Source organism: Panulirus ornatus, chromosome 65 (genome assembly GCF_036320965.1).
Source record: "Panulirus ornatus isolate Po-2019 chromosome 65, ASM3632096v1, whole genome shotgun sequence".
In the NCBI taxonomy this organism is placed as follows: domain Eukaryota; kingdom Metazoa; phylum Arthropoda; class Malacostraca; order Decapoda; family Palinuridae; genus Panulirus; species Panulirus ornatus.
In genome coordinates this window covers 12,547,014-12,619,102 of record NC_092288.1, presented here as the reverse complement: position 1 = coordinate 12,619,102, position 72,089 = coordinate 12,547,014, and the positions used below count along the sequence as shown (strand labels likewise).

Sequence of the window (72,089 nt, the reverse complement as noted above, 5' to 3'; positions counted from 1 at the left end):
ATTCTCGTCATGTAACCCAAGGAAGTAACGTGTAATGGTACCATGGTAATATGGTAGGGGCTTGTGATACCAACCTCAGGTATGTAGCATATGATTACCATACTACCATTACGATACTACCATGATAATTACCATACCACCTGTATCGTTGGTATGATACTATCATAATTACCCCATCATCATCATGAGTTTGGCGCCACCCTTCCTAGCGGCCAGACGTGCCAGCGTTTAATTCTAAGAACGATTAACTGGCGTGGATCTCATATCATTTTCTATTGTGATTTTCTCAGGGTTCCATCACTGCATCTTTTGATGTAGAACTTCCACTTTCGAGTGTGGTTTGAGGTGTTTGAGGTGGTTGAAGTATTTGGCCGGTTGTATATATATATCATACCGTAGTGCTGAAAAGTGCTATGAATTGTGAGAAACACTTTGCAAATCTCAGGGGACACAAAGCTCTCGTAAGTATATCATACAAAGTAGTGTCTTTTCTGTGACTATCTTATTCAAATAACTTTATAGTCAGAGTTATATACTTTCTCTTTACTATTTCAGAACATACCGGAAGGTCTGCAGTGCTGTGTGTGTGTGTGTAGCGGGAAGTCTGGCGTTCAATTTTACGGTAATAATCTTGCGATGTCTCTGATGTGCATGCAGGTTTAGCGAGGACAAGACGTACCCTGGAGGAAGAGCTGGCTGCAGCTACTGAGAAAATAGGGACACAGGGTTAGACGTCCCTCAGGGCGTCGTCGAATCCAGCAATGCTGACAAGAATCAAGGAGGAAGAGGCGACACCATCGGACAGCATCTCTGTGGGTGTTTGAGACACAGGAAAGTAATCCTTCTTCTCTCACCAGGGAGAGCCACCCTCTCCAGGTAGTGTGACGAGGTGCCATACCCCAGACACGTTTACTTTTGATGGCAATAAGTACAAGAAATCAGGTTCAGGTTGTGGGTGATGTGGACGAGACCGAACACGGAGTAAGGCTGCGGGGGGGTTTTGGGGTAGGCTCCTGAGTGAGTCTACACGTCGTGCGTTTTGGTAAAAGAAAAAAAAAGGGAAAAAAAACTGCAACCCGTGTGGAGCAGACCCATCGTCATCCCCTTCCCTCCAATAAAGTGTCAGAGTTAGTGATAAGAACAGCGTCAGAAGGAAGATATGATATAATTGCCATATCCGACTCTTGGTTAGATATCAGCGATAGAGATAACCTCTCCCAATACTAAGTTCCAGGGTACACTCTGTTTAATAGGGATAGGACACAGTAAGCGGTGGGTGTCATGCTATTTATCAAAGCTCATTCAAATCCTGTGGAAGAAAAAAATGTTACAGCCGTTGGTAATGTAGATTCTCTCCTTGTAGAAAGTAATTATAAACTACTTAAGAAATTAACGACAGGATTTATCTATAGGCGCCCTCTTGCACAGACCCCAGACATAGACGAAAGATTTTGTGATCATTTAACAGATATTTACGAACAATATTCTATCACATATTGGTAAGTAAATGAGAAGAACATCTATCCAGTAGATCCAGGAGTGGACTCTCCCGTAATTTGCTAATTAGTGACCTAATCCAATTAATCTTTCTCGAGAAACCTACAACGTGCGACGAAAACATATCATACTTCGTTCTCTCTACAAACAAGGATCTCGCTAATCATGTTTAAGTTGGAGAAAAGTTTGGTACACGTGATCATCGGCAAATTACGTTTGAGGTTCCTTTCAACACTACATCTAATGCTGGTGAAAGTGACATTTGCGAAAAAAGATACCCAATTTTGAACGTGGAAATTTTAATGATCTTCCCATTGCTCTTGACAGGCAAACTTGGAGTGATAGAGTCAATGGAAATAACAAGAACGTAACTTGCAAAAGCGTCACAGAAACTTTCAAAACATCAGAGGTGAAGAGCATACGCACCAAATGCATAAATCAATCAGCATTCACGACGAAAGCAAAACACCTGAGATGTTATCGATCTCGACTCTCACAAAACTTTCGACAAGGTTCCGCATCAAAGATTATCAGCAAGAAATGTCACATGGTATTGATGAGGGTTGTATTTCTGTGTATTTAGAGACTGGTTAACTGGCCGTAAAAGTAAGGGTAGTGATTATTGGTCAAGAAGCTTCAGAATGGTTAGACGTGACAAATGGAGTGCCTCAAGGATCAGTTTTGGGACCTGTTATCTTTTGCATATATATATATATATATATATATATATATATATATATATATATATATATATATATATATATATATATATATATATATATATATATATATATATATATATATATTCTTATTGTGGATTTTGCATTTTGATTCTATAACGATACGTTGAAATATATGAATGCAATGTGTTGGTGTGTGTGTGTGTGTGTGTGTGTGGTGGACCCAATTTGCACTCTCGCACCGCACAATCAAACCGGTGTCGCGTTGTTACTGGAGGTCAGCTGATAGCAATGTGGCATTATGTTGTGAAGACATGTGGGGGTGTCTGTTGGAGTTAGTGGTTTTTGCTTGTTGCCCATCTTTCTGCCTCTCTTCGCTATCCTTGCCAAAATCAATCTACTTTCCTGCGTTGTCTTTTGTGTCCGCTAATCACTCTCGCTCTCGCTAATCCCTGGGCAGGGTGGTATAGCATGATAAAATTGGGATTATGTGGAAGACAAGATGGGGGATAGCGATACTGTTATGGGGGGAGCAGGGTATGAAGCTGAGTCTTCTCTCTCTCTCAGCCCCCGTATCTCACTCTATTCTCAATCTTCCTCTGCTGTTCTCAACATCATGAAACTTGTTCGTGAAGTGTGGATATGAGACTATCCTTCTGAAGGGACGAAGAGATAGAGTGAGTAGAGGAGAGAGAGAGAGAGAGTGGATTGAGACGGGAGTAGGATGACAGAGGGGAGAGAGAGAGAGAGAGAGAGAAGAGAGAGAGAGAGAGAGAGAGAGAGAGTGAGAGAGAGAGAGAGAGAGAGAGAGAGAGAGAGAGAGAGAGAGAGAGAGAGGTTAATCTACCTCCAAGACCTCCAGATATGATGAGGGATAAGTAAGGTCAATCTTATACCGGATGTGAAGGGAATGTCTCACAGACACATGGAAGACTTTGATGTTGGTAATGAATGGGGAAGAAGACCTCTTCCTCTCTCTGGGGTGCTGTAGCTGAAGGGAGAGTCCCCCATTTTCTGGGGGGGGTTGGATATTCTGAATGATGGAGAGTATCTCTCTCTCTCTGGTTTGCTCTGAGTGAAGGGAAGAGTCTCTCTCTCTCTCTCTCTCTCTCTCTCTCTCTCTCTCTCTCTCTCTCTCTCTCTCTCTCTCTCTCTCTCTCTCTCTCTCTCTCTCTCTCTCTCTCTCTCTCTCTCTCTCTCAGAGTGAGAAGACCACACAGACACACAAAGGACAACAAGACATAAGAGACGGGGGGCCCTCTCTCGGTCATGTTCGGTTGGGGGGGTGTAGGTCGGTCTCTGTAGTTCGCCAGTGTTTAAAAGTTCACCTTAAACCTTCGTCCTCAGCTTTACCTGATCTTGCCTCGGACTGAGGTTGCAACACTAGCAGGTAACTAGTGTCTGGTGCTGGGGGGACTAGTCCAGCACCCCCCCCCCCAAGAGCACGTTAGTAAGGGGGGGGGGGGGATGTGGTGGCTAATAGGAAACCCACCCCTAATGGTTAGTTAAGGGGGGAGAGAGGAGGGGGGGGGGTCTGTAACAGCTAGCAGGTAACCCGGGCAATAGCAACTATTACCACTTGTGCTGATAACGATAATGATAACATTATTTCGTTCTCATAATTGTAATGATTAAAAAAAACAATGATAATGATGCTAATGATGACAACTATAAAGATATTAATTATGATGATGATAATAATGATAATAATAATAATAATAATGATGATAATAATGATAATGATAATAACATTGATAGTAATAACAGTGATAAAATATGATAATAATGAATGATATTAATGATAAGAATAATGATGATAATGATAATAATATTATTAATGATAATAATGATGATAATGATAATGATGATAATAAAAGTGATAATGCTTTTTGTAATGATGTTATGGATAAATGGTTTAATGAAACGGCAGGAATTAAAATCAGCAAAATATAAAGATAAAATCCCTTCATAAGCACACCTGAAGGCCATAAAAAAATATACTGATGATAAAAATAATTTTAATTTTCAGAATTAATCGGTTAATTACAGTTCAAGGTTCTGATAAAACGTTTGGAAATGCCTCGCAACATTACGCTCCTTCGTTGCTGCAACATTAAAGAATTGCAAAATATATGTATGAATTTACATATACAGTCAGGGAAAACAAGACTGTTCTTTCCATCTACTGGTAAATTGGTCAGTTCATTACCTCTCCCACCAGACCTGCTCATGATGGTGTACCACACAGCTCAGACCGCCAGCCAGACTCGCTCACATAACGTAAACAACTCACGGAACGGATAGAAAGTCTACGGACAAACCCACCCGCGTTTCACTAACTTTTTCAAATAATCTTATCACTAACCAGCCTATATGTTACTAATACAACAAGAGACGAAGTCCTTGCCAACCCAGGCTTAACTAACAAACCAAGACCTGTACCAGCTCACCAACAAACATTTCACTAACCAACAAACATCTCGCCAACATAAGGTAAAAGTCTGGGGATTTACCAAACCATATGTGACTGACAGAGTTAACCTAGGTGTCTCCCAGACCAAGATTGTGTCTCGGTGACCTGATCTCTCATACTGGGAGAGATCATTCTTCCCAGCTCGTAACACCCAAGAGAGATATTGTTAGAGTATTAAGACTACATAAGAGAGATCTGGTCTTCATTAAGAATACCTCGAGAGAGAAAGAAAGTATCTTATTCAGAGAACGCCAAAGTAAACAATTCCTTGTATAGAGCACGCCAGGAAGAGAGAGAGAGAGAGAGAGAGAGAGAGAGAGAGAGAGAGAGAGAGAGAGAGAGAGAGAGAGAGAGAGAGAGAGAGAGAGAGTGGCAGATAGACAAAGAAACATACAGGCAGGCTGACATACAGACAAACAACACAACAACAACATACAAGAGAGGCAGCCAGCCAGACAATATAACCAAGACACAATTTACAGAGACTAATTTGATAATGTACATGAGGGATAAGCCATGCTTCACCGTACGCAAAATGAGCACAATTATTTATAACAAGTTTGGTAATGTTAACAAAGAATTGAACAAGGTGGGAACTTGTGGGGAGAGGGGTGGGGGAAAGGTTAGGTGGGAAGGAAGGAAGGAAGGAAGGGGAGTTTATGTAGAGGGGTTTCCCCTGGGACAAAGTTTAATTAGAAGTTCAAAGTGATGTATTGAGTTGGGGGGAGTCAGTGAAAACAAGAGTTATTGACTGTGAAGGATATGGTGCTCCTGGCGTTGATTTGGACGATTTCAGAACAACCGTGGGATTCATACGCGTTTGGGCAATGATGTAAGAAACGTGGGATTTATAAACGTTTGGGCAGTGATGCAAGAAACGTGGGATTTATAAACGTTTGGGCAACGATGCAAGAAACGTGGGATTCATAAACGTTTGGGCAATGACGCAAGAAACGTGGGATTCATAAACGTTTGGGCAATGATGCAAGAAACGTGAGATTCATAAACGTTTGAGCAATGATGCAAGAAACGTGAGACTCATAAACGTTTCGGCAATGATGCAAGATACGTGAGATATATAAACGTATGGGCAGTGATGCAAGAAACGTGAGACTCATAAACGTTTGGGCAATGATGCAAGAAACGTGGGATTCATAAACGTTTGGGCAATGATGCAAGAAACGTGAGATTCATAAACGTTTGGGCAATGATGCAAGAAACGTGGGATTCATAAACGTTTGAACAGTGATGCAAGAAACGTGGGATTCATAAACCTTTGGGCAATGATGCAAGAAACATGGGATTCATAAACGTTTGGGCAATGATGTAAGAAACGTGGGATTAATAAACGTTTGGGAGTGATGCAAGAAACGTGAGATTTATAAACGTTTGGGCAGTGATGCAAGAAACGTATTTCATTCTTTAGTGTTCCAGTCATCCAGGTCCTCACCATAATCATTCATCCAATTCTATTTCTTTTATCAAAGGTTTGATTTGATTCCATAAGCCCATGTACGTAATATCTTCTTGCTAAATGTTGTTTCCTCCACAACTCATTCTCCATGCAAAAGTCTGGTCTCCACACCCGCTCCCTTATCCAGTTCCTCCATGATCCTCATTTAACAAGCGGGTTCTTTGTTCCTACTTTTGACTAGGGCTGGTCCCAATCCTATCATATACTTATGCATGGAGGAATTACTCCTCTATAATTCCTACATTCATGTTCATTCCCTGTTTCTTTATACAGTGGAACAATAACTTCCACTCGTGATAAGTTTACACTCAGAAAACCACTGGAAAAATATTCAGACGACAAAATATCTTAGAAATGCAAAGATGAGAAGTGATGCTTTTGTAAGAGAAGTTTTCCCGACATTTTTCTTTCTAAAATGTCTCCCTTTCTTGCAAGATATTTCCCAGACACGTTAAAGAGATTTTGGTTTGAGCAAGAGGGTCATGCCCGGCCTACATACATTTTTTTTGTAACGTTTGTGAGAGAGTAATAAACGTTTCTTTGGGGGGCGGTGCGGTGATGACTGGGTTGGGGGTAAGGAGAAGAGAGAAAGAGGGAAAGATGAGGAAGAAGAAGATAGAGATAAACGAAGGGAGAGCAGGAGATTATTAGAGGAGTGTAGGAGAAACTGATAGGGAGAGAATCGAATGGAAATGAAACATTATGTAATCTATACATTATTCAGGGCTGGAGTCGAGCGTTGGGTGGAATGATCGCCAAGTTATAGGGTCGCCACAGGGCTGCTATTACAACACAAGAAGAACTTAATAAGTCCTGTGACTCAGAGGTTAGTGTCGAGCGCTCTGACGCGAGGTAGAGACGCGAGGTAGAAGACTCGTAACATAACAAAGGGGGACAGATACACTGGAAGGTAGGGCATTAACGGATCTTGTCACATGTGAAGGTTCGAGATGATGAAAACATTGTAATCAGTTACTTATTTGTGATCAACTCATGGGAGCTCATCAAACGTCTTCATATTTTCGACTTTGATCATTTCAAAAATGTTAAAAGAAAAAAAAAAATTGATATTGTAGGTCAAATGCTTTATGGATGATATCCCTTTATCTCTCATATCTTAGATACCCCTGGGCAGATATATAGAAGGACCTGTGGAGTATCTTTCAGATAAATATGAGGGTTATGGAAGAAGATGAAATCTCCCTAGATAATCAGGGGGGATGAAAGGGGGTGACATTTTCCCCTGATGATATGGGGTCCTGGGTCCTGGGAGCAATATCTATCCCCAGACAATTTGTAGGCGGAAATAAGAGGGGAAATATTCCCCTAAATAATCGGAAGAGAGAGAGAGAGAAAGAAAGGAAGAATGGTAAAGTTCCCCCCCCCAAATAATTCTATGGGGTAGAGTTTAGCTTCCTTTCCTCACCCCCAGACAAATCTAAGGGGGTGTATGATCACTACAATGATAGTAATGGCGTTCAAGAAGAACATATTAATGACTGAGAAATCAATACAATATAATCTATAATTGTAGAAAATTTATTAATGATAAGAAATTGTAGATTAATTGATTATGAGAAATATGATGATTATGGATATAATAATTTTGACGCATATGATGATAATAGATGTAATGATCATGATAAATATGATGATTAGAGATACAAATAAATGGGATTTTTTCGATAAATGAACGCATCTGCCATTTCATATGTTAATCATTGAGCAAAATTAGACAGTTGTACTCTGGAAGTTAATTAGTATCCGCAATAATCACATGACACAAAACTATTGGTAAAAATGTTACAGAAAAATACTCATTGAGATTATCCACTAGTGATTGAACAGACTATACCACCAAAAAATCATACTACGATACCATTATTCATTTAAATTCTCTTTTATGAAATTTTCACCATTCGTTTGGTTTCGCTAAATTTCATATTCAGTTTAAATTTGAACGAAATAAGAAAAAAAAAAAAAGAGGAAGAGGAACTGAGCCTCTTTCAATTAAACTTTCCAAAATGACGAGTAAAAGTTCTTTATTGACCTATTTTGAACCTTGGTCAGAAGTTCAACATTGACCTGAAGAAGAGGTAGATTGGGAGCTGTAGTTTGCCATTATAACAACAAACGAAATTAACAAATTTCACATTTCTAACCCCGATAGATGCAGAGCTTCTGAGATAATACCAAAAATGAACCAAAATTAACAGTTTTAACAGTAGTTAAGTCAACTTTTGAAATACTGCCCAGTGCAAAGAATCGAAAAATACTGTTATGGAGTCTGCTCACGTCTGGAGTATTAACCAAATTAGCAAATTCAACAGTTTTTTTTAACCAGGGTGAGAGGCTGCCTCCAAAAGCCATCATTATCGCCAAGAGCTAAATAAACATAACTGCATTACCAGCAGCTGGATTGACAGGATTACATAAATAATTACATTGGTGATTACATAAGGGTTTATATAGATTACATTTGGGATTATATTAGATATTATTTCATATACAGACGAGACTGTTTGCGTCATAGAATACATATTTAGATCTTGTACGTAAACATATATAGACACATACACACCGACACAGACACAGACACAGACAGACAGACAGACAGACACGCAGACACACAGACACACTGACACACACACAGACACACACACACACACACACACACACACATATATATATATATATATATATATATATATATATATATATATATATATATATATATATATATATATATATATATATATATATATATATATATATATATATATATATATATATATATATATATATATATATATATATATATATATATATATATATATACCACGTATCACACATATACTCACATTATCTTACAGATTGATGATAGAAATAGTCTTATAGAATATCAACTTTAAGAGTTAGAAATACAAGTTCTATTGCGAAATCTATTTCGTCCAGCATTTCTTGGTTTCTTGTGCTGCAGCAGGATGTCATGGCGTGGACAAGAGAAGAGAAATACATTTGTTGTGAGAGATTAATGGCTTCTGGTCCAATACTGGACCAGTCCTGAGGTCTTATCAATTGTCCTTTTGAAAACATTGGGACCCTGACCTGACCTGACTTGACCTAACCTCCTGAACATGTCAGGTATGGTCAGATCCCTCTACCTTGACCTGACGTGCGTGACCTCTCTAACACATCTCTCTCCACGGTAGCGACACGTTCACTACTGGAACCTCGACCTGACTTGACCTCCGTAAACACGTCCCTTCTCTACGACAGTGACCTCTTTGTGTACTGGTGTGCTGGCTGCCACCAGCAGCCGCCCGTCCAAAATCCAACGGCCGAGCTAAGAGATTGCCACCTCCAATCTACATACCACCATCATTTTCCTTCACTTACTGTAAACATTATACATTGCCGTAGCTCTCCCGCTCCCCTTCCAATGTGTCACGTGACGGTAGTCAACGCTTTAATGAGGAAGAATTTTGCCATCATGTGAGCTAGGTATGAAAGTAGTGGTAAATAATCTTACCACTTGATGTAGATCGAAGACACAGAAGCGACGAAAGCGTGAGAACTGGGACTTAAAAACGTTGTTATACAGGGAAGGAACGTTCATTTTTTTTCTTCAGAGGAATTAAAACGAACGTTTTTTTTCTCTCTCTCTCTCTCTCTCTCTCTCTCTCTCTCTCTCTCTCTCTCTCTCTCTCTCTCTCTCTCTCTCTCTCTCTCTCTCTCTCTCTCTCTCTCTCTCTCTCTCTCTCTCTCTCCCTCCATCAGAGGCCCCAGTGCTCCTAAACTTTTAGGTTGGCCAAAAGTCCAGCCAAACTTTGCCTTTTAATTTACCATAAGATCTGCAGCCTGGACGACCAGCCTGGACGACCAGCCTGGACGACCAGGATACGACCAGCATAGACGACTAGACCGAACGACCCACTTTGGACGACCAGCCAGGACAAATGACAGGCGGAAGACCAGACTGGACGATCTGATTCGGCGAACAGACTGGGTGACCAGCCTCGACGACCATCCTAGGACGACCATCTTAGACGACCAGATCGAACGACCAGACTGGACGATCTCTCTGAACGACCAGACAGGAAGATCTCACCAAACGACCAAACTAAGAGGGTAGTTAACCCCTTGATCACGACGGTACGACTCCTTTGGCAAGAGGTCGTACGACTTAGGATACGACGGTACGTCCTTTGAATACGACAGTACGATCAAGGGGTACGAACGATATGACGTAAGGCCGATGGTACAACCTTACTGGTACAACGTTACCATTTTTAGGTACGGCAGTACGAACCTCATGGTGAACGGTACGACTCCTGAATACGATTCTTGATCATGACGGTACGACCTTCAAGGGTCGTACTTCAGAGAGAGAGAGAGAGAGAGAGAGAGAGAGAGAGAGAGAGAGAGAGAGAGAGAGAGAGAGAGAGAGAGAGAGAGAGAGAGAGAGAGAGAGAGAGAGAGAGAGAGAGAGAGAGAGAGAGAGAGAGAGAGAGAGAGAGAGAGAGAGAGAGAGAACTGTTGAGGACAAGACATTTTTCTCCCGTGACTTCCCTTCAGCCACACGGGGACGCGAAGACACTGACTGAAATAGCCCCACAACCTCACGAGGTATATTTCCCTGGCTGGCGACTGCTTCTGTAAGGCTTTTGTTCGACGGAAGAGAAAACTTAAGTGCTTAAAAGACGACTACATTTTTCTTCGCTCCTGAGGAAAATCCGACTAACAGAATGTAACGGATCTATGATGATGTCAATCATTTCCAGAGATTATGACTTGTCTTTGTCTGGTTCGTTTTGTGTATTCGCCGTTGCTGGTACTGACTGAGAAGGCCATAGACAGTGGACTGAGGCAAAGTCTAGCTGAGGAGGACTGAGCCCAGCGAGAGACCTCCGAGGGAGAACCAGAGCTGAGCTGTATGGTCGCGTCTGAGCCAATTGTCTGGCACAAGAAGACCTTCCTACGTAACAAGTGGTCCTCCTCAAAGGCCAGTTTATATAAGCTTTTTCGGGATGAGAGGCTCAAACCCCTGGCATGATGGGGGTTACGATGGGTCTGGAAGGCAACCCACGCCTGGTATTCAATCATCCACCTGCCTCTCGCTGGATCTAGATGTTTACAGTTTAGATTATATGAGCGTTCCTGAGTTTCTGGAATGTACGGGAGATTATTGACTGTGTTCCTGGAAGGGCCAGATCGTTATTGGGTGAGTCCCTGGAAGATGTGGAAGGTTATCTTGGCTGGGTTTCTGGAAGGTATGAGAGGTTCTGGCTAGGTTCCTGGAAGGTATTGGAGGCTTTGGCTGGGTTCCTGGAAGGCGTGGGAGGTTTTGGCTGGGTTCCTGGAAGGTATGGAGGTTTTGGCTGGGTTCCTAGAAGGTATGGGAGGTTTTGGCTGGGTTCCTGGAAGGTATGGGAGGCTTAGGCAGAGTTCCAGGATGATACGGCAGGTTACTGGCTGAAATCCTGGAAGATACGGAAGGTTACTGGCTGGATTACTGGAAGACACGAAAGATTGTCGGCTGAGTCCCTGGAAGATTCAGAACTGATATCTTTGTCAGACGGTTTCTAGGAGAATAAGTCTGGATCCGGGAGCCGGCAGCGATGACCCTCCAATGGAATTGAAAATGTCTTCGCAGTTCAACGCCCATGTCACAACCACTCCTGCAAACATGACGTTTTACAGGGTAATACTTCAATACATGGTCCTCTACAGGGGAGCACATTTGTACTTGATTTAGAGGGGAGAATTTCAATACATGGCCCCCTACAGGAGAGTACTTCGGTACATGGTCCTCTACAGGGGGAGCACTTCAGCATCTGGACTTCGTGTGCATGCGTGTGAAAGAGGACATCAGTGGAAGACTTCCATTAGCGGACGTTCGTCGCTGCTCAGGGTACTGGCTATGATGGCTGACAGCGAACGAAGAAAAATTGTCGCCCTGGCACCAGCGTCCAGGACCTACTCACGCATCCAATTTCAGTCAGGTATTAGAACCTTCCAGTACACAGATGTGAGAGGTCAAGACTATACGAGGTGAACTGTCGTGTTGTTGAACCTCGTTGCGTTAAGAACGATTGTTGGAGGTTAGTCTTAGCTCTGGTGAAGGGTCAGGGAGATGGTGTACCTACTTCAAATCATCACTCTGGGTCCTTTCGGAATCATCATTATCAACAACCCCTGGAAAGGAAAGGCATTGCTGAACCATAGTCAGTGATAAGACTTCGCTGGTGCAAGAGAAAAGGCCGAACACTGGGTACTCTAAGACCCTAAGCCAAACTCGAACCTCTGCGGCAAACTCTTAACCAAAGTTGTGTACATCAAAACCTCACCAGATCCTGAACTCGTCCCTCTTACCAAAACAGTTCCCACATGTCCGTCTCTTCTCTACTGTCGTTACAACTTGTGAATTTTCTTAATCTATTCGAGCAAACTCGCTCTAAAAGTCTCCAGCTGCTGCTTTTTTTTCTCTTTATCTCCTCCCTTATTTTCTTTTTTTTTCTTTCAGGTTCTTGGATGCGAGGAGTGTAAGAGGCTGAGGAGAGGGACAGCCTTAATCTGACTAAATTGGATAAGAATTCTACGATCTCCATGTATCGTCGCCCGTGGAGGGGATGGAGGAGCTTCGTGAGATGGGGGCCACATATTGAGGGTCAACGTAACGGAGGACTTACTTGATGATGAGGGGCCCACGTGAGGAGGGGCCCATGTGATGAGGGACCACATCAGAAGGACAAACATTAACATGATCTAATAACAGCTATATATATATATATATATATATATAATTTCTATATACAATTGTCTACCCATACATATACGGTTGCAATATCTCTCTATACTACCATCTGTACCTTTACGGTTCTTATATCTCTCTATATAGATATAGCAAATCTGTGTGGAGGTGAGAGAGGCAACTGGGTGATGCAGGAGACATTCCAGCTGACCAATAAGACATCACACGACCAGCCTGGCTGGCGCGGGCAGGCGGGACACACACACACACACACACAGGGAACCCAACCCATCTGATGCTACATGTCAGCGACTCCTCAACTCTCCTGTGTCACTGAGACCATCCCTACTGGTCACGGCGGGAGATCACTGCTTACTGGCCACGACACCAGTGACTGCAAGTGATGAACACGGCACGAAGGATGCGTCGTGAGAGAGAGAGAGAGAGAGAGAGAGCGTCATCTCTCTCTCTCTCTCTCTCTCTCTCTCTCTCTCTCTCTCTCTCTCTCTCTCTCTCTCTCTCTCTCTCTCTCCACACACACACACACACACACAAACGCCACCCAGCACTGAGTAGGTAGGTAGGTGGGTAGGTGGGTAGGTAGGTGGGTAGGTAGGTAGGTAGGTAGGTAGGTAGGTAGGTAGGTAGGTAGGTGGGTAGGTAGGTGGGTAGGTAGGTGGGTAGGTAGGTGGGTAGGTAGGTAGGTAGGTGGGTAGGTAGGTAGGTGGGTAAGTAGGTAGGTAGGTGGGTAGGTGGGTAGTTTGGTAGGTAGGTAAGTGGGTGGGGGAGGGAGGAGCTTCTCTATACATGCGATTAATTTCCAGTCATAACACATTTGAGAGGTTGTTGACAGGTGTCTCATGCATGATTAGCGAGACATTGTGTGTTTAATTACCCTGCAGGGATACCATTATCTTGCCAGTTATTACTGTCGATATAATTATCATATTAATCCAGCCCAGTTCATGTGCTGGATGCAGTGAAGCCTTGTCTTGCCTCCGACTGCCGTCCTGGGTTCTTAGTTACGCCAATATGATCCTTGGCTACACAGTGAGCTGAGGGCTGGGTGCAGCCAAAGCTAGACAGCACACACCCAACAAATAGGTCAAAACGAACATAAACAAACAAACAAACAAAGAAAAATGGAAGTAATCTAGAGGGGTTTGGTAGCGTCGTAAGCCTAAATGTTTATTTGTTTACCTGTTTAATTGGCTTGTTATGTGGGCTCTGAGGCTCATTAGTGGGCTTGGGTCTCTCTCTCTCTCTCTCTCTCTCTCTCTCTCTCTCTCTCTCTCTCTCTCTCTCTCTCTCTCTCTCTCTCTCTCTCTCTCTCCCCGGTACTAAACGCCGGGATATCGGTAGGGTTATCGACGGATGGGCAGTGAGCCAGGACTACAGTGCCTGTCAACTTTCACTCCTCCTTTGTGCCCAAGGTACCTGATGTTTCCTTTCCTACTTCCTACTTTTCTTTAAGTAACTACTCGTAAGTATGTATCTTAAGTAACTACTCGTAAGTATGTACTTTAAGTAACTACTCGTAGGTATGGACTCTCTCTCCAGCTCCCTCACTAGGCTGACAGCCCACACTGTCCCTCCCAAGACCTTATCCCGTGACCTAACCTTGGCTGGAAGATCACAGACCCAGAAGTGCAGGGAACCTCGAAAGACGTAGCCATTGTTTACCATTCATCTTTATTTCCTTCCCATTCACAAGCAACTGCAAGCATTACCAAGCACCTGCAAGCATTACCAAGCTCCTGCAAGCATTACAAAGCACCTGCAAGCATTACCAAGCTCCTGCAAGCATTACAAAGCACCTGCAAGCATTACCAAGCACCTGAAAGAATCGCCAAGTACACAAAACAACGTCATACCACAACCATACAGCACCCACAACCAAAACACAAGAACAAGACACCCACAACCACAACACAAGAACAAGACACCCACAACCACAACACAAGAACAAGACACCCACAACCACAACACAAGAACAAGACACCCACATCAAACAACACAAGAACAAGACACCCACAACCACAACACAAGAACAAGACACCCACAACCACAACACAAGAACAAGACACCCACAACCACAACACAAGAACAAGACACCCACAACCAAAACACAAGAACAAGACTCCCACAACCACAACAACAAGAACAAGACTCCCACAACCACAACACAAGAACAAGACACCCACAACCACAACACAAGAACAAGACTCCCACAACCACAACACAAGAACAAGACACCCACAACCACAACACAAGAACAAGACACCCACAACCACAACACAAGAACAAGACACCCACAACCACAACACAAGAACAAGACACCCACGTCAAACAACTCTGGAACCATATTCCTTCGTCATCTCTGCTGGACTCGACACAATCATTTTCAGCATCTTCCCTCCAGGCCGATCCAGATCATCTTCCAGCTTTCCAGCCATCATAGAGATGATGATAATGATGATGTTGTGGCGGCAGCAACTACTGTGAATGTAGTGGACCAGGCAGAATGCAAATTAGATACGAGAATCATAGTCTGGAAGAATATCCCTGGAACCCCAACAGGCTTCTCCGTTTCCTTTCCAGGAAGCTTGGAAAATTAATTCCCAGCTTCCATGTATCTCGAGAGAGCTCACTGGCCTTGGGCAAGACACGCCAGTGAACCTGGAGAGTTAATTACCTCAGCCTTACCTGTCAGGTGCGCTGAACAGGCAGAGACGTCAGCAACCAGAGGCGTTGAACAAGCCAAGACGTCAGCTACCAAAGGCGTTGAACAAGCCAAGATGTCAGCTGCCCAGAGGCGTTGAACAAGCCAAGATGTCAGCTACCAGAGGCGATGTCAGCTACCAGAGGCGTTGAACAACCAAGACGTCAGCTACCCAGAGGGGTTCAACACGCCAAGATGTCAGCTACCCAGAGGCGTTCAACACGCCAAGACGTCAGCTACCAGAGGCGTTGAACAAGCTGGGACATCACCCAACAGCTGTGCTGAACAAGCTCTAAGCTTACAGTCCCTAACATCTGTGTGCTGTGATCGAGTGAACTCTCTTCTTCCCGTTGCTTACGTTTGGCTCAGAGAGCTTAAAGCCAACAGACACAGGTTCGAACCCCATATGAACTGTACCTCACCCCTTGGTAGAGACAGAATGCCCAGACTGATACAGTTATCCAGACGTGTGTACATATGTGATCCTTACATATTATAGGTATCACACAAGCCTGATATATACTTCATACATAAGACAGATTATACCTTTGTCTCACAAGTATTTCTGTTGTCGAGTTGATACCTATGCGAAAGATGTTAGAGTATATGCAAATGAGGTTTCACTCACACCACCAAACTTACTGTTGTTACTCTAATAAGTCCTTATAGTTTCACTTAACGAGGGGATTAACTACGTAAAAATACCCCGGCAATCCTAACATAAGTTTAACAACACGGGATCGTTAAATCATTGTTTAACGAGGTCAACGCCAAAATCAGGACAGGACAGATGAGGATCATTATTAAATAAACAGCCATAAACCAACTGATAAACCTTCATGTTTTATAACGCATCAGATTAAGAGATAAACCGACCGTATTTATCCTGTCAAGTGGTCCAATACCATTTAATTAAGAAAATGGCCGGCCATTTCAACAGTCTCTGTGTGTTCAGGGTAAGTGTAAACTATATATATATATATATATATATATATATATATATATATATATATATATATATATATATATATATATATATATATATATATATATATATATATATATATATATATATATATATATATATATATATATATATATATATATATATATATATATATATATATATATATATATATATATATATATATATATATATATATATATATATATATATATATATATATATATATATATATATATATATATATATATATATATATAGTCTGCACACCACCAACACGAGCACAGGATGTTTCCCTATACCGGATACCATCACAGTTGTATGATGAACAGAGTCTTATGATAGTGGAGTATAGTGTGAGGCCCATTTCTGCTTGTCCAGTGTGATGGGGGCTTCGTCTAAGGTGACAGAGTGTGGTCAAGGGTGAGGTGGTGTGGTCAAGGGTGAGATAGACTGGTCAAGGGTGATGTGGTCTGGTTAAGGATGATGTGGTGTGGTCAAGGGTGATGTGGTCTGGTCAAGGGAGAGTTGGTCTGGTGAAGGGTGAGGTGGTTTGGTCAAGAGCTGATTACTGTTCATAGTTCATACGAACATCACTCTGCAGGTCAAGGTGGAGGGTGAACATAGAATGAACACTGGGAGAGTCAGGTAGACAGTACTGTGTGTGTGTGTGTGTGTGTGTGTGTGTGTGTGTGTGTGTGTGTGTGTGTGTGATAGATAGATAGATAGACAGATGGATATATCGATAGATAATTAGACAAATATACAAATAAATAGAAAAATATATTGATCGATTGACTGACTGACTGACAGAAGATAGATAGACAGACAAACAGGCTGACAGACAGGCGTACAAACAGACAGATAGACATACAGATAGACAGATCGATAGATAGATAGATAGTCATGGCCCCAATAGTTAATATCCTGTGATGGGATGAGAAAACACAACCAGTAACTTTGTGAGCAGCTCACAATACACGTGCTTTAAGAGAAGATGATTTAGTGGTTTGTGATTTCGATCGATATGTATCATTACTTGAACTACATATTCAGATAATGAGGAAAGTCCACAGAAGATGTTGTGAAATATGATAAGAAAAATAATGTATTTATTTACCGAATGTAATTTCCTGATTGTGTTTCCGGCGATAAGGTTTTGATCAGGGGAATTCCTATGGCTAATCCCATCGCAGACTGGCGAATCATGAGTCCTCCTTTATGGTGATTGGCCACAGTGATCCTGTAGAGATTAGGGTGATTAATCATAAACACAGTCAAACAATGACTTGATCAATTACATAAGATGTCAGTGTTGGTATGTGTCATCTTGTGGCTTCCTTCCAACACTGTATGGGGCTCAGTTGTCAGTGTTGGCATGCATCAAGGAGACGTGGCTTCCTTTCCAACACTGTATGGACTGACTGACCTTGCTAGCGAAACCAGCATGGTAGATAACAGAGAGACCAGCTTGGTAGATAACAGAGAGACCAGCTTGGTAGATAACAGAGAGACCAGCTTGGTAGATAACAGAGAGACCATCTTGGTAGATAACAGAGACCAGCTTGGTAGATAACAGAGAGACCAACTTGGTAGATAAAAGCAAGACCAGCATGATAGATAAAAGCAAGACCAGCATGGTAGATAACAGAGAGACCAGCTTGGTAGATAACAGAGAGACCAGCTTGGTAGATAACAGAGAGACCAGCTTGGTAGATAACAGAGAGACCAGCTTGGTAGATAAAAGCAAGACCAGCATGATAGATAAAAGCAAGACCAGCTTGGTAGATAAAAGCAAGACCAGCTTGGTAGATAAACAGATTTGCCCATCTCCTCTAGTCTGGCACACAGACAAACACACATAAACCTAAACATTCTACAGTGACACGCGCACTACCTACAACAGCTTAACCTGGCTATGCAACACGTAGATCTACACGAACTGAAGGTAAGACGCGGAGAAAAACGTGGACGTCAAACGAGGGAAGAAAAAGATCAAAGTAGAAAGTCACAGGGAGAAAAGATGTCAAAGGATGGGACAAGAAGGGAGGGTTGGGGATGGATGTCGGATGCCTGGAATCACCGAGATATTAAATTACCGGAAATAATCATCCATTTCCAAAGTTAGTTCTCTGAAGGGCAACGAGGAATCCCCTGCTAATACGATTTGTGGGGGGGCTATAATCCCCTTGAAGAGGATTGGTAGACCTATAATATTCTTGGAACCCAACCAATCTTCTTGGAGACGAGCTAAATCCTCCAAATGTTTATACATAATGATGTTGATACGAGAATATCATTTCCCGGTAATTAATAGACGGGGTGATGACGGCTGGTGTGTGTGGGTATTAGGCGGGAGTTGACGACTAGTGTGTGTGGATAAGAGACTGGAGTTGGTGACAGGTGTGTGTGTGTGTGGGATAATAGACAGAGGTTGACGAGTGGCGTGTGGAAAATAGACAGGGTTTGATGATTCGTGTGTGGAAAATAGACAGGATTTGATGATTCGTATGTGAGAAGTGGACTGCAAATGACTGGCGTGTGCGAGATAGACGGACACGTGGAGGGGGAAAAAAGACGTGAAGTAACATCAGGTTTAATGGTAGGGAAGGGAAATTAGGACATCCTTCTTCTAATTAGGTTATGAGATGGTTACTAAGGGGGAAGGATTAGAACGACTCTGGGGAGACAGACAGGATGGGTTGTGACCAGGGGAGGATCCCTCGTCCAGGTGGAGTAGGGGGAGATCCATGGCATGCGTCATGACGAAGACATTGGGTTGAGGGAAAGCAATAACCAGGTGAATGAAGAGATGGGTAAAGGTACTGATGAATACATCAACAGACACACACACACACACACACACACACACACACACACACACACACACACACACACACACATACACACACACACACAATGTATGTAGTTCACACGATGCTTCAGAAAAGGCATTCCTTTTACCCTGAGAACACTGAGTCTTCTTCGCCTCCTGTATTAGTGCTGGGGATTGTGGACGCTGCGGGAGATTGATGGGCAGCTAAGCTGGGTTTTACACAACTCCCTAGGGTTAGGGAAGCTGGAGTATAGATAACTGGGTGATAAAGGACCGTAACAATCTCTCTTTTCCTGTAGCGAAATAGAAGGTTTTAAGAGAGGGTTAAAACATTCCATAATCGCCATAGAACAGAACTGGACAAAGTGGAAACATAGAGATAATGTCTATAGTAGTGGATAAAGCCTTTATGTCATAGCCACATAATGGAGACTCGACCGTACAGACTCTTAATCCACAATAGCTGACCATGTGATCGATCAGCTGATGATGCACTGTAAACAAAGATCAGCTGACTATTCCATAACAAACGCTTCTCACGTTAAAAAGTTACATTGTGAGTTTTCCTCTCACCGTCATGTCTTGCAACTAAGCCGTGTTTATGAAACATATATTACCCGTGTTTCACTACTCGGTGCTTCATGACTTTTGTGTGATCTGTGTGTTTTCCTGATGTTTTGATAGTCCTAAGACACTCTTGGCGTCCATATTACGAGTAATGAAAAATACCTGGTATATTGGATACGGAATTTGATGAGACCTTAAAGCCCTTCTTGGATCTCACTCGGGGAAGGAGGGAAGGATCACATGTCAATCACAGGAGCTCAAGGGTTAAAGGTCACACATACAAGAGGTGACTTTGAGAGAACTCCAGCACAGGGGATGGCTTGCCTTATACCATGTTTTGGTCAACTCTTGAAGTCATTGTCCTGAGTACTGGTTTCACTGGTCATCATCAAAGTGAGAGCTTCGCCTTCTAGAATCCCTTTCTCTCCTCTCACTCACTCAACACTCACCGGTGACTCACTCTCACCTGTACTCAGCCTCCATCATGAGACTCACCAAGAGCAAGGATGGATTTTCATGTCCCAAAGTCCATGTGGGATACTTCCCTTCCCTTGTATTACTGCTTCCAAACTGGCTACTGAACTATACCTGCCTAGATCCTCCATTTCCTTACAACTACTTACACATCTGTACTTACCTGTAACCGCTTCCACATCCTGTATTTACCTATAACTACAAACTCAATGCTGTATTTACTTATAACTACCAACGCACTGCCCGTACCCATAGCTTCCTAACTTGTACTTAGCAGACCTGCATACACATCCTGCACTTACCCACAACACTAACTACACGTCTTTGACTTCCTCATGAATACCTTCAAATCTAAACCTACCCACAGGCATCTTTAGGGCATGTACTGACCCATCTTTCCTCTCCTGGTATATATAATATACTTTTTACATTTAACATTTAAGGTTTTTTAAACCCTTTTCTCCTCATTTACATAATGGGTATAATATTTCTTTACCTTTAGAGCCTCATCTGGCCTCCCAACACTGAGATAATTTATTTCTCTCTACATAGCTATATTTTACCATCATAGCTTTTACCTGTGTGTACAAACAAAAGAATTTTATTTCATGATCTTTTTTGGACAACTTCTTTTACACACCAGACACGCTAGCCGTGTTTACATGGTGGACTGTAAATCACCTATTCGTCTATTGTGTCTAAACTTGCCCGTGTGTTTGGAGGGGCATATACTGACACATATAGAGACACATATACTGACACATATAGAGACACATATACTGACACATATAGAGACACATATACTGACACATATAGAGACACATATACTGACACATATAGAGACACATATACTGACACATATAGAGACACATATACTGACACATATAGAGACACATATACTGACACATATAGAGACACATATACTGACACATATAGAGACACATATACTGACACATATAGAGACACATATACTGACACATATAGAGACACATATACTGACACATATAGAGACACATATACTGACACATATAGAGACACATATACTGACACATATAGAGACACATATACTGACACATATAGAGACACATATACTGACACATATAGAGACACATATACTGACACATATAGAGACACATATACTGACACATATAGAGACACATATACTGACACATATAGAGACACATATACTGACACATATAGAGACACATATACTGACACATATAGAGACACATATACTGACACATATAGAGACACATATACTGACACATATAGAGACACATATACTGACACATATAGAGACACATATACTGACACATATAGAGACACATATACTGACACATATAGAGACACATATACTGACACATATAGAGACACATATACTGACACATATAGAGACACATATACTGACACATATAGAGACACATATACTGACACATATAGAGACACATATACTGACACATATAGAGACACATATACTGACACATATAGAGACACATATACTGACACATATAGAGACACATATACTGACACATATAGAGACACATATACTGACACATATAGAGACACATATACTGACACATATAGAGACACATATACTGACACATATAGAGACACATATACTGACACATATAGAGACACATATACTGACACATATAGAGACACATATACTGACACATATAGAGACACATATACTGACACATATAGAGACACATATACTGACACATATAGAGACACATATACTGACACATATAGAGACACATATACTGACACATATAGAGACACATATACTGACACATATAGAGACACATATACTGACACATATAGAGACACATATACTGACACATATAGAGACACATATACTGACACATATAGAGACACATATACTGACACATATAGAGACACATATACTGACACATATAGAGACACATATACTGACACATATAGAGACACATATACTGACACATATAGAGACACATATACTGACACATATAGAGACACATATACTGACACATATAGAGACACATATACTGACACATATAGAGACACATATACTGACACATATAGAGACACATATACTGACACATATAGAGACACATATACTGACACATATAGAGACACATATACTGACACATATAGAGACACATATACTGACACATATAGAGACACATATACTGACACATATAGAGACACATATACTGACACATATAGAGACACATATACTGACACATATAGAGACACATATACTGACACATATAGAGACACATATACTGACACATATAGAGACACATATACTGACACATATAGAGACACATATACTGACACATATAGAGACACATATACTGACACATATAGAGACACATATACTGACACATATAGAGACACATATACTGACACATATAGAGACACATATACTGACACATATAGAGACACATATACTGACACATATAGAGACACATATACTGACACATATAGAGACACATATACTGACACATATAGAGACACATATACTGACACATATAGAGACACATATACTGACACATATAGAGACACATATACTGACACATATAGAGACACATATACTGACACATATAGAGACACATATACTGACACATATAGAGACACATATACTGACACATATAGAGACACATATACTGACACATATAGAGACACATATACTGACACATATAGAGACACATATACTGACACATATAGAGACACATATACTGACACATATAGAGACACATATACTGACACATATAGAGACACATATACTGACACATATAGAGACACATATACTGACACATATAGAGACACATATACTGACACATATAGAGACACATATACTGACACATATAGAGACACATATACTGACACATATAGAGACACATATACTGACACATATAGAGACACATATACTGACACATATAGAGACACATATACTGACACATATAGAGACACATATACTGACACATATAGAGACACATATACTGACACATATAGAGACACATATACTGACACATATAGAGACACATATACTGACACATATAGAGACACATATACTGACACATATAGAGACACATATACTGACACATATAGAGACACATATACTGACACATATAGAGACACATATACTGACACATATAGAGACACATATACTGACACATATAGAGACACATATACTGACACATATAGAGACACATATACTGACACATATAGAGACACATATACTGACACATATAGAGACACATATACTGACACATATAGAGACACATATACTGACACATATAGAGACACATATACTGACACATATAGAGACACATATACTGACACATATAGAGACACATATACTGACACATATAGAGACACATATACTGACACATATAGAGACACATATACTGACACATATAGAGACACATATACTGACACATATAGAGACACATATACTGACACATATAGAGACACATATACTGACACATATAGAGACACATATACTGACACATATAGAGACACATATACTGACACATATAGAGACACATATACTGACACATATAGAGACACATATACTGACACATATAGAGACACATATACTGACACATATAGAGACACATATACTGACACATATAGAGACACATATACTGACACATATAGAGACACATATACTGACACATATAGAGACACATATACTGACACATATAGAGACACATATACTGACACATATAGAGACACATATACTGACACATATAGAGACACATATACTGACACATATAGAGACACATATACTGACACATATAGAGACACATATACTGACACATATAGAGACACATATACTGACACATATAGAGACACATATACTGACACATATAGAGACACATATACTGACACATATAGAGACACATATACTGACACATATAGAGACACATATACTGACACATATAGAGACACATATACTGACACATATAGAGACACATATACTGACACATATAGAGACACATATACTGACACATATAGAGACACATATACTGACACATATAGAGACACATATACTGACACATATAGAGACACATATACTGACACATATAGAGACACATATACTGACACATATAGAGACACATATACTGACACATATAGAGACACATATACTGACACATATAGAGACACATATACTGACACATATAGAGACACATATACTGACACATATAGAGACACATATACTGACACATATAGAGACACATATACTGACACATATAGAGACACATATACTGACACATATAGAGACACATATACTGACACATATAGAGACACATATACTGACACATATAGAGACACATATACTGACACATATAGAGACACATATACTGACACATATAGAGACACATATACTGACACATATAGAGACACATATACTGACACATATAGAGACACATATACTGACACATATAGAGACACATATACTGACACATATAGAGACACATATACTGACACATATAGAGACACATATACTGACACATATAGAGACACATATACTGACACATATAGAGACACATATACTGACACATATAGAGACACATATACCGATACATATAAAGACACATATACAGAACACATATAGAGACACATATAGGGACACATAGACAGACACATATACTGACACATATAGAGACACATATACTGACACATATAGAGACACAGAGACGGAAACGCACGCATGAAAGCGCTTATTGGGCCACACACCACACCCAGAGACTACCAGGAACCACAAACAGAATTAAAAAAACAAGAAAATACAATACTATGAAACGACACATCTAATGTGGCAACCGACAAGAAGTATTTGCTCCAACAGTATACGAAAACCCTTGAAATCATACCCAAGCCTCTACGAAAGTCAATAGACAAATAAACAATTACATTCAACAAATAGACAGATACTCAGAACAAATGACGTCTCCATCCCCTGCCATTCCCATTCCCCATTCCTCCCCAACACCACCCTCCCACCCCCCCCTTCCCCCAACCTCCCCTTCCCCTTCCACGGGGGAAAAAAAAAAGAGCTGTGGAAAAGTGGCCTCTGGCAACGCCTGCCATAAAATCGTCAAGGAATATATCTTACTGAGGTAAACTGAGGTTTTTATTCCTCAAAAAGTCACGGCAGGAGGTTGTTAGAAGAAATACTCTCTAACATGTTTACGTTGGGTGGGGGAGGGGAGCGGGTAGGGGGGGGGGCAATTATCCCGTTCTCATTTGCATATCTTAAGACATAGGAATATAACAGTTTTTATTCCCTCGCCAGTTCTTCCATTCCGGGGTCAGGGATGGGGAAATGGGTCAGGAATGGAGGTATGGGTGAACTGTGGGCTGGCTTCTGCTGACCGTTATGTTCGTGTGTGTGTGTGTGTGTGTGTGTGTGTGTGGTGTGTGTGTGTGTGTGTGTGTGTGTGTGTGTGTGTGTGTGTGTGTGTGTGTGTGTCGATACGTACAATATTTATCCATATGTTTTGAGAGAAAATATACACATTCCAACCAAAACTGGAATGTAAACAAGTCACGAGGAAAATAAGAAGCAGCCAATTTTACCCAATTACGGGGCGGACCAATTTCATTTAATTGGCTGGGTAACTGGCGTCCAGGTACGAGGAAAATTGTTTTTATGTTGTTAGTTCTCTCGATTGGTAATTTGTGTGTAGATGGGATAGCAGACCTTAAGCACGACGGCACGGCCCTTGAGCAAGACGGTACGACCCAAGAGCACGACGGTATGTGACTTGAACACGACGGTACATCCATGAGCAAGATATATATATATATATATATATATATATATATATATATATATATATATATATATATATATATATATATATATATATATATATATATATATATATATATATATATATATATATATATATATATATATATATATATATATATATATATATATATATATTCCTTCTAATCCTCGGGGAGATGAAACATGATAAGTTCCCAAGTGCACTTTCGCGTAATAATCACATCATTAGGGGAGATACAAGAAAGAAATATATAACACTCAGTTGATACACAAGGAAGAGACGTAGCTAGGACGCCATTTGTTAAAAAAATTGACCACCCGAATGGAAGTCGGGTGCATTCAAGTCTGGCAACATGTGTGTCATCTCTCTCTCTCTCTCTCTCTCTCTCTCTCTCTCTCTCTCTCTCTCTCTCTCTCCCCTCACAGCAGCAGGACAAGCAACAGATTCCAATCACTTGCCCCTCACAACCCTTCATCACCAACAAAGCATTTAATTCACACGCAGGAAGTAAAGCGCTTCTCCTCCTTTTTTGAAAATGTTGACCACAACTATTTGACAGCCGCCAAGGGACGGCAGATGCCTGACAGGTATATGGTGTCGAGTGACGACAGCTGGTTGACAGGTGGACTCTGTCAAGTGAAGGGTTAGCTGGTTGACAGGGTAGGCAGCCTGGCTGCGAGATTTGACCTATATTTTTTTCCCGTCATGTCATTTCCATATCGAATGTATTTCTCATCTTGAGGGTATCCCCAGTCACCAGCCAGAGTTCTAATTGATATCAGGCATCAAGTGACATTTGGAAAGGAGGTAGAGAGAGCGCTAGAAGGAAAGTGGGAAGAGGGGAGATGAATGAAGAGGTTTGGGAAGAGAGTAGAAAACCTGCCTTTGGAAATGAGTCTGGTGGTAGATGTTGAGAAATCTCTGGGGAAAGGAAGAGTCCTAAAGCTAAGCAGTGTAGGGAAAGAAGCAGACGTCACAACACCCCACCCGGTTTACTTCTTTCCCTACACAGCTTAGCAGTGTAAGGAATGAAGCAGATGTCACAGCGGCCCAACTTTGAGTTACCAAAGCTCAGCAGTGTAGGGAAAGAAACAAACGTCACAATAGCTCACCTCTGAGTTACCAAAGCTTAGCAGTGTAGGGATAAAAGTAAACCACCTCTTTCCAAGCTAAAGAATTTAACCTACATTTCCTCCAGCGGGTAATTACCCTTTTTTTTTAATGAGACGAAATCCTTCATGCATTAAACCTGACCTAATTATATCTTAAGCGACATCATGTTATAACAGGATCATCCCACTTTTCAATACTATCTTCACATGTCTCCCCTTTCCCTCCATGAACACGTACGACTTTGCTTTGTCTTAGATAACGTGGCAAGATAAGGCGATGCCCTTATTGACTGACTGTGGACGCCATCTGTTGCTGAGCAGGGAAAGGGCGATGCTTGAACGGCGATCTGGTGAGTGAGAGAGGAAAGCGCTCAACCAGACCCAACGTTAGAGTTATACAAGACACTTCTCAAGCATTTATAAGCTCTCAGTCTCTCGTCATAAGTGCGATTCTTTTAAATACCTTGAGTACTATGCCCTCATCTCGATAATAGACCTTCAGGCCCTCATAAGAAAAGGTGGTTCTTCCACGCCTTTGAGTGTTATGTCCCTAATCCAATCAAGTACTTCTGGCTTTGGGAAACTAATCTTGATAATAGACTTAAAGTCCCAAGTAATATGGATGATTTTTCAATACTTAGATTATACAGTCCTTATTATCAGCTAATTCGTTCACCGCTAAATTATTCTGGTAATTATGGATTTCTCCTAATTATTGTGGTAATACAGGTCACATGATCATGCTAACAATTAGAAGTTTCATGATTATTCTGATGATAATTGATGTCTCGTAATCATTCCCATAACACTGCTCTCGTAAGTATCCTAATGATTATAGATGTCTCACAATTTCTACCATCTCTCATTACAGCGTCGCTGCCGTGGACAAGAAATGACGACCCGAATCATCAAGTGTTAATCTACCCCAGGGTGGTGGAGAGAGAGAGAGAGAGAGAGAGAGAGAGAGAGAGAGAGAGAGAGAGAGAGAGAGAGAGAGAGATCATAGAGGATTAATATCTGCTCCGGAGGAAGACTGGAGAGGGATGTCGACGTAGGAGAAATACGCGTAATTTTGAGATTATGTCTCATTACTGTGCTCTCTCTCTCTCTCTCTCTCTCTCTCTCTCTCTCTCTCTCTCTCTCTCTCTCTCTCTCTCTCTCTCTCTCTCTCTCTCTCTCTCTCTCTCTCTCTCTCTCTCTCTCTCTCTCTCTCTCTCTCTCTCTCTCTCTCTCTCTCCTGGGCGACGCATCAGCTTGAAGCTGATCGGATACCCGTCTTGCGACACGTAGGACGAACAAGAACAAGGCCGGGGGATGGGGCAAGAGGCAGGTTCATCTGCCTGGCCTGCCTGCCTCTCCTGGGAGTCGTCCCCTCACACCTACTCACAACCCTCACCACAACACGACCAGAGACCAGGGTGTCGAAGCCCCCGGCAGTGACGAGGGGAATGCTCATGATAGACTTTGGGATGTGGTAGACATGAGGAGATGGGGAGGGAATGGGGATGAAGGTCGACACTGGCTTGCTGTGGTGGGTAGAGGTGTTGTAGAAGTGGATAGAAGCGTGTGTTATGGCGGGTAAGTTATGGGGTGTCGATGGAAAACGTGATCTTGTACACCATCTCATAAATTTGCCCCCATTATTGTTGATCAGTGGCTTAGAAACCTCACAACCCTTCCCTTCAGACACAGACGTCTGTTCTACTATGGAGACACAGACGTCTGCTTCATCAGGGAGACAACAGAGGGCTGGTCTACCATGAAGAAAAGTCTCACTGATGAAACTCCTGTTAAATCACACCATATGTTCGTGTTATAATGACGTCAGTAGAGCAGACGGTATTATACTCTTCCTTGAGTTCCACTCGGTAACGGCTCTTGGTAAGAAGACTAAGGCCCTCGTATACTCGCCTGTCCATCTGTCCATCTGTCTATCTGTCCATCTAATCATAGATAGATAGATAGATAGATAGATAGAATTCTAGATATTCCAGGGTTTTAAGACATCCATCTTAAGTTTGTCTTCCTGAAGGTTTTCCATTGAGGGATAACCTTATATGTCGACTCCAGTTCACGAATACTCCAGTGATGTGAACTCGTGTGAGATCATCTCTCTCTCTCTCTCTCTCTCTCTCTCTCTCTCTCTCTCTCTCTCTCTCTCTCTCTCTCTCTCTCTCTCTCTCTCTCTCTCTCCCCCCACAGCCATCGTCAACTCTTGGAGGTAAAATTGCACTTAAAGATCATAGGAATTTCCCTCGACTGGGGTTCGAATGATGAAGACTTGATCCCTCTTTCCTTCGCTTCTGATAGAAACCGAAGGTGTAAACAACACCATTTCCTTGAAGTTGAGTTTAACCAATGAGTTTTGTGCAGTTCATCTTTTCCTGGTTGATGTTATGGAAGATGGCTGCTGTGTTCCTGAGTTTTTTTCCAACTCCATAGATACTGATGAGGAAACCATGACTTGTACTGTTCTTTCTTTAATGTCTTGATTTTTATCTCAGAATAACAAAGGGAGACTTAGAACTTACCACATCATAAGGGACTTGTGACCCGGAGATAAAATGTACGATCGAGACCTGTGTCCTGGGGGATAGACCTGTGACCTGGGGATAGACAGTAAGAACAGCACCTGGGACCTGGAGATAGACAGTAAGAGCAGCACCTGTGACCTGGAGATAGACAGTAAGAGCAGCACCTGTGACCTGGGGATAGACAGTAAGAGCAGCACCTGTGACCTGGAGATAGACAGTAAGAACAGCACATGTGACCTGGAGATAGACAATAAGAGCAGCATATGTGACCTGGAGATAGATAGTAAGAGCAGCACCTGTGACCTGGAGATGGACAGTAAGAGCAGCACCTGTGACCTGTAGATAGATGGCTTTAAGACCAGGATCTGTGACCTGGAGGTATACGGTAAATTCAGGACCTGTGGGGGCCTTTAACCTCTGACCAAGAGACCAAGATGGGGAACCACGTTACCTTAAAATCAGAAATGTCAAAAAGGAAAGAAATGCTTCATCTTCAGCCTACCAATATAGGGGAGGCGTAACTCAATATCAGTTTTATGTGTTGGTCAATAGATGGCGCTAGGCCTGCAGCCCGCCTCCCATTTTCTTCATTAATTAGTTCAGGAGTTTCAGAGTAAAGTGATTAGAGTCTGATTTTGTTATGGGAGAAGTATATTAGTTTATAGGGGGGTCTCGGAGATGACCCTAACTTTCTTAACTGTATTCAAGTTCTCTCTCTCTCTCTCTCTCTCTCTCTCTCTCTCTCTCTCTCTCTCTCTCTCTCTCTCTCTCTCTCTCTCTCTCTGGTAGGCAGCCACCAGTACTACTCTCCTGGGCACTGGGAGGGATAGCCACAGCTGCGCTTCAGTGGCTGTCAAGTGTCACTTCTTCGGCTCCAAGTTTGCCTTTGTCTTTTTGTTTTCTTCCATCGTCTCACCGACACGTAAACTGCTGTTGTTGTTCTTAATGATGCCAATGATGGCGTAAATGAGATGATGACCTTGATTAAGGCATTCAGTTACTCGTTTCTTCTAAGAGAACATGAAAAGAAAAGATGGGCAACACAAACGCAGGAAGTGACAGAAAGATGAGCCAGCCACCCGGCGTATGATGGAAGTTGCAGAGGCTGAGGGCCATGAGGTACCCAGTCCTTGATAATCCTCTGAGCTGGACGAAGAAGGACGACTCCCTCCCAGACAGGGACGAAAGAAAAAAAAAACGCGGGAACTGGACCGAGAGCCAGAGAGTTAGTGGAGGCGATGGAAATGACATTTGCAAGTCAAGAGAAGGAAAGGAATGCAAGAGCATTGAGGTAAACTGGAAAGACACTGTGGAAAGACCACTTGTTGTAACGTTCGATTGTGTTGTGTAGTCATCAGGGGCTAAGATGACTGGAGGGTCTTGGTAGAAGCAAGTCCTCCTTCCAGAGAGGTGTGTACTCTAACACGATTGCCAAGGCATGAGAGGAGAGGTAGAGAGAGAGCTAGAGTTGACCATCTAACGAAAGGCAGAAAAATGGAACGGTTCGAATCAAGCCGGAGGGAGGAACATCTCAGGAGAGACGGAACTAGCCAACAGCGAAGGACTTAACACTGGAGATCGTGTATACCAAGGCAGACGGATGTGGCGACGAATGGTAAGAAGAGAGAATTGAAAGATCGTGACAGAGACAGACTGGGAGACAACATAGACAAAAAGAAAGGTCATACGTTACCAGCCTATCAGACTTGTAAGACAGGGTGAACTCAACCCCTAAAACCACAGAGAGATGGGACTGGGTGACCTGTGAGTTCCCAAACTGCTAAAGAGAAAGCCTTTGACGTTGAACGCCATCAGAGATTAATGAGGAAACTTGATCCATGGGCAAAGAGTAAAGGGGAAGGAAATGACGTGTGAAAGAACTCTTGGGATCGATTTCATCTTTCACATCTTTCACATAGGGAGAGTTTTGAGTGAAGGAAGCTGTCTGCGGTATCAATATAGCAATCAAGTATATAGGTAAAGATACGATTAATTCAGCCACTATCAACATCCATAAGACAGAATTGATATCATGCATCTGAGGTCTGGTCACGGGCACCTGAAGAAGCACAGAGATATGATTGAAGAGGTCTGGAGAGGAGCGACTAAAATGAGACACGGATTAAGAAAGCTGATCTCTATTGACAGCATGAAGGCTACACAGCCCTTCACTTTGGAGGAGAGAAAAGAGAAGAGTGATTTTAACAACATCCTTCAAAAGTTCCTACATCCACTGAGTGATGTTGACAATAAACCAATAAACGGTTCTTTTACACAAGAGAGGCAGCAAGAGAGGTGCCACAAGACCATGATCACAAGCTGAGAAAGAGAGTCTGGTCAAGAGGGAAGTATGCGTGTACTGGTGGAGTGTAGGGCTGGTGGATGGCTAGCAGGGTCTAGGCCAAGGAGGCTACAATTACCAGCAGATTACAATGGCTTGCACAGGACGAGAGATGGGGCTCCGCGAGTAGTAGAACTCTCTCTCTTCTCTCTCTCTCTCTCTCTCTCTCTCTCTCTCTCTCTCTCTCTCTCTCTCTCTCTCTCTCTCTCTCTCTCTCTCTCTCTCTCTCTCCTCATTGTGTACAAACAGGTGATCAGAATGAAGTAATTACACACACACACACACACACACACACACACACACACACACACACACACACACACACACACACACACACACACACACACACACACACACACACACACACACACACACACACACACACACAAATGGAAGAACGATCAGTTTGCTGTTGGGAATTAAGTAAAGCGAAAGTATTCAGTGTTGACACAGCGAGTAAATAAACATTGGATACAAGATCCAAAAGTTGTATACATTCCATTACGGAAACATTGGATCCTCCGTGGAGCAGATGATCATTAAATTATCGAATGATTTAATGTAATCACACAGTCAATAGTAATTTCCTTTTCTTTTCGGGGAATATATATATATATATATATATATATATATATATATATATATATATATATATATATATATATATATATATATATATATATATATATATATATATATATATATATATATATATTATATGTATATATAAATACACACTCCGGAATGTCTTTTAAACTAATGTAAAAAGAATGTAGATTAAAACAATGTTGGTAGAGTGGTTTCACTATCTAGAATGGGGATGGAAATCCCTCCTTAAATAAAGATTCTTTTTAAAAGAAACTACAAAAGTGGTCATTTCATTCTTGACAGTTCATGTTGGATTGTCCTTCACTTCGCATCTCTTGCAGTTCACACTCCTTTCTTCCCCAAGTTCTGGCCCCAGGGCAATCAGATGTTCCCCCCACACACACTCACTGTAAACGTAGTAAAATTATTACAAGCTCTGGCCTTGAAACAGCTAGTTTTCCCACTCTTATCCTAGGCAATATGGTAATGATATGGTGGTGATATGGAAATGATATGGAGATCATACTGTTCAGATACGTTAGAGATAAGATGATAAGATCATGATATAGCAATAAGGTCATAGATAATGATCTGGTCATCAGTAATCCAACAGGGGGTCAAAATGGTACCATGACCTTTTTACTGAAATCACTCCAGCTAAGTACAGGAACCGGTTGACCTTAACGAATCCAAACCTGGGACCCTGGGACTTCTACTGTATCGACCTAGACTTCACGACCATACCAGCCTCCTCTCCACCCATGATGCTAAGCTTGGGTCTCTTCCTCCCCCAACGCACCCAGCCGTCCAGCATCACAATGGGAGCTTAACAGCCGTGATGAACCACATCTAGGACGACTAATGGGTCGTACTTCTAGGCCTTAAGGAGGGAAGGGAGGGGGTCGTACATCCGGACACTCTTTCGAGCCAAGTAAATATTTGATGCCTTCCTCAAGGCTTGTGTGAGTTACTTAAAACTTGACGTAAAGAAGACTTAAACAGGACCTTTTTTTTTTTTTAAGTACTTCATTCACTTTTAGGGAACTTGATTCGTTCTTTCACCTTGGATGAGGCAGTAATTATGAACATCAAATAATGATTCATAAGCAGTGTTACGTAATGAAGGAGAAAAGAGAAGAAAATTCCTTAAATAATCCTTTAATAATCTCGACATCAAAAGAATGAAATGCTATTAGAAAAACCCACACACACACCCTCACACATAATGAAAAAGAAAATGGAAAATTGACGTTAATTTCGTGGTAGTCAGTCAATTTTTCTTTGGACTGATGTCGCGTTTCCAAAGGACGTTTGCGGTGTGTTTGGAGATGTAGACTAGAAATGAGGATCTACCACCTCACCAATCATCAATGTCTTCGTGATCAGTTCTCTTCGCAGGACGTTCTACAAGGGGGACGACACCACACCCAACCCCCAGGTCGTAAACCTGTTTCCCTACGACCTTCTCCCATACCCCCATTATCCCAACAAGACAGTCTACAGCAGTAACGAGACCCTCCTTTACTTCGTATAACTTCTCTCTACCACTCTCTCCTCTACGATCAATCCTTCTACGAGACGACATACAGTGGCAGCGACAGCCCCAGGTCGTATCCCTCTTCTCTACGACACCCCTCCTGTCTCTACAATGTCCCTACAAGACGAGACCTACAATGCCTTCCTCTCCTCCTCTCTATGGAAATGGCTGCCGTACTGAAGACAAACCCTCTGATCTTAAAGTCAATATTTGCGCCTCAGGTTCTCCCTCCCTGCTCAAGATACAGGGAGGAGAGGGGTGAGGAGGGGGAATTCTCCTCCTATCCTTACCCGGCCCATCCTAGTTAAGACGTAGAGAAGGGTAGGGAGCAAGAGAGCTCCCTCCCCACCACCACCTTGCCCTTATTCTTTTCAGCCTTGATCGTTGAATGCTCAAGTCGAGGGAATTTCCCCCTCCAGCACAACTCTCGTAGGATGATTGCATGAAGTTGTCAAGAGTTTAAAGAAGCTATTGTGTTAACGAATTCCCTCAGTAGCTGTTGGGTAGTAACTGGGGGGCATGTAGTTATGATGATAAGAACATAGAACATATGATGATAAGAACATAGTCTAAATATATAGGAACCGCTGGCCATATAACCTGACTATATAGATATAAGCCTGTGATATATGACTGTCAATGGTGTGCTCTGGCTTCAGTCCATTTTACGCGACAGCTGGAGTGTGGATGAGTGCAAGGGAAGCCACACTTCGTCTGTTCTCGACGCTACCTCGCTGATTCAGGTGTGAGAAATACACACGTTCCTCACTCCCGTGTCGCCATGAAGATCCTGTTTAAAAGCGACCTGCACGAGACGAGCAACAGCGAGGAGGATGACAAGTTATGTCGGTATTCTTAAGAGAGAGCGAGTCACGGTGAGACAAATACTGACCAGGTCACTCACTCCTGCTGGCGACGTTTCTTGATGGTAGGAAAAACAAAGCTAATCTCCCGCACCTTCCCTGGTCCCACGACAGGACACCAAGGGTTCCCTGGACGACGGGAGGACACCAGAAAATCCTGCAGGATGTCTCCTCCCTCACGTCAAGTGGTTTTCGAAGACAACCACCCTCCCTCCCTCCCACCCACCAGCGACACACACACACACACACACTCCTTTTTGGTTTCACAGCTGAAGAATGATAGTGGAAGTCTGTCCTCGCCTCCTCCTCCTCCTTCTCCTCTTCGTCTTCCTCCTCCTCCTCCTCCTCCTCCTCTTCTTCTTCTTTCTCCTCCTCACTACCTCTCTTCCTCCTACTCCTCCTTCTTCTTCCTCCTTCTCCTAAACAACTCACGCGCTGCTCAATACCTTCTTTCCACAATTGATAGCCGAGGAAGCAAATGACATTCAACGCTCTGGTGTCTTCTGTAATTACATTTCCAAGGTGGAGTAGACGATACACAAACCTGGGTCTTACAGACGTTCTGGCTATGGAATACATAAATGAGATCGACCATGATCCTGGGTTTTCGTACCCATTCAACTGGCAGTCTTATCTGTTAATGAGAGATTACATTTTCTAAGAGATAATACGCTGCATCTTGTGGGCCTTAATATAAAGAAAACGGTAATACATACATACATATATATATATATATATATATATATATATATATATATATATATATATATATATATATATATATATATATATATATATATATATATATATATATATATATATATATTATATATATATATATTTTTTTATCTATTCGCCACTTCCCACGTCAGCGAGGTAACGCTAAGAACAATGGACTGGGCCCCCGACGGAACATCCCCACCCGGCCCCCCTCTCTGCTCCTTCCCTTGGAAAACCAAAAAAAAAAAAAAAAACGGAGGGGAGGATTTCCAGCCCCCCGCTCCCTTCCCTTTTAGTTGCCTTCTACGACACGCAGGGAATACGTGGGAAGTATTCTTTCTCCCATATCCCCAGGGATGATATATATATATATATATATATATATATATATATATATATATATATATATATATATATATATATATATATATATATATATGTACATATATATATATATATATATATATATATATATATATATATATATATATATATATATATATATATATATATATATATATATATATATATATATATATATATATATATATATATATATATATATATATATATATATATATATATATATATATATTTCATCATACCACACAACAGTAATTGATATTCCCTTGGGTTTCATTTCTGAGTAGAAACCCTAATTGTGATCAAAATGCACTTAATTAAAAGCTGAGGGTCATTTGGGTACGTATTACTTGATATTGAGCGAATTGTATCCTGTGGTGTTACTGAGAAATGATAATGAACGAAATTATCACACACGGGTGAAGTTCAACGTGGAAGTATTACTGTATACAGACGAATGTCCACGACGGAATTATCACCAGGGAACAGAGGAATACGGTGACGAATTATCATAGTGTTAAAGCAAGGTGAAAATGGATTATCAGTGATCATGGGATATCACCAGCGAATTATCAAACGAGAAATACCAAAGTTGATTAGAAAGAGATTAGAAATGATGGTGATGAACACACCACACCAGGCGCTGCGAATCAACGTTCAGGAATGATCATGTTAAATGAGAACAAGATAACAAAGCAAGATAACTTCCCACACAGGCATCATTAAGACCATTCCCTTGTCAGCATAATTTCCGGGGGGGGGGGGGGGGGGGAAAATCAAACAACAACTTGGTTGTTGTTGTGAAGTTGTTATTCGCCTCACTGTGGCATCGAAAGGGAAAGAATTCGTAGGTCATAAGAACAGACCAGGATGCCATCCCTCGTCTGATGGGGTTAGACCCCTTGTGCATTCGTCATCTTTCCATTTTGCATGTGTGTTTTTCATTCACAACTCTACTAATGTATACCTTTAGGGTCAAGGATGTGGGTATGTGTTATACAAATTGTTTACTAGTTTTCACAAGGAAATTCTATCTTGTATCTAAGTCTTGTTAACCCCCTTGAGCATGACCAGTACGACCCTTGACCTGTTCGATCTTAAGGCACACGACAGTACGACCCTTGGATATGACTTGACCTTGAAGGAAAAGGTTATCGCAGCATAGGTCGAATCGTCAGGTGCTCAAGGGTCGTACCTCCGTGTTCAAGGGTTGTACCTCCGTGCTCAAAGGGTCGTACCTCCGTGCTCAAAGGGTCGTACCTCCGTGCTCAAAGGCTCGTACCGTCGTGCTCAAAGGGTCGTACCGTCGTGCTCAAAGGGTCGTACCTCCGTGCTCAAAGGCTCGTACCGTCGTGCTCAAAGGGTCGTACCGTCGTGCTCAAAGGGTCGTACCGTCGTTCTCAAAGGGTCGTTCCTGCAAAAACTAGCAATTCAACATAACCCAATCATTAACATAATCATTCCGTCGCACTTTCCACACTGGTTAAAATGAAATCCCTCAAATTCATAACAAACCTTCTAACTTAATGACAAAAAAGTGTCATTTTCCGACCCTTTAATGTGGGGTTCTGAGCCTTAATTGTCACGGGTAGTGACTTTTTTACCAGCTGAAATAATTGGCAAAATTAGGATGATGAATCCAATTATGGTAATGGTGGAGCAACGCGCTGTTGGAGAGATGGAGAAATGCGGTGTTGGAAAAGGTGGAGAAACGTGGTGTTGGAGAGGTGGAGGAAACGTGGTGTTAGAGAGGTGGAGAAATGTGGTGTTGGAGGGATGGAGAAATGTGGTGTTGGAGGGATGGAGAAATGTGGTGTTGAAGGGATGGAGAAAACTGGTGTAGGAGAGATGGAGAAATGTGGGTTTGGACACACACACACACACACACACACACACACACACACACACACACATTTTATATATATATATATATATATATATATATATATATATATATATATATATATATATATATATATATATATATATATATATATATATATATATATATATTTGACGTTTTAATCAAATCTTTTCAAACCAATCTTCTTTCTCTTACAAAACTTAAATTCACTTTTCAGAAAATTCCCAAAATAATTACCCAGGGAGACTCCAGTAATACGTTGCGTCAAGACTATCCAAAAAGAAAAGGAAAAAAAAAAATGTATGATACATATGTTACAAAATTAGAAAAAAAAAAAGTTACCAGATTCACTTTTTAACTTTTAAGGGTTCAAAAAAATCTGGCTTGTGGGTGGAAACACTGCATCAGGGATGGAAGAGGGTGGTGGCATCAGGGCTGACCTACAGGGCTGGGATTAGGGCTGACCCTCAGGGCTGATCCACAGGGCTGGCCCGCCCTTAGGGCTTATGCTCACGGTTGGATCTCGAGGTTCATCCACAGGGCTGGTGTACAGGGCTGACATTTTATAAGTGACTGGATGACCCTCAGGGCTCAGGGGTTCTCTCTCTCTCTCTCTCTCTCTCTCTCTCTCTCTCTCTCTCTCTCTCTCTCTCTCTCTCTCTCTCTCTCTCCCTTTATCATATCTTTTCTGCTCTATCATCTGTTCTATTCCCCAGCCATCAACCTTAAACATACATGTATACTAACAGTACCCCAGCCATCAACGGTAAATACAGAAAGCCACAATATTCTGATGACCCAAAATACATGATTGATGTTTGTGAGAAAATTTTTTATAAAATACAACGTGTTTACCTCAAGTAATTAGACTATAGATCCATAATTACTTTTGACCAAACAATTATCTTGTACTCAAAATCTTTAATCTTCTTTACGAAAATGCTTTTTACTTGCTATCCAAGGCCACTGTAAATGAACTGGAGAGAAATATGTAAAACGTACATCGTAGATTGACTCTTATTATAGATTTACTGTCAAGAATGTTGTAATACAGGATGGGAGTTGATCATAGATACTAATTATATGTATCAGTGGGCTCGAACTGAAGTGGGAGGGATGTGGGGCTTATGAACTGTGGAGGGTAAAGTGTGGCTAGTGGTGGGTGGGTACGCCTGTGAGGTGGTGTGTGGTGAGGTGGTGGGGGCGCGGGGCGGGCGCAGAGAGAGAGAGAGAGAGAGAGAGAGAGAGAGAGAGAGAGAGAGAGAGAGAGAGAGAGAGAGAGAGAGAGAGAGAGAGAGAGAGAGAGAGAGAGAGAGAGAGAGAGAGAGAGAGAGAGAGAGAGAGTAACTCCATGACAGCCATAACATGGTTCACCCACCATCGTAGTCATATATATATATATATATAATAATTCTCAGGTTTGTTATGTCCCTCAAATTCGTCATTCAGGACACGTGTGCATATCTCTGTCTGTGAATAGCTTTTCGCCTTCTTGTCTACGTCTGTATGATACATCTACGTCATTTTTCTACTGAGTTTCTTTCCATTTCACTTTTCTTTTGGCCCATGTCTTCCATTTACACACACAGACACACACACACACACACACACACACACACACAGACACACACACACACAATCACACACAGACACACAGACACACAGACACACACACACACACACACACACACACACACACACACACACACACACACACACACACACACACAATCACACACACACACACAGACACACTTATATACTATTCGCCTTTTTCCGCATCTTACAGGAGTAAAAAAAACATATTTTTTTCATACTTTTTTATTAGCTTTACAAAAATATATATGTTAGTATAAGTACAGTTATTTAGAATATATAAAATAACTAAAAACAAAGATAGAATGTAAGCCTTTCACATTTTATTGGGATCAAAGGATTGAAGGGCATTAACTCAGTTATCAAATTAGGTAAAGATATCATGTTTAGATTATGTAAAGATTAGGTTTACAATTATATTCAAGACGGGCATACATTTATTACATCAAGATGTACATATTTTATAAAAGTTGTTAATATTTTCCTAATTTCCACTTCTTTAAGTAAAACAAAAAAATTATTATATATATATATATATATATATATATATATATATATATATATATATATATATATATATATATATATATTCATTTCATTTTTTCAAACATAATCGCCATTTCCCGCGTTCGCGAGGTAGCGTTAAGACCAGAGGACTGAGCCTTAGAGGGTATATCCTCACTTAGCCCCCTTCTCTTGTCCTTCTTTTGGAAAATCAAAAAACGCGAGTGAATGATGGCTCACCATTGTACAATGTAAAGTAGTACCATGTATATGGGTTGGGGTGAAGAATGCTTACAGCACTGAGTAAATGAAAGAACACTGTGAATATGAAATAAATGATGATACAAAATGAAATCAAAGATTATCAATGGACAGATAATCGACATCTTGTATTGAGAACCATACAAGACAATTATCAGCTCACGTCAATGTGATAATTCCCTCTTGAATTGCCATACACTTATCATTATATACATTACATAAATCCACTGTACCAGTGGCCTTCAGTTTAACACACACACACACACACACACACACATATATATATATACACACACTTACATACGTGTGTGTATTGGGTGATGCTCTGAAATCGTATTTGGCCTTTTCTTACAAGGGATGAAACACTCCTCGTAGATACATTTCCCCAGAGATACACTCCCCGTAGATACATTTCCCCAGAGATACACTCCCCGTAGATACACTATGTCCACTGTACCCACAAGTGGCACAGAACAATCAATTTGTACTTGAGGGAAAGTGTGAGAGAAAATTATGTTCGTAAATCACTCCAGCATATGTTGCACGACTGCAGCATATGTTGCAAGACTCATGTATATGTTGCAACTGCTCTCTTCTGAGTGTCAAAGGAGATGAAAAGTATAAGTGTTCGAATACATAAGCCTCGATGTTTGGCTTCTGAAGGTAAGCCTATTTGTATCCATGGCACATATATACACGTTTGTATCCAGACATGTGCGTGTGTGTCTCCTATGTATTTCATAGCACCGAGTGCAAAATATACATCTATCCATAGGTATGGCAGTCCATTTGTATATACAGATATGGGGTTATCCATTAATACATACGCACTTGTATGTATCCACACGTATGCATGAACATGCATGTATTGACATATATACAAAAATTTCCATATATACAAATCAACAAATCTAACAAACACGATTTTCCACACCAGTGTCTCTTTACGCGTGTCTGTAACACAGAGTTTATATAAACTTAGGTTTATATATATGTATCCACGTCCATGTACCAAGAAGTATGTATCCATATGTACGTCCCTACATGCATGTATCCGTATGTCTTTACACATATGTATATGGATGTATGTATCCACAAGTAAGTCTATACATGCATGTATCCAGACCACACATAATTTACCACTGGATCTCCACTGATCACATATACATGTAGTTACGAAATCATTTGGAATACGTTTCCCTAGAACGATTTCGTCTCCACGAACACATCCTTTCGTCCTGTTCCGTCCAGCGTGACACATACCTGACTCCACGAATCCTTAGTTTGACACCACGTGTCCCGAGGCACGTGTCCACGGCTGGAGAAGAGAAGGCCACCCCACCTTCCTCCCTCCTCCTTGGCCCGTCACACACAGTAGCCAACACGAGGCTTACAAGAGGCGATGGTGCGCGTGCAGGACGACCCAAACGACCAGGAAGGCGAAGATAACAGGTCGTACCATGACCTGGTCGTGCGGAGCGCTGCTGTTATCATGGACGACCGCAGCTGGCTGGTCTGTGGGAGGAGGAGAAAGAAGAAGAAGAGAGGTTATCATCACGATAACAATTGGGGTTAGTCTTATGATAACAGGTATCTAGGATGTCTACAAGTGGTTTAAGATAACAGATTCCCGAAGTCTAAAGGTTGATATTGGGTGTGGTAAAGAGGATAACAGTCGGCTATCCTATTAAGTACTGGGGACTGTCTGTATTTTCTATCAAGATAGCGAACAGGTGCTATCTTGGGTTAAGACGGTGTGTGTGTGTGTGTGTGTGTGTGTGTGTGTGTGTGTGTGTGTGTGTGTGTGTGTGTGTGTGTGTGTAAGCACAACTAATATGAGAGCTAATTAACTAATATAAGATATATTTGATATCCTATCTAACATAATTAGTTGAGAGAAAAATACCATAACACGAATGATCACTAAAACCATTTGACATCATAAGATAAGCAATCAGGATATGATATCTTGAATATATCATGGACAACGTACATACTATTATCTTGATGATATCATGTATATCGTACTTATTGATATCTTGAAGATATTCTGTGGATTCTACTCGTTGATATCTTAATATTACTGCACCATACCTACTGATATCTCAAAATATTAACTGTAGTGTACTTAACGATATACTTAAGATATCATGTGCACTGTACTTAACGATATACTTAACATATCATGTGCACTGTACTTAACAATATCATGGAGAGATTATGCGTCGCGCACTTACAAAAAAAACATCAAAGTATCAAGTATACCGTAGTTACTCACAACCCAAAGCCATCATGTATATCGTACTGACTGATATCACAAAGATATCAAGCTGCTCCGGAGTTAAATAGGCCAGTAATACTTATACGGGATATCCAGATAACGAAAGAAGCTGATATCCATTCTAAACCCGACCCGAACGCTTTTATTTTTTTTTTTCAATCCTCTATCATAGCGCTCGCGATCCGGATAATGGCTTCCGAACCCCTAACGGTGATTTCTACGTAAATCCGGATCAGAGGGACAGGGGGTGGCTTTATGATGCAGAGGGAGGGGGGCCTTGAGGGACAGGGGGTGGCTTTATGATGCAGAGGAGGGTGGGGGCCTTTTGTAACGAGGGTATGATCACTGGAAGATCGCCTGATTATAGAGAGAAGACGATCCAGCGGCGTCAATTGCGTCAGGAGAGAGAGAGAGAGAGCCAGCCAGTCTATTGCGTAAGTTCCTTTGACAAGAGATTATCAGCGATGGTCCTGTATTGATAGAGCTGTACAAAGTGGCTCTTCTTGAAACCCAGGTACTCTAACGTGAAAGGTTTACTGCTATTTGCCATCTTAAGAGATCAGGCTCCGACTGACGGTCTTGGGTTCAGACTTGCTTGTTAAGTGCTTGTTAGGAAGTGAAAATGTTGAGTTGTGTGGTTGAGGTCTGTCTACTCTACAGACCTGTAGATAGGGTACAGGGGGCCTGGCAGGGAGTTGGATAGGGTACGTAATGATAGTCTGGAGATGGATAGGGTACATCAGGATAGTCTGGAGATGGATAGGGTACAGTAGGATAGTCTGGAGATGGATAGGGTACAATGGGATAGTCTGGAGATGGATAGGGTACAGTAGGATAGTCTGGAGATGGATAGGGTACAATGGGATAGTCTGGAGATGGATAGGGTACGTCAGGATAGTCTGAAGATGGATAGGGTACAATGGGATAGTCTTGAGATGGATAGGGTACAATGGGATAGTCTGGAGATGGATAGGATTGATAGTCATGGGATAGATAAGGGGACATGAGAATTTGCTTGAACACCTACAACATAACGAGATGTGTGTGTGTGTGTGTGTGTGTGTGTGTGTGTGTGTGTGTGTAGAGGCAAGGAGGAGGAAGAAGGAAGAAGGAAGAAGAAGAAAGAAGAGAGAAAGACAGTATAGTTTACCACATGTAAACCTACCTGTACATCAACCTTCATAACTAGGGTAAACTGAGCCATACATACCAGCAATGACATGGACAGTGACACTCCTGGGCCGGGAGTTGGCCGGAGCGCAGGTGTACACCCCGGAGTGGCGGGGTTTGGCAAACTGCACCAGGAGACGCGAGGTCGTCACCAGACCCTTCTCCGTCGACACCACCACACCGCCCCGCGTGCGGTCGTAGCTCACCAGCTGTTGGCGACACGGCCAAAGGGGGAGAGAGATGAGGAGGAGGAGGAGGAGGAGGAAGTGATCTGGTGTCGTTTTCTAAGACACCTACATATGCTATATGTACAGATGGAGGTAATATATATATGTATATTTTTTTTTTTAATCTCTGACAGCCAGGATTCGAACCCAGGAACTTTTTGCGTGGTATTCGGGAACTCTAACCGACTACCAGGCAAAAGGTCCTGGGTTCGAATCCTGGCTGTTGGAGGGTATTATGTGATATATATATATATATATATATATATATATATATATATATATATATATATATATATATATATATATATATATATATATATATATATATATATATATATATATATATATATACACTTGCAGATAAATGCATATAGACAATGAAGATATCATGTGTCCTTTAATCATACTTCAACAAGTGATAAGGTATTTTTTTCAATTTTCGTTATCTGTGTTTCATAATGTCTCTGTTTTCTCCTTTGCTTCGTTATCCTATCTATCTTTTTGTCAGTCATTTATCCATGTATCTGTTCATCCGTCTATCCATTTCTTCACTTTATTCCAGACAGGTCTCTCTCTTATCGCATAACTGTTTCTCCTTCCTCTGTTTATCTCTTTCTATCTATCTATCAGTTATCTGTCTCTGTCTAAGCTAAATGTTTATTAATCTATCGGGATCATTATCCATCTATCGTGTATGCCTAGTATGCTAAGCTAGCTCCATAAGTGTCCATCTATCCAATGTACGTTCATATCTGTGCTATCTCTGTCACTCACTGTACGTCTGTCTGTTTCAAAGTAATCTAAATCAAAAGAGACACACTGTTTTTTGAATGAAGGTCTTGAAAACCAGTTTTCTCGGATAAACGAAAGTTCCTATTTCTAGATGAATGAAAATACGAAAAAGTAGTTCCAATTTCTATGATTACGTCCAAAGGGAGGGCTCAGCCTAGCCTCAACCCCGTGTCGACAAGTGCACAGTCACCCATGGGGTCTGAATGGGTTTGTTTGTGAAGCTGATCCTTTTTTTTAAAGGCGAGAAGGTGTTCCAACCCCGTGTTTTCAACTATAGACTGGGGATTGATGAGAAGAATGTGTGTTGTTATTTCACAGATATCTTCTTTCACGGCGTCTAAGATTTAAGATATCTATTTCGTCTTTCCTCGACAAGAAGTGGAGAAAGGGAGTTGGAGCTTATTTCATGGAATCGTATCCTGGATAAGGTTTTTCATGGAACCTGAATGATCGCTTTTATGACTGTCATCGAGCCGGGATCCCACACGATCACTGGAAATGATATCTTTGAGATATCAGTTATAGGAATGATATCATATTTTCATATATGATCGTCAGCTTTTCTCTTTTTCTTTTTTTCGTTCGGAATTCCAGCAGGCTGTGTTCATTATTCTCTCCACCTTCTGATATAGTTGGCATAGCTTCATAGATAGTAGTGATAACCTGAGCTATGAAATGCTATGGAGGGTTAGATATCAAGTTAGACGGAACAATAATAGGTTTATTTAAGCTTTGTGTTATTTCTCTTTTTTTGTATACATATTCGCCATTTCCCGTGTTAGTGAGGTAGCGTTGAGAACAGAGGACTGAGCCTAAGAGGGGGGGAAAAAAAATCCTCACTTGGCCCCCTTCTTTATTCCTTACTGTGGGGTTACTACTTACAGGAAGAACACGAGAGAACATAACCCTTCCCCCCTTTCTCCCCTTTCCCCCCTATTCAAGTGGGTACCACCCGCGCGGGGAGGCAGTGGGGGAGAAGACTGCCCCACCTCCTCCACCCTTCCCCCAACTTACGTTTCTATAACTCACCCACACCTCGCATGATAATCCCCCGTTGTATGATTATCATATAATTAGGACGATTGACGCGTGGAGGCCACGCCAGGAGACAATTGTACGCATGAATAATTCTCACATTATCCAAGCGACAACACGTACGCTACAGAAGCTTATTAAGATAACTTGTTATCATAGTGAATACTAAGGGTGATGAGATAGAAGACTGGGAGTCTGCTGTTCTATATCTATATGTCTATGTGTGTGTGTGTGTATGTGCGTATGTATGTATGTATGTATGTATGTATGTATGTATGTATGTATGTATATATGAATGCATGTATGTATGTAAAGTATGTATATATGTATGTATGCATGTATGTATGTATGTATGTATGTATATATGTATGTATGCATGTATGTATGTATTCCTATGAGTCTACGGGGAAAATGAATATCTTGATCACGCGCAAAATTGTGATCCTTTCCAGTATGTATGTATGTATGTATGTATGTATGTATGTATGTATGTATGTATGTATGTATGTATGAATGTGTGTATGTATGTAAAGTATATATGTATGTATGAGTGTATGTATGTATGTATGTATGTATGTATGTATGTATGTATGTATGTATGTATGTATATAATGTATGTATGTATATATGTATGTATGTATGTATAAGTAAGTATGTTTGTATTATGTATGTATGTGTGTATGTATTATGTATGTATGCATGCATGTATATTTGAAGTTAAGGTCTTGACCTACACTACAGATCAGGGCCCATTAAGGGCTGAAACTACACGACAGATCAGGGCCCATTAAGGGTCTGGACCTACTCACCTTGTCGTTGTGGTACCAGAATATGAAAGCAGGAGGTTCAGGGCTGTACCTGACGCTGCACGTCAGGGCCAGACGACTCCCCGTGTCAATATGGACATCAGGTCCTCCCTCGATCACTGTCTCAGGTTCTGTTGAGAGAGAGCGGGTTTTACTCTCTCTCTCTTACTCTCTCTCTCTCTCTCTCTCTCTCTCTCTCTCTCTCTCTCTCTCTCACACACACACACACACAAAGACACACAGAATGTGACCTCTGACCTCTGACCTTGTGCATTAAGAAGGGTAAGGGTAGTGAGGTGTGGCACTGAGGGAACTATGAGTTAGTAGCATAATTAACTATGTGGAGACTCAGGCATGGTTGAAGCTGTGGGATAAGGATTTATGATGGATGTCATCTGCCTACTGACTGCACGTCACCTCCCCCTGTATAGCACAGCGTTCCAATCTGTTCTATCCCAGACCTCACCAGACCCCTATCATCAATGTGATATAGTCTATAGCAGAATATCTCCACATTTCACTGACTTGAAGATTAATCTGATTGTTTATCTCCATTTAACTATTGAATGTAATTGCATTATATATACATATATATATATATATATATATATATATATATATATATATATATATATATTTTTTTTTTTTTTTTTTTTTTTTTTTATACTTTGTCGCTGTCTCCCGCGTTTGCGAGGTAGCGCGAGGAAACAGACGAAAGAAATGGCCCAACCCCCATACACACGTACATACACACGTCCACACACGCAAATATACATACCTACACAGCTTTCCATGGTTTACCCCAGACGCTTCACATGCCTTGATTCAATCCACTGACAGCACGTCAACCCCTGTATACCACATCGCTCCAATTCACTCTATTCCTTGCCCTCCTTTCACCCTCCTGCATGTTCAGGCCCCGATCACACAAAATCTTTTTCACTCCATCTTTCCACCTCCAATTTGGTCTCCCTCTTCTCCTCGTTCCCTCCACCTCCGACACATATATCCTCTTGGTCAATCTTTCCTCACTCATTCTCTCCATGTGCCCAAACCATTTCAAAACACCCTCTTCTGCTCTCTCAACCACGCTCTTTTTATTTCCACACATCTCTCTTACCCTTACGTTACTTACTCGATCAAACCACCTCACACCACACATTGTCCTCAAACATCTCATTTCCAGCACATCCATCCTCCTGCGCACAACTCTATCCATAGCCCAGGCCTCGCAACCATACAACATTGTTGGAACCACTATTCCTTCAAACATACCCATTTTTGCTTTCCGAGATAATGTTCTCGACTTCCACACATTTTTCAAGGCTCCCAAAATTTTCGCCCCCTCCCCCACCCTATGATCCACTTCCGCTTCCATGGTTCCATCCGCTGACAGATCCACTCCCAGATATCTAAAACACTTCACTTCCTCCAGTTTTTCTCCATTCAAACTCACCTCCCAATTGACTTGACCCTCAACCCTACTGTACCTAATAACCTTGCTCTTATTCACATTTACTCTTAACTTTCTTCTTCCACACACTTTACCAAACTCAGTCACCAGCTTCTGCAGTTTCTCACATGAATCAGCCACCAGCGCTGTATCATCAGCGAACAACGACTGACTCACTTCCCAAGCTCTCTCATCCCCAACAGACTTCATACTTGCCCCTCTTTCCAGGACTCTTGCATTTACCTCCCTAACAACCCCATCCATAAACAAATTAAACAACCATGGAGACATCACACACCCCTGCCGCAAACCTACATTCACTGAGAACCAATCACTTTCCTCTCTTCCTACACGTACACATGCCTTACATCCTCGATAAAAACTTTTCACTGCTTCTAACAACTTGCCTCCCACACCATATATTCTTAATACCTTCCACAGAGCATCTCTATCAACTCTATCATATGCCTTCTCCAGATCCATAAATGCTACATACAAATCCATTTGCTTTTCTAAGTATTTCTCACATACATTCTTCAAAGCAAACACCTGATCCACACATCCTCTACCACTTCTGAAACCGCACTGCTCTTCCCCAATCTGATGCTCTGTACATGCCTTCACCCTCTCGATCAATACCCTCCCATATAGTTTACCAGGAATACTCAACAAACTTATACCTCTGTAATTTGAGCACTCACTCTTATCCCCTTTGCCTTTGTACAATGGCACTATGCACGCATTCCGCCAATCCTCAGGCACCTCACCATGAGTCATACATACATTAAATAACCTTACCAACCAGTCAACAATACAGTCACCCCCTTTTTTAATAAATTCCACTGCAATACCATCCAAACCTGCTGCCTTGCCGGCTTTCATCTTCCGCAAAGCTTTTACTACCTCTTCTCTGTTTACCAAATCATTTTCCCTAACCCTCTCACTTTGCACACCACCTCGACCAAAACACCCTATATCTGCCACTCTGTCATCAGACACATTCAACAAACCTTCAAAATACTCATTCCATCTCCTTCTCACATCACCACTACTTGTTATCACCTCCCCATTTACGCCCTTCACTGAAGTTCCCATTTGCTCCCTTGTCTTACGCACCCTATTTACCTCCTTCCAGAACATCTTTTTATTCTCCCTAAAATTTACTGATATATATATATATATATATATATATATATATATATATATATATATATATATATATATATATATATATATATATATATATATATATATATATATATATAAGAGAGAGAGAGAGAGAGAGAGAGAGAGAGAGAGAGAGAGAGAGAGAGAGAGAGAGAGAGAGAGAGAGAGAGAGAGAGAGAGAGAGAGAGAGAGAGAGAGAGAGAGAGGACCTCTGGCCACCACAAACACACACACACTGACCCACAACAGAGAGGTGTATGCTGTGCCGTATGGGTGGTGTGGTGGAGACCTGACACTCGTAGGTGCCGGCGTCGCGCCTCTGGAGGTAGTGGATCATGAGAAGCCAGTCCTGGGAGCCTGCTGTGTGCCTGGCCGAGAACCGCTGGTCAGACGTGTAGGTGAAGCCACCGACCGACAGCAGGTGGATGTCCCGATGTCTGACCCACGACACCTAGTAAGGGAGAGACACAATGGCATGTGTTACACTCTGGGAAGGGCTGGAGGGAGAGACCTATATAGATCATGGGAAAAAAGATGGAAGGGGAGACCTTTGGGGAAGGATAGAAGAGGGATTCTATAGACTCTGGGTGAGGAGGGAAGAGGTGATGATAAACACTGGGGAGGAGAGGATGGGTTATCACAGCTTCTGAGAAGGAGGGGGAAGTCTATGACAGACTTTTGGAAAGATACTAGAAGCTTTGGGGAGCAGGAGGTCGTAGCCAGGAGGGCTGGGAGTCCGAGCTAGAAAGGCAGGGGAGGGCTCTATGTCAGAGGAAAATAAACAAAAGTGTCGGGAAGAAACCTGTGGCCTAAGCCAGGGTGGGTGGTCATGGACGTGGGGGAACCTGAGCCAGGAAGGAGGGAGGATCTAAGCCAGGGAGGAGGGAGGACCTGAGCCGGTAATGCAGGAGCGATCGGAGCCAGCAGTGCTGGGGGAGGTCTGAGCATGGAGGGAAGGCATATAGAGAGCCAGTGTTGAATGCTGGGGAGGAATGGGGTGGGAAGGTTAGGAAAACGGATCTCTTAAAAGTGTCTGCTCCTCAGATTGCAGTGTGTAGTGGGTAAAGTATATAGTGGCTGTGCAGTGGCTTTATTACAGTGGTCATGTTGCAGTGCGGTGGTGGTAGTACATATATAGGGCGTTGCTTCCTGAACTGCAGTGGTAGTGTTGTGGTAGTAGTAATAGTAGTGGCGAATTTGCTTCCTATACTGGAATGGTGATGGATGAGGTGGGAGCACGCTGCTGTATCTCACAGCGTAGTGGCACTACCTGTAATGGCGAGGTTCACAGTGTATTGGTGTAGCAGTGGCCACGTCAGTGGTGATGTAGTGGGTAAGACATTAAAGTGGTTGTGAGGGCATAATATACCAATACATGTATCGGTCATGGCTGGGTTCTGGTGTGGTGATTCATGCATTGTTTTAGGGTCATGATGATGGCAACTACAGTGGCTATACAGTGGTTTCATAGTGGTGGGCACTTAGTGTAGAGGAAAAGTTAATGTAGTGGAGACATGACGGGATTGTGTTGGGGATGATATGGTAGTGGTGTTGTCGTAACGTGCTGGGAAAGACGAGAGTCCACTGGTTATAGAGCATATGAGTGTCGTCTAACCTCGTCTCTCACCACTACAGAACCACTACACAAGAGTTAAAAATACCACTGAAGTTCTCACAACGAATCTGATACACTGTAGCCAAGAATAGCCAGGTTAGCGCAAGCTCTTCTAGGAAAAGCGAAAGAAAACTAATATCACCACATAAAAGCCAAGGTACAAGAGCTAAGAATAGCCTTAGTGGAGTGCATACGTAGAGCTTACTGGGAAAATAGATTAAAAAAAAGAAAATAAGACCGAACGATGATATAAGACATCACTCGAACTCACCGTCCTGTTGCCAATATTCTTCACTCGACAGTTGAGCACCGCTGTTTTCCCCAGGAGGGCCGTGACGTTGGCGGACTCCTCCAGGTCAAAATACGGAAGGTCAGGGTTATAAATGACCCCCAGAGGGTAGGCTATGGCCGAAGGTCTTCCTCCACTAACTCCCTTGCTGCTGAACCCCTCCTGTTGTTGCTGTTGCTGCTGCTGCTGCTGCTGCTTCTTCGAGCTGTTCGACACCCCGACGTCTGGAGAAGGAAGAGAAATGGAACAGTAAATTTGGAGGGGAAAGAAATGACTAAAGTAAACATACAAAGAACAGTCAATGAAGAGGAACGAAGCTATGGCCCCCAAAAAAATATGCACACCAAATATGTAGTGTCAATAGTATGTTCTATTTCAGATTCCCTTTGTCGAATATCGAGCAACCTGCGCCTCAAAGGTTCCTCTCAATATCATACATTTTACTGAGTGAACTTGACATACACACAGAGGAGGGAGGTGGGGCGGACCTGGAGCGTCTAGATGGTGTGGTGTCAAAAACTTTATATGGAAATTCGCGTACCTGAAATAGATGAGGAAAATAGGCGTGTGTGCGTGTACGAATCTTTGACATGGCTTACACACACACACACACACACACACACACACACACACACACACACACACGCACACACATTTATGAATTACTTACTGTGACAAATATATGAATAGGGATGTTGAGTAAACACTTGGGAGAGTTTCTGAGTTTCATTCTTCGTCTCGTGCATAAGTCCTCTTCAGATAAACTTCATCAGATACAACAATACAAGTCTATACATCCCGGCAGGAGAGTGTTACCTTGCTGGACGCCGCTCTGCGTTCCTTATCCTCGGTCAGCCGTGTTTCCACATTGCTCTGCCGTGTTCCTCTGGTTTCTGTGATCGCTATATTTCTTTTTCTTTTTTTTTTTTGGCCGCTGAGCCTGCCCAACGTATGAAGCTGTTGATCACTTCATCTGCGTACAGGTAGGCAGCCTCCACGACCTTTTTTTTTGCACTTACTTTTTCTACTTCTGTTGTGGTTTGGTGGTCATTCACAAGGTGATCTGGATGGCTATTGCTTAAGCAGTGGGAGTCGAGCTTGTTGCGTTGGGATTGCATTGGGAAGATCTTTGTTTCCGTCGTGTCGGTGTTGAGTATTCGTTGGTTGCTGGGCAGCCTGTGATTGTTCTCAGTGCTCCATTTCGTGCAGTTTGCAGCTTTGCTATACTTGCTTTTGAGATAGGAGCAGGCAGGTGAGGCGTAGTTTAGAATGGAGCAGATAGATTGATTTTAGAGGATGCTTAATGGGACTCTATTTCTTGTCCGAGTCTCGTTAGAGACTTGTGTGTTGCTTTTGTGTTGATGTTTTTGATGTGGGGAGAGACTGTCTCGTGTGTATCATATGTGATGCCTAGAATGATGGGTGTTTAGAGCACTGGGAGTGGTTATCCATTCAAGGTGACTAATGGTGTGGGGCTGGATTCGTTTCTCTCTGGGATTAAAAGGCTGACGAAAGACTTCCGTCAAGAATCAGACATTCTGTTTTGGGTGAACCATTACATTGCTCCACTTGTATAATGCAGTGCTGCATGACTGATTTTGTGACTGTAATGTAAAGGTGTTGTGATGAGATTGCAATGTCGTCTGGATATGAGAGAACCCTCATGTTGTATTTTGTAAGAACTTATGTGAGGTTGTGTTGAAGGAGACTGAAGAACGTTGGAGAGAGAACTGTTCCATGGGCGGTTTCAATGTACAACCTAAGTGTCTTGGAGGTGAAGTCATTGTGAGTGGCTTTTGCATGGCGGTCGGATATGAGACTGGCAAGCTACTTACTGCCATTGTTATGACCCGACCCCACCTGTATGTGTTTACTGAAGTGAGGGGAAAGGAAGATCACCCTCGGCGAAGCTGCACCATCGTCAATAGTTTAAAAAAAAAGAGTATAATCTCCATCAAGAAATTATCACTCAAAAGAGATCAATCATACCCCTGCTACTGATTGCAGCGCAACCTTGAAGTTGCAATAGGCCAATGAAAAGGGATTCTGGGGCTTATGTATTCAAAAGGATAGACGTTAATTATGAACAGATGGTTAGATAAATGGCTGGCACATTGTCATGGAAACTTACTGGAGAAAAAGTTCGAGGAAAATGGTAGGAGGGGAAGGGGTAATGAGGGAAGGGGATTCATAGGTGATGGAGGAGGTGGAGGTAATAGGGCAGAAGGGTGGTGGGGTGAGGGAGAGGACTGAGGGAGGGCGTCCTCACCCTTACCCTTATCGATAGTGGGAGAAATATTTGTGTTGTCGCTAGTTGGTTTCTCGCCGGGCGGGGACCCGCTGAAGGTCTTGGCAATAAGGTGCAGCTGAGATGGTTCTGTTTACTGTGGCTTCTGGCTTTGTGCCAGCTGCTGCTGCTGCAGTGGAACAGCTGTGTACCTCCCTACCTGCTGTACCAGCTGCTGCTGCTGCTGCTGCTGTTGGTGCTGAACACCCACGAGTGCTTGCCGGGAGACTGTCCCGTGAGGCAGAGAGAGAGAGAGAGAGAGAGAGAGAGAGAGAGAGAGAGAGAGAGAGAGAGAGAGAGAGAGAGAGAGAGAGAGAGAGAGAGAGAGAGAGAGAGAGAGAGAGAGAGAGAGAGAGAGAGAGAGAGAGAGAGAGAGAGAGAGAGAGAGAGAGAGAGAGAGAGAGAGAGAGAGAGAGAGAGAGAGAGAGAGAGAGAGAGAGAGAGAGAGAGAGAGAGAGTAACCAGAGACATTGTGGGAATAGGTCGTGGGAATCGTGGGTCGTCAGCAGTTTCTCACTCTGTCCTCTGTTGTCCCCATTGTATTTAAACCTCATATAATGTCTTCGTTTGTATAATGGCTGACTCCTTATTACCTCTCTCTCTCTCTCTCTCTCTCTCTCTCTCTCTCTCTCTCTCTGGTCCCCACTCCTCCATCTCCCTGTTCGTATTCTTCTGTGTTTCCTTTATCTCTACCAGTCCCTTACATCTGCACAATATCTCTTTCTGTGTCGATTATTAACTTGATTCCTTTCAATATCTCATCTTTTCCCATCTACTATCCTTCTTCCCTCCTATGATTCCATCACTCATCATTCTCTTCTGCCATCTCTTATTCTTTCCCACTTCTGTTCCTTCTCTTTCTCTCCATCCCTCCGCCACTTTATCATCTCGTATCACCTCCATCCCCTGTTATCATAACCTTCAGCATTACAGAACATGCAGGAGTTGTAACGCCCTGAGGACAGTGTTATGATGGGGTTAAGTAGGAGTTTGTTTAGTGACTCTATAACTCGTCCTTCTCCTCGGTACTTACGTCCATAATGGTGGGCTGTGAGGTGTAATATGGCTCTGGAGGAGGATCAATGAGTTCCCGAACATAAGAAGGTGTTGGACAAGAGTTCTGATCACTTCATCTTTCCTCTGCTCAGGTTCAAGGTGTTATTGTGACTCGTGAGGAGCTTTGGATTCTGTTCTCACATCTATATCTGGTCTGTTGGTCATTGTTAGGATATAAGTAAAGCAATAGTGTTAATATCCTTTGTGAAATCATCGAAAGATCTGTTGATAATGATTCTTGTTAGGTCGAATGTATATGTGTCTTGGTTTTTATATCAGATTTGAATCTATGTTCAGCGTATTTCTAATATAAATCTTCTATTTATGACATTCAGTCCCTTTCATCTTCCTTTACAACCCCACGTAACTGTCATCCAAGATAACCCCAGAATCTGGGGGGGAGATTTGATCTTCCTCTATAACCCCACCAAACTGTCGTCCAGAATCCCATTTCCTCAATATTTTGTTTCCTGTCCCTCGCCCAACACCCCAGCGAACCTCCAGGTCCAGACAGTACACCTGCCATACCTCTGGACTGGGCCGCTGTATTGGAGCCCAATTCCTCTATAAGCTTCCCAGGCTTTACCTGTCCAAGATCACCTTCCCCAAGTCATGGAAACTTGCCACAGTCCGTCCCTCTCACACCTGACGGTTTCTGGACATCTCAGAGGAAATTGACAAGTATTAGCATCAGGTTCTTCTCGCTTACCTTTCTTTGTATGAGTTTCCCTTGAAGTCCTCTTCTCTACCTGTGGCCCAGGACCCGTGCAACAGAGCTGCACAAACTACATCATAAAGTGTAATTATCTCATTGATCATACGGTGTCTCATAGGTCTTTCTGCCTCTAAATTCGCCGTAGTACATATCAGGGGCATATGTCTTCCTAATTGTCATTCATCACGTGTATATGTCTCCCTAATTGTCATTCATCACGTGTATATGTCTCCCTAATTGTCATTCATCACGTGTATATCCGTGGCACCAACCACCACAAGTATATCTTGTGATGCCTCTGCTCAAAGAGGCCTGCATTCAACACTATCATAAACAAGGAAATTTCCCTCCAGTTTATGAATGTTGTAGACCATGTCACAACCTAGGGAATCCAACTCTATAAACGTAGCATCTGATGTGTTCGTACGTCTCTGAGCTTGTTTAAGACATCTCACGAAAGACTTGGATCTTTTTTTTTTTGAATTCTTTTTCGTTTGTATCTTTTATCCTTTCTTAGTGTTTATTATTTACAAGAGCCACGTGTGTGTGTGTGTGTGTGTATGTGTGTGTGTGTGTGTGTGTGTGTGTGTGTGTGTGTGTGTGTGTGTGTGTGTGTGTCTGTGTGTCTGTGTGTGTGTGATAACTTACGTTTCAACAGAAACAACGGGTCATTTACATTGTTTCGACGGGACGGAAAAATGCAAATCATTTACATTGGCATGAGGTAAAATTATCAATGATTTATGCACAAATTCCAAAAAGGATTTTGCATTCTGTAGTGAAAAATATACATTGTCTAATTATAGGGGAAGTGGATGAAAAAGTATACATTACTGACTAACATTTTGATGAATTATATAACATAGATTTTTACATTATTATGGTGCCATTATCATTATGATTATCATTATTATCATAATAATCATTAATATTGTTATTATTATTATTTTATCATTATCATTATCATTATTATCATTATCATTATCATTATTATTGTTATTATTATTATCATTATTATTATTATTATTATTATTATTATTATTATTAATATTATTATTATTATTATTATTATTATTATTATTATTATTATTATTATTATTATCATTATCATTATTGTTATCATTATTATCATTAGAGAAGAATCATGAGGCGAATATTGATACAATATTATGAGATTATCATCCTTACCAGAGCCCAAGATGGGGACCAATATGGCCACCAGGGTCGGGAGTAGCATTGTCTTGACCTCCTTCTGTTTGCTGTAGGAGAACGGGAAAAGCTTCCATTAACAGAAGGAATTAAGAAGTAACTTTTACATAATAATGTTCTTGAAAGGAAATGAGACACATATATAGATAAAGCTGAGAAGGACTTTAGTAGATAGGTAACAATATGTTACTCTATATCACACATAATGTAAATAAACATCACATATAAGACGAAAATAAACCCTTGAATGATAGAAAACGGAAGGAGAACGTAATACAACGCGTATTTCAGTACTTCAGTAGAAGACAATAGATATTCTTTAGAAAATATCCCCCAGACTTCAGAATATCACCTAGACTTCAGAGAGAATACCCCTAGACTTCAGAATATCACCTAGACTTCAGAGAAAATATCCCCAGACTTCAGAATATTCCCCAGACTTCAGAGAGAATATCCTCAGACTTCAGAATATCCCCCAGACTTCAGAGACTTCAGAATGTCCCCTAGACTTCAGAATATCCCCAGACTTCAAAGAGAATATCCTCAGACTTCAGAATATTCCCCAGACTTCAGAGAGAAAATCCCTTAGACTTCAGAAAACATCCCCCAGACTTCAGAGAAAATATCCCTCAGACTTCAGGATGGTCCTCAGACTTCAGGATGGTCTTCGAGGATTAAGGTCCTCCCGTCAGAGCACGAGGTGTTCCAGCATCCATTAGATATATTGGAAGTTAGAGTAACTTTCGCAAACCTTACCTTCCCCCCCCCCCCCCCAAGACAATGGAGGCGTCTAAATGAATGAGAGAGAGAGAGAGAGAGAGAGAGAGAGAGAGAGAGAGAGAGAGAGAGAGAGAGAGAGAGAGAGAGAGAGAGAGAGAGAGAGAGAGAGAGAGAGAGAGAGAGAGAGAGAGAGAGAGAGAGAGAGAGAGAGAGAGAGAGAGAGAGAGAGAGAGAGAGAGAGAGAGAGAGAGAGAGAGGTTGGGGGGTTGGGTGTCGCTGTCCAACAGCCACCTGCTCCACTACTTAAAAGCCACTTATATGACGTTGCGATTAAAATGGTGATACTTAATGTTACTTATAACTTAGGAAGATATGGCATGAGTCTGACACTAACATTACTTAGAATGTGAAACTACAGCGAGGTGCTGATACTTGTAATACTTATAATATGGTGTATGGGAAGGTACTGTTACTTAAAAATACTTATAATGTGGGACTGTGGCGAGCCACTTATAATTATACACTTTTGCATTTGATTTGAGATCCATTCACAGCAGTTTATCTTCTGTGAATGATTATAATATCTGAATTATATTCTAATTGAAGTGAATTTTGATTAGAAGTCAGATATATTCTGCCATCTGAAATACATTAACCTTATTCGACTGGTATGTATTTTTGCTTTGTATGTGAATCCTGAAATAATTCTCTTCAAAGCAGCAAAAGCGAATTCATTCATACTAAAAGCAAAGAATATATATATATGTATTATCCCTGGGGATAGGAGAGAAAGAATACTTCCCACGTATTCCCTGCGTGTCGTAGAGGGCGACTGAAAGGGGAGGGAGCTGGGGTCTGGAAATAACTCCCCTCTCGATTTTAATTTTCCAAAAGAAGGAACAGAGAAGGGGGCCAAGTGAGGATATTCCTTCAAAGGCTCAGTCCTCTGTTCTTAACGCTACCTCGCTAACGCGGGAAATGACGAACAGTATATATATATATATATATATATATATATATATATATATATATATATATATATATATATATATATATATATATATATATATATATATATATATATATATATATATATATATATATATATATATATACATATATATATATATATATATATATATATATATATATATATATATATATATATATATATATATATATATATATATATATATATATATATATATATATATATATATATAGTGATTGTAAGGAAGTCTCAGTGTGAAGAGAAATTGAGTTACTGTTACATCTATTTTGTGTTGCGTCGTCCGGGCTCTGTGTGTTGCGTGAGAGGTCGTGGGTAATTAAACTTTAGGAGGAAGCTGGAATGTTAACAATTGATGGTTTGCAAGTGACTGGAATGTCAGGATGGGGAGAGAGAGAGAGAGAGAGAGAGAGAGAGAGAGAGAGAGAGAGAGAGAGAGAGAGAGAGAGAGAGAGAGAGAGCCACCCTGGCTTTCTCTTTCATTCCAGCTCTCTCTCTCCTCCCCAAAAAAAAGATACCGTCATCAAAAGTACGTATTGGTCCTCAAAGCAAAAATAATAAATTTTTTTCTCTTCTCTAATTTCGAGATGCATTTGTCTCTTGCATTCATCATTCTCTCGTTTTCTTCTTCTCTTTAATCAAGACTAATGACATTTCGCTGGTAATTAGGAGGAGACATACGATCCATCTCTTTGTGACTCTCTGGATTGCTGGCCAAGACATCAAAGAAACACAGGGACACGGACAGCGCACAATCATACCAACGATCAAAATAATGTGGAAATATGTATGTTGTACATATAAGCTACAGCCTTTGAGCCACTGGGAATATATATATATATATATATATATATATATATATTATACTTTGTCGCTGTCTCCCGTGTTAGCGAGGTAGCGCAAGGAGACAGACGAAAGAATGGCCCAACCCATCCATATACACATGTACATACATAAACGCCCACAAACGTACATATACATACCTATACATTTCAACGTATACATACGTATACATACACAGACATATTATACATATGTACACATGTACATATTCATACATGCTGTCTTCATCCATTCTCACCGCCACCCCGCCACACACACACACACACACACACGTACGTATAATTTTTTCCCTGGTCAATACAAGAGTTTTTGAAGCCTCAGTTCTAAGCTCAAAATTCATTCTAAGAGCCGATTTAGCGTTCATGGTTCCCCCGTATATTCCTATTTAGCGTTCAAGGTTTACCTCAAGCCTACTTTAACGTTAAACGTTCATTATGAGCTCCTATGAAGCGTTCATTACTGATCTCTAGCCATAGTGCAGCGTTCAGTATCCACAATGACCCCAACCTGGCGTTCATTCTTCACAAAGAGCCCCTAGCTTGGCGTTCAGCCTCCACCATGACCCCCATCCTGGCGTTCAAACTCCACCATGACCTCCATCCTGGCGTTCAGTCTCCACCATGAGCCCCTAGCCTGGCGTTCAATCTTCACCATGAGCCCCCATCCTGGCGTTCAATTTCCACCATGAGCCCCTAGCCTGGCGTTCAATTTCTACCATGAGCCCCTAGCCTGGAGTTCAATTTCTACCATGAGCCCCTAGCCTGGCGTTCAATTTCCACCATGAGCCCCTAGCCTGGCGTTCAATTTCCACCATGAGCCCCTAGCCTGGCGTTCAAGTGCCAGCATAAGCCCAGTTTTATCATCCAAGATCCCCTCCTCCTTCTATTACGGCATATCGGCAAAGTCTTGCCGATAATCCTTTACCGATATCGGTGGCTCCGATCTTTCTCTAACGTGTTCCTACCCGAGAGAGAGAGAGAGAGAGAGAGAGAGAGAGAGAGAGAGAGAGAGAGAGAGAGAGAGAGAGAGAGAGTCCTCTCACTCTCTCACTTCTTATGTAGCCTCAACTGTCCCTCCATGCTACCCCGTACTCCAGTCTCTATAAGCCTCTCATAGTCGTGAGTTCCTCTCTCTCTCTCTCTCTCTCTCTCTCTCTCTCTCTCTCTCTCTCTCTCTGTCTTGAAACAGGATTCAATTAGAGAAAAAGAAATATCTTTAATATCTCTAATTCCTTTACATACCTATAAGATTATCCAAATCTTTCTTGAACTATCTTCTATTTTAGAAAATAAAACTATTTTGATTTCTAATATTTTTTTTCCAAATTGACATCAGCTTCTATTGTCTATTTCCAAAGGTATTACTTTCTTTTTTTGCATAAATTTAGTCTTTTTTTTCTTCTTTTTCCAATTGTCTTTGAACATCAGACAGTCTTGCTCATATAGTTCTCACTAGACGATTCTCACTGTACAATTCTCACCACACTCTCACTCCAGAGTCCTCCTTACCGACACTCCAACACATTTGGATGTAGGAATGTGCCTGTGACTCACTCAATATTCCACTGGACTGGCGGTAATGTAATTAAGTAATCAAGTACTCATTCAATTACCTCGTCCGGTAAGCAGGTTCTGTGAAAGAATTACCATTTACCTGTTTACTTAATGTGATTTTGTGGGTTTAATTGTTGTCTTGCAGTTTGGCATTACACACACACACACACACAACACACAACACACACACACACACACACACACATACGGTTAACAGTACTAACACGATCGACACCCACTGGCATCGAAGATATACGCTCCACTGGTGAATTTCCAATCCCTTCCCTTTTCCCCACTTGATATTATGTAGTGGTCTGCCCTCCCCCTTACCTCACCATTCCCCTGGTGTGTAAACAAGCCCTTTCCAACCCAACCATAGAGAAGAAATTGGTGTGTCTCGTCCAACGGTTTGGGGGACAAAGAGCTAGCCAACACCAGCATTAACCGCTCCCTCCCTCTAGGGATGAAATTGTCGTGAGATATGATAGGCTACTCAGCCGTATTTCCAATTCAAGTTTACTCTGTTTATCTACGTGGTCGGAGGTAATTCCTGTATTCCTCTGTTTATTTATGGCAATGTTGCATATTAACTAGGAGTGGGTCTACTCCATGTGTCTCTACTCTAGATTAGAAAAGGAATTTCTACATGAATTACGTGAAGAAGGAGGAGGAGGAGGAGACCCATGTTTCTCCATTATATAACCTGTATTTACCTCCGTCTTTACCGTGCAAGCTCAGGTTATCGATTATGGGTCCTGTTTCGGAGAGGAGGTTCCCTTTTCTCCCCCTTCAAGATAAAAAAATATATAGAGAATAATGATAGATTATTGACGAAGTTCTCTGTAACAGTATGATGTCACGTGATTTACTGAAATGTGTGTGTGTGTGTGTGTGTGTGTGTGTGTGTTCTTACTGTAGTGAAGGTGATAGGGTGATAGGGTGATAGGGTTCTTTCTGTTGTGTTGTAAACACATGAATAAATGAATAAATATATGAATAAATAAATAATGATAAACACATCAAGCTTCGATCACTTTCACTTCACCTCCTGTGATTATGCCACCGTTTTCTGTGTAATGAGACGACGATCATTAAGGTTTTAACAAGCAGTTTGCTACACTTAAAACTCTCGATTAGAGATGCTGAAGGGTGATTTATTCAACTATTAAGTGCCATTATGATAATGAAGTTGTGGATGATTATTAGTTAATTCACGGCTGTAAACTGACAAGAAGTGAACGGTGTTTCAATCAATTTCGATCAATTTCACCGTTTTGTCGCAATGAACGATGTAAAAGGGACGTCAAAAAAAGGCCTGACGCGTTTCATTTTTGGCTAAAAATTCTAAGCACATATTTTTTTTTTTTCTAGGAAAATAACCTCGTCATGGTAAATGCTAAACATGAATATTCACCTTCTGTTCGTCAATATCGGCTCTGATATAAAAAAAAAGGGAGTCAATTATCATTGGTAATTCAACTAATTCGGTGATAGAAGCGAAGGTAAACATCAGAGGAAGTATTTGATTTCATCGCCAGGGTCGCGTTCAGGTCTAGAGTTCTCGGTGTATATAAAAATCTGAATTCGGATTCAGACGGATTTATTTTTTGTTTATCTTCTAACTTTGGTGTGGTTATCTATCATGAGATAACGATGATGCAAATCACCTTTGACATATCACACAAGTGAAACGAGAAAAGGATTATCATCCTTGTTTTTCTTTTACATTCCTCTCCATTTCATGATGGAAATATCAATTAGGAAAATATGTCTCTTAACCACTTATGTGTGACACGATTTCTGAGACGACTTGCCCAATGTTTTTGGCAGATTAACATAGGACAGAGAGTCAACAAAGCTCTCTTGGTCCACTATAACTTTCTCCTATGCTGGAGTGTTATCTTGTAAGACAACCGTATCTTATGGTGGCAGTGAAAATGGTAAACCATTTCACTGTTGAGTTCGCCATATGAGTAAACCTTGCCTTACCTGCGAGTTTACTCTTCTAGCCCAGTTTGATGTTGAGTTTACCTCGTTACAAGACTAATTGAAATGGTGATTAAATCTGAATAATGGTTATTAGAAATATGTTAACCTCTGCACTCTCGTAAACTTGTAAACTCAAACAACCCTTTTCCAAAGTTGTAAACCGTATACAATACATTTTCTTCCTCTAATTCACCTGGTGTCAAAGTACGACATTGAAACTGAAAATAGAATCAAATCTAATTTTGAAAATTGAACCTCGAATGACAACGAGGAAGAGAATATTTTAGTCAACCTCCCACTCCGTTTTCTATTTGGCGTACAGGAGGAAAATAGAAAGGCTCAGGGGAAAAAAAAAAAGACAACAGATAAAGAAAAAAGAAAAAAGAGATAAAAAACTGGAGAATAATATCGCATTGACCTTACAGGTCGTACAAGATCATGACCCCGAAAATAACCTGATAATTTCTGATCTCCAATGACCTCATTTTAACTAGTTTCTCCACCTTGTACAAAAAAAAATAATAATCATATCAAATAAGGACTAAACCAAGTATCATATGTTTACCCAATGTTACCCAGTGTTCGTGTATGTTGCATAATTAATCTTAATTACATGATCAAATACAGACCGACAGGGTAACAAAAATTTGCATTCCCCATTAACAATTTGAGGCTTTATTCACCTCCGCCTCTCTACGCTAGTTCAAAGCCTTTACGGGCTGTAAAACGAGCAAGGGCTATACCTTCGTTAATACTATCTCGTTTAGTAATGAGGATGATATTGTTGTGAAGCGAGCAATAAGTTTAGCAATAAGTGATCCATTTGTTGTTAAACGAGCAGCAGTTATACCTTCGTTAATGCTATCTCGTTTAGCAATAAGTGATCCATTTGTTGTTAAACGAGCAGCAGACATACCTTCGTTAATACCATCACATTTAACAATAACTGATCCCTTTGTTCTTAAGCGAGCAGCGGATATACCTTCGTTAATACCATCACGTTTATGAAACAAATGACGCACTTGCTGTTAAATGTCTGGCGTCTCTCTCTCTCTCTCTCTCTCCCTCTCTCTCTCTCTCTCTCTCTCTCTCTCTCTCTCTCTCTCTCTCTCTCTCTCTCTCTCTCTCGTGATGACAAGGCCTCAGATATTCACCCGCTTTCAGATCCACCCACGCAGCGCAGGGCGTTTATTTACCGGTTCTTTCCTAAATCACGAATCCTTCCTCCGATATGGATGGATAATCAGTTCAGAAAGTCGCCACTGGCACGGTGGCGGCGCCACTATCCGTGGGCGGGAACCCCGTCATTGCCAGCACACACGGGGTTCGATGTGACTTAACTAAGTTTACATTAAGAAATGAGGTTTTGGAAAGCGATGAGACGCAGTGTCTTCTTCTTCTTCTTCTTCTTCTTCTTCTTCTTCTTCTTCTTCTTCTTCTTCTTCTTCTTCTTCTTCTTCTTCTTCTTCTTCTTCTTCTTCTTCTTCTTTTTCTTCTTCTTCTTCTTCTTCTTGAACGAGACAGTATAACAGTGTGGCCATTGATCTGAAGGTCGTACCGTCGTGCTCAAGGTTCGTACCGTCGTACCTTGGGTCGTACCGTCGTGCTCAAGGGTCGTATCGTCGTGCTCAAGGGTCGTACCGTCGTATCTTGGGTCTCACCGTCGTACCTTGGGTCGTACCGTCGTGCTCAAGAGTCGTACCATCGTGCTCAAGCGTCGTACTGTCGTACTCAGGGGGTCGTACTTTCTTACACCAAGGGAATTGAATATCAAAATACCCAGAGTGAGGCTGAGGAGAAGACCCGGGTGAAATGAAAAAGAACTTACTTGCCTTTCCTTTCTTTGTTCTGATTTATGAAAAGCTAATTGAAAACGGAGCGCTGAAGGCCTGCAAGAAGAACAGGATGAATTATAATTTGTGCAATGAACGTTCGTGGAGTATTTGCTCGCTTCCTGAATGAATCTTCGACTCATTTCATCGCATACAAAAGAAACTGGTTTGGCCGAAGCAGTGAAACCATTCAGCTTCGTTTCCCCGGTTGCTTCCTATCGACTGAAGCTTCGAACGCTTCGGTTCAGCGATTCGAATCAGGTTTATGAAACATATCAAGTAAATATAATCTCGAGATGATTCACAAACGTAAGAGCATTAATCTAGCTTAGATTATCGTAGATGATCAGATTAATAATCTCATCATCTCAGTTAATCATGAAGGATCATGAAACTTAGATTATTCCTAGATTATTTTCAAGCCACAAACTGTGTGGTGTCAACTGCTCTGCTTCTTCTCGGAGGTGAGCGACTTATTGGAAGGTTCACTTGTTTTCGTCCCACTTATCGAACATTATAGACCTGGTCATGTCTCCAATAACCTAACTTACACACACACACATGAACACACGCACGAAAACACACGTGTGTGTGTGTGTGTGTGTGTGTGTGTGTGTGTGTGTAACACTTCCTACAGTACAGTATAGTACAGTAAAGTGTAAATACGCTGTTAATTACACAGAAGAGATACGAGGGCTGTATTTCTTTTCTCTCCTATCCCCAGGGTATATATATATATATATATATATATATATATATATATATATATATATATATATATATATATATATATATATATATGTGTGTGTGTGTGTGTGTGTGTGTGTGTGTGCGTAATCGAATAAGATAATCTATAATTGAAAAGAATTCAACCGGTAATCTACAAAGATACATTAAAAGTTTCCATTAGTAGATTAAAACGGAAGCATCTATGCCAATATGCAAATGAAGCGCCAGATATAGAGTGCATGTAATTTACACTCTGATGTAAAAGAAATACCGTCATATTTACACTTCACTTATCAAAATCTGATACAAATCACCTTAGAAAAAAAAAAAGGACACTGAAACCACAGAATTTTACCTTTGGCTCAAGATTTACAAACGTTGATACGTGACAATCAAGAGAGAGAAAAAAAAGAATTTACATGATATCCAAATTTTCCATTTTCTTTTATTATTCTTTTTTACACCTTGATGAGATCACACGTAACTTTGCGCCACCGCGAGCAGTCTTAGGCTGCAGTAGGTAGATTCCCAGTCCATCTATATAATCAAAACCACCTCAAGGAGTCAGAAGGGATTCAGATTGCAGCTGCCCGATGCTCCTCCTAATCCTGTCGGCATTAACACCACCTCAAGGAGTCAGAAGGGATTCAGATCACATTCAGATCACAGCTGCCCGATGCTCCTCCTCCTCCTCCTGTAGGCATCAACACCAGCTCAAAAAGTCAGAAAGGATTCAGATCACAGTTGCCCGATGCTCTTCCTCCTCCTCCTGTAAGGCAACCTTTGCAATTGCAAAATTCCCCCTTATTGGCTGACGAGGTTAAAAAAAAAAATTTGCAAACATAAGAAAATATGTTGTAGGATCGAATACGTATGATGAGATTGTCTTTGTGCGTAAACATATTGTTTTTTGGGTGTGTATAAAGGTTCTCTTTGGGTGTAAATAAACTTTGTGTAGAACTTTTGTCTCAGTATATGAACCGATTGTCTTTCTGTGTATTTAGAGTGTTTGTGTGTCTATAGAGTGTCTACGGGTGGTAAAAGATTGTCCTTGTGTCAATATTTTTGTCTCTACGTCAACAGATTGGCTGTAAATAGATTGTCTTTGAGTGTAAACATATTGTCTATGTGTTGATGCATTGTCCTTGAGTGTAAATTGAGTGCCTTTGTGAGTGAATCGATTGTCTGCAGATAGGGTGTCTTTGTTTGAGCACAGATTGTCTTTGAGTGAAAAAAGACTTTCTTTGTGTGTAGACAGATTGTCTTTGTGTGCAAACAAATTGTTTATGAGTACATGTGAATTGTTTTTGAGTGTAGAAAGACTTTCTTTGTGCGTAGACAGATTTTCTTTATGTATAAATTAGATTTTTTCTGTGCAAACAGATTGTCTGTAAGTAAACTGTTGTCTTTGAGAGCAAACAAATTGTTTATGAGTACACGTGGATTCTCTTTGTCTGTCATTAGATTCTCTGTAGGTAAACAGACTGCTCATATGTACAAATAAAACGTCTTTGTGCGAAATCAGATCGTATTCATAAAAGACTGAATGTGAACAGATTGTCCTTGTAAATAGACCCTTTGAGCATATACAGACCGTCTTTGTGTCAATAGCTTTATGTAACTACATTGTCTCGGGGTGTAAATGGATTCCCCTTTGATGAACAGATTGTCCTTGAATGTAAATACATTATCTTGACTATAAACAGATCGCCATTAAGAGCAAGCACCTTGACTGTAGACAGAGTCTATGAATGTAAGCAAATTATATTTTTCACTGTTGAAATGATAAGATATTTTCTGTGTAGGAATTGTGTAAATTCAGACAGGCTTTAACTTCTGCAGAAACTTATCTTCGTGTGTAAACAGCCCCACCTATTTACCGAATCCATAGCGTAAAAGTAAATGATGATAATAACCCTGAGTAAGCGTTTAAACAGGAGTTTATTTCTCACACGTAACCTGATGTAAGAGAAGGTTAGCCAAGGGCTTTCTGCACGTTAGTTCAGAGCCATAATTACATTAATCTCCCTCCCTCCTCCAAAAAAAAAAGAGTTGGTGATTATATCAGACGTTTTCTTTGAAGCTCTGGTCCAGTGTAAGATCTCTACTGTGAAGAAAAGAAAAAGAAAAATATAACCTAAATATAATCAAAATATAATTTCTATATAACCTGAATATAATCAAAATATTTCTATATAGATTTAATTCTTTTTTTTCCTAATCGAAGAATTTCTCTTCGATTCTGTGAATGTTGATATATCATCTGCTTACATTGGATTAGATGTTAAAATACTTAAACAAAATAGTGCTGCGTCTTAAATAATAATCTCCTTATCTTTCACACAATCTATTTGTGTTTTGTTTGGATTCTTTTCTTGAAGGAAGATTATAAATGATATCAAAATATAACTTGTAAAGTATTATTTACCGCGAGAACTATATCTGTTTTTTTATCACTTTTTTCCTGTTATTTTTCATCGAGAATCCTACATATATCCAGAAATTTCTATTTCTGGATATATATTTATATATACATATATATATATATATATATATATATATATATATATATATATATATATATATATATATATATATATATATATATATATATGTGTGTGTGTGTGTGTGTGTGTGTGTGTGTGTGTGTGTTATATAGAGCATTGGTATTCGTGGAAAATAATCATACTAATGCATTTTGTACAACGTCGTAATAACACGCAAAAAAAAAAAAAGAGTATCGACCCAAAATCCCCTACGTCTAAATAATATCATATTCAACCAATGAATAAATCATTTTTCTTTTTTGCTCGTCCACTTGTCGGTCTCCAAGAACCGTTTGGACAGAGCCTTTTGAAATAGGCTTTTGATACCACCAGAAGGAATTAAGAATATATCAATGTAATTCTGGTTATTTTGAAGCATCACGGGATTAAATGAGAATATTACCTTACCTTTATAAATGTTCAGTATTTGTTGATATTATTGTAAAGTACCCGTATTCCAGTTATATTTTTTTCCTTTCTTTTTAATGTAATTTTTCAGAGACATATACATATATATATATATCTAATTTCACCAGTAATCCCCGCTAAGGTGGACCACCCCAGCTAAGCTCGACTAATTGAGATAAGCTGGTCTCATTCCGGGCCTAAAGTCAATGTAAGAATCACTGAAGTACATCCTCTCTCGTCAGCCAAATCACTGTCAAACTCACTGTAGTCCACGAACAAAAGAGGTCTATGAATGAGAATGGAATCGTTTATCAGTTCGAGATGATATCATCCGAATGGATTATTTAGGAGCCGAGTTCGTGGGTTTAGCGAGGAGGCCGGAGCGAGCGGTTTGGCACACCCTCACTCTATTGCATCCAGGCGGGCACTGGCGATCCCTCGAGAGACTCTGCACTCCAACACTTCCCCTGATCCTCGTTTTCTGTTGCCAGAGAGTGAGTTTATTTTTTTCCCCCTCTTTTCCCATCAAATCCCTTCCAGCAGTATGTGTGTGCAACACGCTATATCCTTTTTTTTTTCTCTTTTGTTTCTGTAATCCTAATGAAGCCATCACTTCTTGTTATTGTGAACTACAAGTTCAGAATCTCTCTTGTCTCTTCTCTTTTCCTTTATACGAGAAGTGTGGACAGTGCCAATACGATTGGTCATGCTTGTAGTGTGGGCAGTGCCAGCAATAGTGGCCATGATAGTGGTAGTCTGTGCTATACAGATCCACTGGACACCGTGACACAGACTACAGACAAACAGTGATGGACCATCTGGTAATTACACTGACTGTTCTTGTGGCAGTGACACATGCTGGGGAGAACCGTGGGTACGGCAAGTACTTCCACTGGTAGGTCTTGACAGCAGGACTGGTTCGCACTGCCCACCCTGATGTGTTTACACTGAATGCACCAAAACAAATTGTGATTTCGTGTCTCTCAGCGATCGCCCCTTCACATACCCTCCTTTCACAAGTCATCTCTTACCTCAACCACCTCACGTTACTGAAGATGACGCAGTGTCAGAGCCTAATCCATCACGTGATGAGATACAGTCACTGGCGTCAAGCACATACATACCAAAAAAAAGGAGGAGAGGGGCAGTTTCCACTGTAGTTCCTACCCCGCGGGAGGGAGTACGACATACATTAATCACTCTAACATTAGACCTGACCCCACAACATTGGTAGACATGCGATAAGAAATTCTGTACATGAAACCATTTTGCTTCCTTTAAAGGATCTTTATTTTTTCCCCCTTTTTTTGGTCCTAAGGTTCCCTCAAGATGAAGATGAAGCTTGGGCTCAAGATGTAGTGGTGGGTACAGACTTGTAAGAACACCTGTGTGGTGTTCTTCATCGTGGCTTAAAGAGGGAACTTTCTCTCGAGCATAAAGGTATGACCCTTGGGTCTCTTGGCCTGGCCTTTGACCTGACCTTTGGCTAAAGGTCGAATGGTCGCGTCATTATACCCAAGGGTCGTACCGTCGTGGGCAGAGGACCTATACCATCGTGTTCAAGGGTTCGAGCTTCATTATCAGATGTGGTGGGCCTTCGTCATCAAGGGTCGTACAATCATGTTCAAGGGTCGTGGGGTCATGTTCAAGGGTCATACGGTCGTGTTCAAGGGTCGTACCGTCATGTTCAAGGGTCATACCGTCATGTTTCAAGTGTATTACCATGGTGTTCATCGTGTTCAAGGGCCATTTCGTTATGTTCAAGGGTCGTACCGTCATGTTCAAGCGTAAAGTTAAACAATAAAGTAAAAAGATTATCTATCACTTCATATCACAAACCCACAACAAGAAAAGTCAAGAGAAAAAAGGAAAAAAAAAAAATAATCCGTACACTGGACCATTTTGGTCTGAAAACGAATCATGAGAACAGATTGAGAAGAAACCAAACTTTCTCACAGCACCGAGAAATTTCGCCAGAGAGAGCCACTTTAAAAGACCCGGATGATGCCTTTTCTTTTTTTTCCTTTTTTAAAAGGCCCGGATGCTAAACTTTCCTCTCCCCCCCTCCTTCCCCCCCTGGGGACGGGGCCCTTTTGTACCCTTGAAAGGTTTCTCATCCCACAAAGTCGAATGGCAACTCAATATCCTGATTGAGAGGGTTGGGGTTTTGGCACTCAGGGGGGGGGCAAATACTCGCGAAAAATTTATGGAACGGGAGTTTTCGTTGCCATGAGATATAAACATTGGCTTGTATATATATATATATATACATTGTTGAGAGAGAGAGAGAGAGAGAGAGAGAGAGAGAGAGAGAGAGAGAGAGAGAGAGAGAGAGAGAGAGAGAGAGAGAGAGAGAGAAAGAGAGAGAGAGAGAGAGAGAGAGAGAGAGAGAGAGAGAGAGAGAGAGAGAGAGAGAGAGAGAGAGAGAGAGAGAGAGAGAGAGAGAGAGAGAGAGAGAGAGAGAGAGAGAAGCAGCTTTCATATTTCCCTATTTTTTTTGTCTCCTCTATCCATCCTTTATCCAATCTCTCTCTCTCTCTCTCTCTCTCTCTCTCTCTCTCTCTCTCTCTCTCTCTCTCTCTCTCTCTCTGTAGTTAGCCCTACAAACCTCCCCCCCCTCTCTCTACCCAGTCGAACCCATCTAACCTCACCTATCTCCACCCCAACCCCTGTAACCCCCTCCTCCACCCTGGTTTACGTCCACAGCCTGTGGGGTTGCGTAAGGCAAGCGAGGTGGAACTTACCACAGGAAGTTTTAAAAAAAAGATAGTGCTTATTACTAATGAAAATGTGCTTATTTCTGATGAAAAAGTGCTTATTACTGATGAAAAAGTGCTTATTACTGATGAAAAACAGCTTATAACTAATGAAAATGTGCTAATTACTGATGAAAAAGTGCTCATTACTGATGAAAAAAGCTTATTACTGATGAAAATTCGCTTATTACTGATGAAAACTGCTTATTACTGATGAAAACTGCTTATTACTAATGAAAATTCGCTTATTACTGATGATACTTCGAGAAATTCCGAAATTCCTTCTTTTCATGCCCATATACGTCAGTCTTTCAAACCCTCGAGTGACAAAACCTGTGGTAAGTTAAAAGTGTATAGGAATGTTTGCTGTGGTGAATACCACAAAGGCACTATGCTGTTCTAAAGGTAAACATGCTATTCAGGTCTGGTAATGTAATTTTCATTCATTTTTCATGTCTTGGGTATTGTTGCCATGGCTACATTCATCTAGATTTGATTATACTATTGTAGAATAGTTGTATAATACCATAAGCATACGTATGTTAAGGATAACTTGAATTAATCTATATCTATATTTACATCTAGTTCTGTATCTAATCTCTCTCTGTATACTTTCTTAGTAACCTCGGCTGCTGGATGGTAAGGTCAACCAAAGATGAAGGAGCAGTTAGCTTCCTATATCAGCGCCTCAGCATAGCTGCCTAGCGGGGGAATGTGAAATGTGTTATCGGTACACATCCTATCATCCGTAAAGCTGAAGGAACGTCATGTGAAATCATCTCGTTACAAAGAGTTTTCAGCAATTTGTATCTAAATTTTTTTTTCTAAAAGTGAGTTTGAGAATACTAAAGGAGGAAACAGAGGCGAGAAGTATTTCGGACAGTTAATGGAGAACTAGATTTCTTTTTTTTCGACTCATTTTTTTGTTGTCTTTCCTGAGGGTAAAGTGTCTTTATGACTAACTGAGAAATGGAGGCAAGTTGTAGCCAGCAGCCTGCCCAGGGAAGCACTACCCTCCTGATCCAGGGAGTGTTGAAGTGATGGTCCGTGGAACCATCATACACCCTCCGTGTCAGGATTGCTGGA

The 72,089-nt window shown here is 41.2% G+C and overlaps 1 protein-coding gene across 1 annotated transcript; it reads right to left on the bottom strand.

The window, feature by feature from the left end:
* Positions 1 to 40,338: 40,338 nt before the first annotated feature.
* Positions 40,339 to 68,670, bottom strand: LOC139746467 (lachesin-like). The gene is made up of 7 exons (XM_071657724.1): positions 68,248 to 68,670; positions 56,598 to 56,668; positions 51,334 to 51,575; positions 49,688 to 49,898; positions 46,831 to 46,958; positions 44,008 to 44,176; positions 40,339 to 42,031 (listed from the first exon to the last, which is right to left on the bottom strand). Exons 2-7 carry the CDS (start codon positions 56,644 to 56,646, stop codon positions 41,907 to 41,909), a joined length of 924 nt encoding a protein of 307 aa, XP_071513825.1. The 5' UTR covers positions 56,647 to 56,668; positions 68,248 to 68,670; the 3' UTR covers positions 40,339 to 41,906.
* Between the last annotated feature and the right edge of the window lie 3,419 nt (positions 68,671 to 72,089).

Coding starts and splice junctions, on each gene's coding strand:
- LOC139746467 (XM_071657724.1), bottom strand. CDS start 56,646: ATGCTACTCCCGACCCTGGTGGCCATATTGGTCCCCATCTTGGGCTCT. Junction 46,959..49,687: donor CATACACCTCTCTGTTGTGG/GTCAGTGTGTGT, acceptor CTCTCTCAACAG/AACCTGAGACAGTGATCGAG. Junction 42,032..44,007: donor CACTGTCCATGTCATTGCTG/GTATGTATGGCT, acceptor CTCCTCCCACAG/ACCAGCCAGCTGCGGTCGTC.